This window comes from Sceloporus occidentalis, unplaced genomic scaffold (assembly GCF_023333645.1).
Source record: "Sceloporus occidentalis isolate IW3139 unplaced genomic scaffold, rSceOcc1.0.p SCAF_7, whole genome shotgun sequence".
NCBI classification, from domain to species: Eukaryota; Metazoa; Chordata; class Lepidosauria; order Squamata; family Phrynosomatidae; genus Sceloporus; species Sceloporus occidentalis.
Window position 1 is genome coordinate 66,188,278 of NW_028316987.1, and position 72,089 is coordinate 66,260,366.

At 40.5% G+C, this 72,089-nt stretch overlaps 2 protein-coding genes across 3 annotated transcripts; one reads left to right on the plus strand and one right to left on the minus strand.

Annotated features, from left to right (window-relative positions):
- Nucleotides 1-1,112: 1,112 nt before the first annotated feature.
- Nucleotides 1,113-20,095, plus strand: LOC149309867 (asparagine synthetase [glutamine-hydrolyzing]). The gene is made up of 12 exons (XM_089533189.1): nt 1,113-1,223; nt 4,530-4,796; nt 5,454-5,691; nt 7,127-7,312; nt 8,393-8,494; nt 10,198-10,325; nt 11,611-11,737; nt 13,688-13,794; nt 13,963-14,063; nt 14,916-14,997; nt 15,542-15,697; nt 18,411-20,095. Exons 2-12 carry the CDS (start codon nt 4,548-4,550, stop codon nt 18,618-18,620), a joined length of 1,686 nt encoding a protein of 561 aa, XP_089389315.1. The 5' UTR covers nt 1,113-1,223; nt 4,530-4,547; the 3' UTR covers nt 18,621-20,095.
- An 8,709-nt stretch (nt 20,096-28,804) lies between these two features.
- Nucleotides 28,805-55,270, minus strand: LOC149309868 (protachykinin-1-like). Of its 2 annotated transcripts, XM_089531374.1 has the most exons (6): nt 54,975-55,270; nt 54,345-54,546; nt 44,955-45,051; nt 43,094-43,117; nt 38,275-38,328; nt 28,805-29,436 (listed from the first exon to the last, which is right to left on the minus strand). In XM_089531374.1, the coding sequence occupies exons 2-6, from the start codon at nt 54,480-54,482 to the stop codon at nt 29,387-29,389; spliced, it is 363 nt and encodes a 120-aa protein (XP_089387500.1). In that variant the 5' UTR covers nt 54,483-54,546; nt 54,975-55,270; the 3' UTR covers nt 28,805-29,386. The 2 variants fall into 2 exon arrangements, with proteins under 2 accessions (XP_089387500.1, XP_089387501.1); XM_089531375.1 differs by lacking the exon at nt 38,275-38,328 and having other exon boundaries at nt 28,813-29,436; nt 54,975-55,255.
- Between the last annotated feature and the right edge of the window lie 16,819 nt (nt 55,271-72,089).

A 72,089-nucleotide genomic window follows, 5' to 3' on the forward strand; every position in this document is an offset into this window, starting at 1 on the left:
CTGAGAAACAGCATGATAAATGTGGTTTGGTGTAAACAAGCGCCACTCATTCATTTTTATTGCATTTTCCCCCTCAGGGAGATAAATAAGTCAAACATGCTAATCAAATCATTTCTACATGTGTACAGCTTACTTCAACAGCTACTAAGGATTTGTTCTGATTTTTTTTGGCAGCCGCACAAGTAAAACTACTAAATGAGTTACATAAGGATCCATATCAGCAAATACTTTGGTCTTTCATTCAACTAAAGCTCTATCAGCGTGCATCTATACTATAGAAATAATGCAGTTTGACACCACTTTAAGTACTGTTGCTCCATCCTATGGGAAACTGGGATGTATAGTTTTACAGTGGGCCTTTGGGGGTTGGTTCCAGGACCCCTCTTCCCCCATGGATACCAAAATCCATGGATGCTCAAGTCTCATTAAATACAATAATAGAGTAAAATGGTGCCCATTATATAGAATTGCAAAATCAAGGTTTGCTTTTTGGAATATATATACATATATGTGTGTGTGTGCGTGTGTGTATGCTTGTGTATGTGTGTTATAAAAGAGTAACTTTTCCTGTCTTGTCTTGGAAGGAATGTCTAGGATTCTGAACAGAGGCAGGAGGTCCTGATTGCGAGGACTAGGAGGTGCCTTGGACAAGTCACACTCTCTCAGCCTCACGGGATGGCTATGGCCAAACTCCCTCTGAAGAAACCTTGCCAGGAAAACCCCTGTGATGTGGCTTGAAGGCACACAACAACAAAGGACCAAAAGAGATGCTCCTCAAGTGGCCTCCATCCTTTGTGAAGCTGTGAGCTCCTCTGTTAAAAAACTAACTCAGGCTGCCTTCCACACTGTAGAAATAATCCACTTTGAGACCGCTTTAACTGGGGATCCTGGGGATTGTAGTTCATTGACAGAGGAGGCAGACCAAACTACAGCCCCCAAGGTTTCCCTAGCATTGATCCAGGGCAGTTCAAGCGGTCTCAGACTGGATTATTTCTGCAGTGTGTCTGGAGCCTTTTACAGTACTTTCGCTCCTGATCCTTGGCAAGGTTGCAACCGCGAGGCGGAGCTCAAGGCTGATGCAACCCGGTTGTGTGTTGCATGGCTGTCTGTGGCACACAAACACAACCCACTTCCGCTGTGCTTTTCTTCCTTTCTCTTTCTAGCCGGCTGGAAGAGCTCTGCTGGGGCATTGCAAGCTCCTGGGTTTCCCCCCTTTATCAGAGGTGAGTTAAGACATAGCTATTCTTTCTTCCTTTCTCCTTCTTTGAGCCACCGGGAGCATTGGGATCAAGCGGTGTTTTGGACCCATCCGCACTGCAGAAACAATCCGGTTTGACACCGCTTTAACTGCCTCGGCTCAGGGCTATGTAATTCTGGGCAGGGCAGTTGGTTGTAGCACAAGGACAGCACTTATAGGAAAAGCATACTTGCCCATAGAAGATCATTGGACAGTACTTGGCCCATGGAGAGTAGAGAGGCTGGGTTGCAAGTTGCAACACCAAAAAAAATATTCCCCTATTATTCTCTATGGGCAAGTATTTTCCAGTGATTCCCTATGGGCAAGTATTCTCCTATTATTCTCTATGGACAAGTATTCTATTATTCTTTATGGGCAAGTATTTTCCAATGATCTTCTACAGGCATGTATTCTATTATTCTGTATGGGCAAGTATTCTCCTATTATTCTCCTATGGTTTCCCTTTGGGCAAGTGCTGTCATATGTTTTAGTAGGTCCCATGTGAATCAGTTTTTCCGCATATAGGAAAAGCTACACCTGTTGCATTTCTGCCAGCCCTGCACTGCCCTCCTTTCTTCTTAACAGCTGTTTCTCTGTTGTGGTTGGCATGATCTCTGTTCAAGTCTCTTTAGAACAGAGCCCAAGGTAGCTAAGAACCACTTAAATCAGCACCAGTGAATTAGGCTGCGTCTACACTGCAGAAATAATCCAGAGCGACACCGCTTTAAATGCCATGGTTCAGTGCTATGGAGTTCTGGGATTTGTAGTTTGTTGTGGCACCAGAGCTCTCTGAGAGAGAAGGCTAAAGAGCTAAAAAACTACAAATCCCAGAATTCCATAGCATTGAGCCATGGCTGTGGAAGTGGCCCAGCCAGACAGGATATTGTTTGGTTCTTTCAATCTGGGATTTTCCAGGTTTTCTGGGACAAACGGCAAACCTGTGTATATGATACAAATGTAAGTTACGATCTCTTGTGTAGGAGGGCAGAGTTGTGTGGCTTCCCTTCAGGGTCCCTGGAAAACATCATCCTGGCGCCATTAAAAAAAAGATTTTTTTTTTACATTTTACAAAAATGTAAAAATAAATACAGAAAAGATTAAAAAATGCTGCAGCAAGGCATACAAAAATTTGGTCATCAGAAATACATATCAAGAATTTAGACAAGAGAAATGTAAGAATGGCTTCCGCTTGGTGCTTCTGGGACTGTGCAAATTCCCTTTGAGAAATCAAGACTGTAACCAAGCATGCTTCCTCTCGCCTTCTCTTTCTCAGTTTTCATATCTTCTTGCATGGACTTGATTGCAGCAAGCTTTTCTGGAAGGTCAGGTGGGATGACAGCAATATTCTCATAAACTGTGGAGACTTATGACTCCACAACCACAGAGAGGAAAGAATGAGTGCCAACTTACCTCTCTGTCTCAGCCAGCAAAATCTCTTGCTGCTTTCCTCTGCCCAAGACAGGCCTAGACTCAGGAGATTATCACATTAGGGCCAATTCTACAATTGTACTATTGAAAGATAATGGAAGTATAGCGACCTATAGTTCCACACAGTTGTGCAATCGTACTATAACAATGAAATAAAAGCAAAACAAAAATGCAATCACGTTCCTCATACAAAGGTCGATTGCATTGCTGTATCATTAGTATATTGTGATAGAATGTTTTGCACATGCATCATTATTGTGCTACTGCACATGTCTGAAAAATATGGTTCCATTCCAAACAGAACAAAATAAAATTTCTATATTTAACAACATGATATATATCCAGAGTTTGTTTGTTTTGTTTTGTTTTATTTATATACCGCTATTCCAAAGATCATAGTGGTGAACAGCAAGTAAGCTAATTAGCAAGTAAGCTAATTAGCAAGTAAGCTAATTTGCCCCCAACAGTCTGGGTACTCATTTTAGCGACCTCGGAAGGATGCAAGCCTGAGTCGAGCTTGGGTCCTTTTGCTGGTCTTGAACTCGCAACCTTGTGGTTTTGAGTGAATGGCTGCAGTACAGGCATTTAACCACTGCGCCACCAGTGCCCCATTCTGGGACCTCTTCTTCCTGCCTACATGGGAGAGGAAGCAACGAGGAGAGAAGATGGGCCGACTCTTGCTCTCCATTGCCCCACCACTGGGAGATCCCATCATCCCCCTCGCCTGCAGCAGAGCCCCCTCTGTTCAGCGGGACCCTGGTGAACCTGACTACTTTCTTCATATTTTGGACAGTGACAGTGTTAAGGTTTTACACTGGGATTTCTAGGATAGTAATAGGTAGCAGGTGCCTTTGTTGTCCTAGCCGAGTGCCAGATTGTTTCGGTCAGACTGTCTCAGTAACCTAACCCAGTCTGGGTCAAAACAGTGCCACGCAGGATTAGGCTTGGTTTGTTGCCAGGATGAGGTGTTCAAACTACTCACATTACAGAAAAGAGATCTTCTCGAGGGAGCATAGTTTCTGTCCTTTAATTGGGATGAGACTGTGGGAAAGATAGTATCTGCATACTCATAGGGTCTTAGAGTTGGAAGAGACCACACTGAGTCCAACTCCCAGCCAGGCAGGAATATACAACTTCCAAAGCACTCCTGAAAGATGCCCACCCAATTTTAGTTTAAAGACTGCCACCATCCGAGGCAGTCTGTTTCACTCTTGAGCAGCTCTTACAGTCAAAAAGTTCTCCCTAATTTTTAGGTGGAATCTCTTTGCTTGCAATTTGAATCTCTTGGTTTACGTTGGGATCACTAGAGCAATAGAAGACAAGCTCACCCCACTTTCTGCATGAAATCCTTTCAGATGTTTAAAGATGGCTTTCAGTCTTCTGTTTTCCAAACTAACACATACCCATTTCCAAATTTTTGGTTGTCTTGAGCTGCATTTGCACCGCAGAATTAATCCTGCTTGACACCACTTTAATTGCCATGGTTCAGTGCTGTGGAACTCTGGGAGCTGTAGTTTTGTAGACATTTAGCCTTCCCTGTCTTAAAGGTCTGATGCCACAACAAACTACAAATCCCAGGCTTTCATACTATTGAGCCATAGCAGTTAAAGTGGTGTCAAACTGGACTATTTCTGCGAGATGGATGCAGCCTTAGTCACCCTTCTTTGAACACAGTCCAGCTTTTCAAAGTTCTTCTTAAACTCTGGTATTCAGGGTATTCCACATGAGCTCTGGTCAAAGCAGAATAAAGAGGCGTTACTACTTCCCTTGATCTGGACACTATACTTCTGTTGATGCAACCTACAATTGCACTGGCTGTTTTGGTCACCAGTTCACACTACCCTTGTTGCTTCTTCTCCAATAGCCTTGAATAGATACCATCATGTGTGGCATTTGGGCTCTTTTTGGAAGTGATGGATGCCTCTCCGTTCAATGTCTATGTGCTATGAAAATAGCACACCGGGGCCCAGATGCTTTTCGGTTTGAGAATGTCAATGGATTCACCAACTGCTGTTTTGGCTTCCATCGTCTGGCAATTGTTGATCAACTGTATGGAATGCAGCCTCTACGGGTGAAGAAATTTCCCTACTTGTGGCTGTGTTACAATGGAGAAATCTATAACTATAAGCAGGTAAAATTTCCCCCCTAACCTCTTATGAGGAATGCTTTTTCCAGAACTTGCTATGGCATTCCTCAGGTCCCTCGTGTCCTAGTGAAGTCCTTTGCATGTTCAGCCTGTCATTTCTTTAACTCACTGTTGGATAATATGTGATCCATGGTCTGTTTTCAAAAGCTGTCAAAGGTAAGCAAGGGGACTTACCTTACTGGAGACTAACAAGTCCTATTAATTTCATTGACTTTATTCTAGCTGGGGCTAACATTGGATTTAGCCAGTTTGCATTGGGAAATGTAAGGCTATTTACAGAAAACCTGACAGATCTGCTTGGGAAAACATCTTGCTTGGGTTCCATGTGAAAAACTGAAAATATTGACACAATACCTCACGTTTCTTTATACATTCAAAATATTAATATTATTATTATTATGTTGTATTATTCCAATACAACAGTCCCTTAATTCACACTGATTTATTCAAATAGTGACCTTGCACATTAGGGAGAATTTGACAGCATCTGCACATCTTCCAGATCTTATTGACAAAATACATTTGTGTCATTCAAGTCTTAATGTATCATTGTTCCCTTTTAAAGCATGTATAATGCACTTTCAAAATGTTTCTGTGAATGCTAATTTTCCTCCTCTGTTAATTGTTTTTAAAATTTTGTAGCTGCAGAAACACTTTGGATTTGATTACCAGACCTTAGTAGATGGAGAAGTAATCCTGCACCTTTACAATAGAGGGGGAATCGAGCAAACAGCTTCTATGCTTGATGGTGTATTTGCCTTCATTTTGCTTGACACTGCAAACAGGAAAGTGTTTCTGGGAAGGGATACGTATGGAGTCCGACCACTTTTTAAGGTCCTGACTGATGATGGATTCTTGGGCGTATGTTCTGAAGCAAAAGGTAACCTCAAATGCTAAAGATTTTGTAGTCATCTTCAAGGAGTTGAAGGGTATTTGAAATTGCAAACCTACAATCCTGCAAATAGGCTTACTTGCTTCCCCACATTATTATTCTTTTATTTCTAAAATATCTCAACTTCCTTTGACAAAAATCATTTTTGTGAAAATGTGTTTGTATTGAATGAAGTAGAAAGTCCCCATTGACAGCTTCCATTGAGGTGTGACAGCTTTCAGCAGGAAAACAAAACCATTCTGGAAAATGAAAATGTGAGGCAATTTTTTTTAGTGGTTATTCTGTGACCTTCTCTGGTGAGCGTTTTGATTTTCAGATTTTTTAAAAAAGAAAACTGTTTTGTAATATTAAAAAAATATGGCTTGCTCAAATTTAGTACAGGTTTGCTGAGTTCTTCATAGGGAAGTTGAGAGTTTGCTCAAGTTTAATATGGGCACAGTAGGCTCCCATTACAGAAAGCAATATTTATCCCCCATTCCTCATCTGTCACATTTTATTAATTTAAAAATTTATTTGGAAATAAATTAATGTAGGCATGCATTTAGATCTCAGTTATCTTTTTTAAAGTATGAAGGAGAAAAGAGAGCCCTGGGTGTTTATCTCTCTTTCCAATTTAATATTACTGGTACTGTGGGGGAGGGGGGGAAATCCCCTATGGGTTTCAGAAGCTGGCAGTGTTTAATCCACCTGGTTATATTATTTGTGCTACTGTCAACAGTGACCTGTATTAAGCCTTTAACTTGTCTGTTATTATCAGTATTTCTTCATTAGACGTCTCATCTTCACTGTGGTGAAGAATCCATGGCCTTCCAGATGTGATATATCTTTAACTCCCATCACCCCTGACAGTTGGCTATGCTGGCTGATTTTGAAGGGAACTAGAGTCCAGCAGTCTTTGGAGGGCCATAGGTTCTCTACCCATCCTGTTTTAAATCTTTGGACTCCTCTAAAGACAGTTCTTGAATCTGAAGACCTTTAAGATCTTTTCTTCTTTCTGGTAGCCAAGGTTATATCTGTTATGTATTGCAGTATTACACTAGACAGTAAGAGGAAAGTGTGTGCCATCCCACAAAAGTATTTCCTGAGAAGACTGTATTTTATCATTCAGACTTGCAAATAAAGCTCCTACTTACCTTTTAGTAAAAAGTCAGTAAACAAAGCATAGGTGAGGACAGTAATGTATTATGACAAATTGATATATTTCACTACTTGAAGCAGAACTGCTTCTAAAATTATGCTAAATATATCATGTAGATGATCTTTACAATGCTGTTGTTATTTGATGCTAATCTCAAAATTAATGTTTTGAGACCAATGATTTAGGGGAAAGCAAATTCATCCATTATAGCAGCAGATACTTTATTGTAGTCAGGCCAAAACTAATGACCCCTTCCCTGCAATTTGTGCATTCTTGTTGGTGTAGGTCTTATCGACTTGAAACACAACATGTCCTTTGCTCCAAAAGTGGACCCTTTCCCTCCAGGACATTATGAAGTCTTGGATTTAAAGCCAAGTGGCAAAGTTGCATCAGTAGAAGTGGTAAAATTTCACAGCCCTAAAGATGAACCTTTGCATGCTGCCTACAGTACTGTACAGAATCTACCCTCAGGTAACAATGAATCTAAAACCAACTTCTTCCTGTTGGACAGGTATATTCCATTCACCTTGAAAGTATAAATGACTTCACTGCAAGACTTCTTTTTGTTTCAGGACATGGGTAACTTTTTTGCTGTCAAAATTCATATTCCTTTGTGAGAGCAGTAGTGTGTTAGATGATGTATATTCATTTAAAATAATTAACAACCAGGTCTTTTGTTTCTCCCAAAATGTGTTAGTGTGTCCTGCTAGTCTCCCTTTATCTGAGGAGGTTTGGTGCCTCCCTGCTGGGCTGCCAGGAATTGGCAGTGTTGTGCCTTCAGCTCTGCATGTGGTTAGTATTTCCTCCAGGCCCTTGGTGGCAGTCACACAGGATGGTGGGGGTGCTTGATCAGGCTATGTTCCCGACTCAGCTCAGCAGCTCCAGAAGATCTAGTCCTTCTCTTTCCCCTGACCTTGGCTGCATCTGCACTTCAGAAATAATCTGGTTTGACACTACTTTAACTGGCATGGCTCCATGCTATGGAATTCTGGGAATGGTAGTTTGTTGTGTCACCCTCTGCTCTGGTGCCTGAACAAACTATAATTCCCAGAATCTCATTGCATGGAACCATACCAGTTAAAGTAAAGGTCAAACTGGATTGTTTCTGCAGTGCACATGCAGCATCCCCTCCTTACTTCTTATCCTCCTCATCTGCTCCAGTCTCCTCCTCCTGTTCACTACTCCTGGCTCCTTTTTTATCCTCTCCATCCTCCACATCTTTTAACAATACATTTGGTCCTCCCTATTTGTAGTTTTAACTTTTGTGGATTTGATTATTTGCGGATTTGATTAATGTGTTCTGTCTAGGAAGCTCTAGGTCCTCCAATGTAACTCCAGTGTACGATGACCATAGAATCATGCTGGAGAGATTCCTAGTGAAAACAATTCTCTATGCAATTGTAGGTCATTCAGCACAATTCTCTGGTCAATATATGCCAAATGTTGATCATAGAGTTGTGCTGGAGGATTTAGAGTATTTAGTATTTAGTGTCTTTTAATGAGCCATTTATTTATTTATTTATTTATTTATTTATTTTTCCTTCCTGAAAGGTGTTGATGTTGCAACAGTGAAAAGCAACATCCGGATTTTGTTTGAAAATGCTGTTCGAAAGCGTTTGATGGCTCACAGAAGAATTGGCTGTCTCTTATCAGGTAAAAAAGAATGGACTCTAATAATTGCATGCTGTCCCCAAAAGAATATGTGTGACTGGAATACAACTTGTTCTGATGTTCCGGCTGTATCGGGAATGGGGAACAGGTGGCTTTCCAAATATCGTTTGGTTACAACTTCCATCATCCTGTTCTCTGGCTGTCCAGGCTAGGAATTATAGAGGTGGAAAAATATCTGGAAGATGATGATGGAGAGGGAGGTTTTCTATTTTGTAACATAAATGACACCAGGAAACAATTTCTCCTGTGTTCAGAGTTGAGCTAGTGAGGAATTGTTGCTCACTGTATCATTGCTACAGTGGTGGCTGTCTCAGTCAGGCTGAGTCAAGCTGACACATTCCTGTTTGTCAGGTTAGGCTGGGTTGCAGCAGCTGGAGATTGGCTGCAAGATGTGTTTGTTGTGGTTTCTAGGAGCTCTGTACCATTCTTAGAAGTGAAACTCCTTTTTGTTAGATTATCAGATAAATGTACAGCCCCCTTCTATTGCAGCCTGTGACAGACTCTGCCTTATTGCAAGGTTCTCTGAGAGCTTGCTGTCAGTCTGTTGTCAGTTTATTAACTGAACATTTGCTCTGTCAAGTTAGATCACCCATTCTCACCAAGAATTACAATGGACAATGCTGTGATGGCCTAGAGTATCAGTACACATTTTTAAAATAGCAGGGACACTCCTCAACCAATGTATATAGTTCCTTCACATAGAAAAGTTTGCGTATATAAAATCACTTGCAAAAAGTTATATATACAAAATTATAAGTAGCATCATGAAGCACCATGCACATGTTAATCATGTCAACACACATTTATGTCCTGTCATACCAGTACCCGGTGGTTATACAAGTATATCTCTTACGCCCATATAACAAAATGCAAATAGAGGAAAGTTGTGTTTCTGTGCAAGCTGTAGATAAAATTATAAGTGAAGCGAAGTTATATTTGTCATGTAGTTTACCAACCAGATCTATACTTCAGGTCAGAGACAGATTTTCCAACAAAGAAAAGCTGTACCTTCATGTTCTGGTTGGGCCTTTATATAAAGTTGTCACCAGACACTTGCATGACTTTACAGACTTCACTGCCATGTCTCTGTCTTCGATGGTCCCCAAAAGCCCACTTTTCAATACCTAGTGATAAGAAGGAGTGTGTAACGTATGTTCCTGTTTCTTATAAGACATGTAAATGTGTGTTGATACAATTAACTCATGCATGCAGCTGACCAGATACACTTTGTTTTAAAGAAAAATTGAGCTTCCAGGGCCATTTGTTTTGCTTTAAAGAAGCTATGTGCACGTTTTGCTTTCAGAGGACATTTGAAGTTGTTTATTGTCAGTAACAAAACAAAAAAGGTTAAAGAGAGGCGGTGTGTTGCCTACCTCTGGTGATCAATACAGAGGTAGCCATGCTGGCTGTTGGATTTTGGGAGTTGTAAGCTTAAAAAATAACTTTTCCAAGCTCCAATAGGAAAACAGTTTCAACATTTTTTCTATTCATCTGTAAAGGTTTACATGTTGAATTTTAATGCACACTAAATCATGCTAAATGCTCCTGCCACAATTAATATACTTTACCTTAAAAAAGCAAAGTTTTTTGTTATTACTTGTACATTTATTTTAACAGTTATATGCACTTTTAAATAGAAAGAGCTAGGTGGCTAAAAGATGTAACAACTGATGGTAATTTAATAGGTGGCTTGGATTCCAGCTTGGTTGCTGCAATGCTTATCAAACTGATGAAAGAACAGAAGATTTCTTACCCCTTGCAGACCTTTGCTATTGGAATGGAAGATAGTCCTGACCTTCTAGCTGCAAGAAAGGTACAGTGATATTTTGACTTAGGTGCCACACATTCAGACTAGCAGTTTGTTGGGGCACCATTCTAGTATAAAAATTGTTGCACATACCGTTTCTCACAGATTGCCTATGTGTTGTCTAATTAACAATTTGTAAGCTGCTCGGATAGCCTTTTGGCTGTAGAGTGGGATATACAACAACAACAACAACAACAATAATAGTTGTTGTTGTTGTTGTCCAAGTAAACACATAAACTTCCTGACACTTTTTGTTTGGTAGGTGGGAAGCTATTTCACAATTGTGCAGTGAATGAGCTGTGGGCCCCAATGCCTGTTGTGCAGTTAGTTGTGCACAATTGCTGTTAGCACATTGTCAAGTTGTGTGTAAGATCTAGCTTAACTGCACTTCTGCTTGTTTCTGCAATACTGAAGATATACAGCATCTTGGCTTCAGTATTTTTCTAAGCTGTAAGGTTGTTATCATTGTACAATAAGACATACAGTAACACTAATGGGCATGGAATACAGTTCATAATGACCCTTAAATTTTGTGTGTGAGAGAGTGTGTAGTTAAGCAAATCCTACTCCTAATTCTAGTCCTAGTACTATGGGAAACATATGTCCACTGGCTGAAATCTCACAAGATAGGGTGCCTCCTTTAGTAACTAGAAGAAGAGCAATCCTATAAATGTAAGTGCCACTTAATTCAGGAGAAGACAGAGCATTTTTTTTCAAACAGTACATAATTCTAATCTATAAAATGTGCTGCTATGTGATGTGGTGAAAGTCCCTAGCTGAGTTTTAAAAGCAGATTAGATCCATTCATGGAATCCCCTGATAGATCGGTTCTCTATAAAACCTCCATATTCACAAGCTGTATATCACCAAACACTAGTTGAAGGATGAGTGTCTCCATGACCTAACCTGTGTGCTCTCAGAGTTGTCTAGTGGACCAATGAGGGAAGCAAGATGCTGAAAAAAAATGCACCCTTTGGTCTGATCCACACCAAGGCTCCTCTAATTATTGTTATTTTTTGTAGCTTTCATTCCATGACAGTTGTAGTTTTTGTTTTTAAGTTGTAAAATGTAAAATTAGGCTGAACAATTCAACTTTTCTTTGGATTATTTTGGAATAGAACTTAATTTTTTAAAGGTTTTCTCCCCACTGTAGATGAGAATATTCACTGCCTTGGCTAACAGTAAGCCAAACAGTAATAAACAAGGTTTCATTACAGATAAACATTTAGTTTTGAAGTGAATTCAGTTTAATAACTTTATACCACACTTGAACATTGGTTGCCATCAACAGGTAGCAGCTCACATTGGAAGTGAACATCACGAGGTCATTTTTAATTCTGAAGAAGGGATTCAAGCCCTCGAAGATGTTATATTTTCCTTGGAAACATATGATATCACCACTGTGCGGGCTTCAGTGGGTAAGATTAATACTACTTTAAAAGAAATTGCAAATCTTAAAAACAGTGCAAGTTGAAAGATAACCTATAATATCTGGATGCATATCTTCACACAGAATATGCAAGCAATTCACTGAATCTACTGAACTTTCTCCTTTGTCCCAGCTGCCAGTCCAGCAGTAGCCGTGTCCTACTTTTTATTCTTAAAAGTTACAGCCAGGCACTTCTTTTGGCAGAATAGCCTTTAAATAAATAAATAAATAAATAAATTCAAGTGGTTTTTGAGATTTGGTGATAATTATAGGGTTTTTGTTTGTTTTTGTTGTTTTGTTTTCTTTTGTTTTTTGCAATGTGCAAAAGTTCCCTCCAATACATAAATCCTCTGAATTCATGCTATTCTTTTTTGCATTGTGTCACTTAGTCGTGGTCACTTACTCAGATTTTACATTTTAGTGCTTCTACAGTATACTGCACACAGATTAGGGACAATACAAAACGTGTTAATGTTTCCAGAATTTCATTTGTCTTATTCAGTTGTCAAGGAAAAGCTGTGATATTGATCCTGCTGGGGCTGGCTATGCTGCAAGGTGGAATGAGGCAGCTGCTTCTGGTGGCAGATACTGGTTGGCAGGACTGGCAGCCTCAACTGTTCTTCCTGAGTTTCATGGCTGAGTTTCAGAGCACAACGCTGTGTTCTCCACAACCTATCTTGTTTGTCCTCCATGACTGTTCTGTTGCCTGCTATTCCATTGCCAGTGATGATGTAAATTCATTTGCCAGTCCTACTCAGTGTCTGTACCTGGAATGGACAGGTACTGTCTTCTGGATGTTTTAGATTTCATTTCTCACTGTGGTCTGACTTAGTTTACGGCAGTTTCCTGGGGGTGCCTCCACAATGTTTTTGATGAAATTCACAGAAATGCCAAAACTTAAATTAAACATAGGTTTGCTTATCAGATGTAGTACATGAAACTCGATGTAGCAGATTGCTTGCATATTGCCAGAACAGTTTCTTTTATAGATAAGAAGGGATTGCCATACCCAAAACAAGTTATTCCTGGGCCTGTATCTCAGAAACTGCCTCTCCTTTCCTTTTGGGACCACTGAAGCTTTGTGGGGCTGCAGCTGAAAGCAAGGGAGCATGCTGATCAGTGGAAATTAGAAATACTCTCTCTCTTCCTCTTGTGAAAATGTTAAAGGCATGGACCCCAGAATGGTGACGGTGGGATCCTGAGCCTCTAAAGCTACGCTAGTGACACTGAGTCCCCCTGAAGTGAATAGGGCACCAAGGACCAAACCTGTGCAGCTGAGCTCCCAAGGAAATACTAATCAAAAGTGTCCTTGTTTATTGTGATGTTGAAATTCACTTATATATTTTCCCTATTCTTTGATGTATTAATTTTGTGCTTTGAACAATTTTATAGTATGTCATTTATTTATTTTTGTCAGTGACTTTGTGGTAGTGACATTGTTAATTTTTTAACTTGTGCTATTATTATTAGTTTCTATAATCTATGTTTTCACTGTTTTGGAAACGTATACATATAAGTAAGCAAACTTCTTAATCGCCTGACTGGCAGTTTTGGGCCCTTCCACCTTAAAAACAGTTTTGGGGTCCCTGGTTAGGGCAATGATTCAACCTTTTGGTCCCCCAGATGGGAACTGACATCAGTTCCCAGAAATCCAAACTTTTGCAAACATCTGAAGGTTTAAAAACCATTGCTTTAGGGTCTGTTTCAATCCAAGCAAATGTATTCCTACACTGCAATATATTGATATATAATATATATCAAATATATTCCTTGCAAGATGACTGTGAAAAAGAATGCGTAATCTCTTTAAAATGCATAATTTCAGCATAAAGCAATGAAAGGGATCATTTCCAGTCCCCGTTCTTCCTATTACTCTTTTTATACCACTCAGGGTCAGTATAGCCACAAAATATTTTTGGAAATTGTATCTCTGCTATAGGTATGTATCTGGTCTCCAAGTACATCAGGAAAAAAACAGACAGTGCAGTCATTTTCTCTGGAGAAGGTTCAGATGAGCTGACACAAGGATATATCTATTTTCATAAGGTAAATATGCAAAGTGATGATAATCCTGGCCAGAAAATGAAAAACCCTTCTCCCCACCTCACCCCCAGACATGTTTATTTCTCTGACCTGCAGTGGGGTTGAGCATTTTAGCTGCCCAAGTGCTTATACATGACATTAATTGTACCCTATGTGTTACCTTCCTTGCAGGCACCCACTGCTGAAGAAGCAGCTGAGGAAAGCAAGAGGCTTCTCAGGGAACTCTACCTGTTTGATGTTCTCCGTGCTGACAGGACAACTGCTGCCCATGGGTAGGGCTCAACTGTAGATATTTAGATGTTAGTGAACACGAAGCATTACTGTTTCTGAAATCAGACATGAAATAAGTAGCTTTCTCTTATTTTTAAATTAGGGGTGTGTTCAAATGTGTAATTTTTAGCCTTCTGAGTCCCCTCCCATTTGTATTGGTGATAAAAAAAAACACCAACATTCTCCTGTGCACCCTCTATGCACAAGGCATTTTCACCATGTTTTGAGGTCCCCTGGGCTGTTTGGGGCTTAAGCAAGGCCTTTTAAATCGGGAATTAAACTGTTTTTCTGCCTAAATACCTTGAAGGCAAAAGATCAGACAGGATCTTGGAAGCTAGGCATGGTCAGACTTGGTTAGTACTTGGATGGGGAACCACTAGGAATAACAAAAAGAGCAAGAAACTGGCTCTGCTCATTTTAGTGTAATTGTTGTTTTAAGATTAAATTAGAATTAGTTCTTCAGTGTCAGTTCAATGGCTCTATTGCAGATGAGAGGAGGATCTTTGTGGGAGATGAATGAAGAGTAGTTGCTGAGTGCAGGGAACCAGAACCTCCACAACAGGGATGGAGAACCTCTGGCCTTCCAGATCCTGGAGTGTATTTTTGCTGATTATTGGTCATGTTGGCTGAGGCTGGTGGGAGGTGGGAATAGACTCACTACTCTGATTCTAAGATTCACATTGGTGAAAGCTGCATGACCTGTATGGATCAAATTTATACGAGCCAAAATATTACACTGCAGTTACACCCATGTGTGGTTTCTGTTAGCAGTTGTAGAGTGTTGTAATCAGTGTGTTTTGTGGGTGCACAGTACACAAAATATTTATTTCTTCAAATGTTATTTCTCTTTTCAGTCTTGAATTGAGAGTTCCGTTTTTAGATCACCAGTTTACTGCTTATTATCTTTCCTTACCAGCAGAACTCAGAATACCAAAGGTAAGAAACATACTACTTATTTTTCAAACTAGAAGAATTATAGTTCAGTTATCTACAGGTTTATTCAAAAGTAAATCCTTCTGACTTACTTCTTTCCTAAAAAGAAGTGAAAGCCTTCATTCACACTACAGAAATAATCTGATTCGACACCACTTTAACTGCCATGCTCAATGCTGTGGAATTCTGGGAATTGTCGTTGGTTGCGGCATGAGAGTCATAACAGTTAAAGTAGTGTCAAACCAGTTTATTTCTGCAATGCACATGCAACCTAAGATTGCATCCTTTGGTTGTGATCATTATTAGGTTCATTCCTTCATGATGGGTGCATTGACCATCAAATATCGGTGAGAAAGTATGTTTAGAATTCAAGCCTAGTTACCCAGTGCAGAACACTACATGGTTGACTTTGACTTTAGGGCAAATTTCATTTTTGAACTACTTTATACTTAGTTGAGGTGCTACTGAAAGGACTGCATTTCTTGTATAAGAATACAAATTTGAAACTGTTGTGCTCTAGTGGCTGATTATGATTATCTTTTAACAGAATGGCATTGAAAAGCATCTCTTAAGAGAGGCCTTTGAAGATACTAACTTATTGCCTAAAGAAATTCTCTGGAGACCAAAGGAAGCCTTCAGTGATGGCTTAACGTCTATCAAAAAATCATGGTTCTCAATACTGCAAGACTACATTGATGTTCAGGTACTCTACTGCATGTTAACATTTTATTTTCTTCCTCAGAGCCTACAGAGCTCATTTTCCCCCTTTGAGGCCAACACACACACATACACAGACATCACCACACACCGGGCTAAATCAAGTTACTTAAATTGTTACTAACAAATCCCATTCATTTCAGTGGCTCTAACATGATTGGAACTAACATTGGATTTAACCCATTGATTTATGTGGTGGTCAGAATGGTGTATATACTTCTGTTCCCTCTGACATATTATACTCAGAACAACTCTGTAAAGTAGGTCAGGCTGGGAAGATAATTGGCCCAAGTGGGCTTATTAAATACTGGTAGGGATTTGAAGTCTGGTCTCATAAGACTGAAAGCTTAACTACTACACTGGGTCTCTTATGGCTGGAGAGGTAGATGGAAAGGTCAGTTCAAATATCTGAAGTGGTAATTTTCAGATTAAGAACAAGGTTGCTTCTACCCAACTGCAGTGGTCTCACATGTACATCTTGGGTTATAGAAGAAGCTACAGCAACAAGCTCCCTTACTCTTATGTATTAATGGCTTACAACAGTCATCTTCATCATAGCGCCTTAGATGGGCTCAGCTAAAATTCCTTCCTTCCTAGGGTGATAGGAGCTGTAGTCTCAACACATCTGGAATTTACCAGGCTAGAAAAATATGGCTTGCCTTGGCTGTGATCTTACATAACACCTAAACATCAGGAGGAACTTCCTGACAGTAAGAACTGTTTGACAGTAGAACACATTGCCTTGGAGAGTTATGGAATCTCCTTCTTTGGAGGTCTTTAAACAGAGACTGGATGGCTGTTGTCAAGAGTGTTTTATCTATATCTATATAGAGAGATATAGAGATATACATATAGTCTTTATTAGTTTCCAAAACATTAAGTCTAATCTTAAAAAGCAAATACGAACACATACACTAAATGTACTACTTAGACTTATGAAACATAAAACATATTACTCAATACACATACATACACATAAAGAAGAAAAAGAAAAAATCTACATAAAAAGTGTTAACATGCCATATTTCTCATTCAACTCATGCATCTTCATGCTTTCCCCATCTCTCCTTTCCAACCTATCTCCATATACCTTCCCATGGTCACTTCTATCACCATCATCCTATTCCCATCTGTAATTCTTCTATCAATTCCCTCATTCTCAATCTTTCAACACCACCTTCTCTCACCTTCTTCACCTCTTCACCCTCCACACTTACTCGGGAGTGTTTTGATTTTGTATTCCTGCATGGCAGGGGGTTGGACTGGATGGCCCCTGTGGTTTCTTCCAACTTTGATTCTATGATTGTATCCTGTGGTGGACTGCTAATGTTCCATGCACATGCAAGATTTGGAGGTAGTTGCCATGGCTATTTACCAGCCAGAGGAAGGAGATGGCACACAGGCAGCTTCTGGCCGCAGTTTGAAGCTTGAGAAAGAGAACTGAAATTTCCTTAAAATCTCCTGTGATTCAAAAGAAAATCTCTTCTCCATTTATTCAAGTTTCAGTTATTTAAGGCTACTGGATAATAGTGTGTTTAAAAAAGAAAATGTGAAGACTACACACAAAATATTTTTCTAATATGTAGTTTGAATAGGCTACATCGGGGGAAATCCTAGATGGGGAGACCCCAAATGTGATTGGTAAAAGGACCATTCAAATCACTCTTGCTGTTTTGGTCTACATATCCCATAATTCTTCCTGGGATATGTGCTGACTATTCTGAGCAGGACAGATGGGTATTGTAGACCAGAACATCAAAGGTCCCTAGATCAGGTTTAAATTAAGCAGTTTATTATTTTATTTATTGATTTGATTTATATCCTGCCTTTCTTCCAAAATGGGGCCCAAAGTGGCTTGACATGATTTAAAACAGGGTGGGCAATTGCAACAGCTGCAGAAGCCAGTTTTGATCCCAAGACTTTCCAGAGCCATATCAGCTACAAATAATTGTCCCACACACTTACACAACCCAAGACCAGAAATTAACAAACCAGAAGTGGCCAGAAGTCTTGGTATTTTTGATGTTAAAAACCGAAGAATTCTCTATGACTTATTTTAAAAATGCACTGCCACTCCTGGAGGCAGTTTGCTTTTTTGTATGTTGGGAAGATGGAAAAAAGAAAATCTGAAGAGGTCAAAGACCACAAAAAGTGCCCATGTAATATTTAACACCTGTGATTTAAAGTCTGAGAAATTCTATCCAGAATGTTTAGACTGACTGAAGTGAATAAAAAAGTGTTTTAGATGTAATTTTGGTGAGAAGACATACAGTGATGCTCTTACATAAGAAGACTGAAATTTCAGTTAAGAGACAAGGTTGACTGTCCTATATAGTTCTTTGGGTATTGTGTGAACTATTTTAAGAATCTCTTGAAATGTAAAGTGCTTTTAAGTGTTATATGAGCAAATTTGCCCACCATGTTCTAGATCTGCTGTCTTTTAAAAGGAAATCTGTATTGGATGTATTCCTGCTTGCAGCTCCCACAGTTCTGAGTAATGTATTCCTGCATGGCAGGGGGTTGGACTGGATGGCCCCTGTGGTTTCTTCCAACTTTGATTCTATGATTGTATCCTGTGGTGGACTGCTAATGTTCCATGCACATGCAAGATTTGGAGGTAGTTGCCATGGCTATTTACTAGCCAGAGGAAGGAGTGGTTTCCATGGCTTACATTTTATTCCCCTTTTTTCTGCCCATAGGTTGATGATTTCCTCTTGGAGAAGGCAGTAGAGAAATTTCCTTTCAATCCTCCAAAAACAAAAGAAGGTTATTATTACCGTCAGATCTTTGAGAAGCACTATCCTGGGCGTTCGGATTGGCTCCCCCACTATTGGATGCCGAGATGGATCAAGGCCACCGATCCATCTGCTCGCACATTGCAACATTACAAGTCAGCTGCAAAGGAATAGACACTTTTATGGGAGGGGTAGGGGGGTATTTGCTTTGGGTAGGTGAAAGTTTCCAGCAAGAATGCAAAAAACAAAAGCAAAAGCAAAAAAAAAAAAAAAAAAAAAAAAAAAAAAAAAAAAAAAGCCTTAAAAATAAAATAAGCACATGTATTTAAATTTCTTCTACATAAAACGGGTTTGTACTTATTTAAACAAATGCCAAATCTGCTGAACCTGCATTTTAGGCTAATGTACTTCATATTTTCCTGCAGTAGTGGGGAAATATTATGTTCTCGGGTGTTGCTCCCTCAATTGCTCTGATAGGAAGGATATTATTCAGTCTTATTCCTCTGCACTGGATAGGGCAGCTTTTCATTATCCCCTTCATCATTTCCTTAGTTCTTCTCTTTAAAAAAAATCCTTCCTTTTTCTGTGTAAAATTTTATTTTAGTGTACAACTAATAATAAAAAACAGCATGAAAACAACAAATGGAAATAAACAACAAAATCCACAATAACAAAAGCAAAATATTTCATAGTGCCACACTCTATCAATTGAAGAGAGAAAAAACAGTCAAGCAGCGCTATCATTATTACTATAGGATACAATTAGCGGCTCTTTGGAGTTACATATGTTATATTTAGGAGCCACTGTGGCATAGTGGTTTGAGTGTTGGACTACAGCTCTTGAGACCAGAATTCAATTCTCATCTCAGCCATGGAATTCCCAGCTTGGCTAGACTAAAGGTCTTTGGCTGACAGTTCTAAAAACCCCTCCCTAAACTACAAATCCCAGGATTCCATGAGTTGTTACCATAACAGTTAAAGTAGAACCATAGCTGTGTAGTGTGAAAGGTGCCTGATTGCTGTAATCACAGTGAGTATATTTTTGAACTCCCCAAGCTTTCCCAAACCTTTTATTTTCTATCACTCCAGGGGCATGACAAAAAATGAGATCTTCAGCAAAGTATGTAGAATCCCATCCATTTCAGTGGGAAAGTTTTATGCTTTCCTTAGTTAATGACCTAGATAACTTCTACATAGCAAATCTATGTGTTTTTTTTAAATGGCAACAAAATAAACTGAATATTTATTACACAGAAATGTGCATAGAAATAATATAATCAAACTGCAAGATAGAGGAATTCTATTATTAATGTAGAAGGCAGCTGAGCTTCAGAGTATATTGTTATTAAAATATCAGGGAGGGGAATACCATTTTCATAATGATTGTGTTTGTTCTTTTAGATTCAAGTGTTTTGCTTCTGGAAAGATGGAGGGGCAAAAACAAAAGAGTCTAGTGGCACCTTAAAGAATAACAAGTTTTAGTTTGCATACGTTTTCAATGACTACATACCACTTCTTCAGATACCCATCTGATGTATTCTGGAATCCATAAATACTTAAGCCAGGTAAACATTTCAGGTGCCACAAGGCCTTTTGTTGTTTTTGCTATTGAGAACCAATATATCTTTTTGCAGCCACATGGTGGCACCATAGAACTTTCACATATAAAAAGATGTAATTGCTGCATCCCATTCACAATGTATGCACGGCTGGCTGTATAATGTATGCCAGAAGTCTGCAGTAAATGTATTGACTAGTTTTCTTCCTTTTACTTACTTAATGTATTTTTCCTCTTTGGATGATGTTTTCACAAGACAACATCCAGCAATAGATCGAAACAATTGCAACCTAAAAAGAAAACTGGCGAAAGTCTTACAGAAGCAAGTTTGAAACTAGTTAAAACCAGAAGGAGGGGGAAAATATTTAAGAAAATAGTAAAGAAAAGTTAAGCAGTAGTAGTAATAGTTGTTGTTTTTTAAAGTGATGGAAAAAATCTCAGTAAACCAGTTCTTTGCACACGTGGTTTGCTTGGTAGTGCAACGGCTTCTGCAGAGCATCCAGGAATATAGCTTTTAGCACAGTAATTTCAATACTGCTTCATAGTGAACTCAGCACTCTAAGTGATTAACAATCTGTAAGTCTATTGCCCTCAACAAGCTGAGTACTCATTTTACCAAACTACGAAAAGATGGAAGGCTGAGTCAACCTGGAGCCCTGTGGGACTGAACTCATAACGTTGTGGCTCATAACCACTGCGCCATGAAAACACATGACCATTCTGCAGATGCTCTGACTGATTGTGAGGGGCAAAGTCATCACGAGGGTTGGCATTACCAACATAGGGATGTTGGTGTTCAAAAAATGATCCATACTGGTTGTCAAATATTCTAGGTAAGCCATTGGTCCTCAGCTTACTTCAGTTCCTACAAAATGAGTTCCAAGTGCAAAGGTAGCTTGCACTAAGTAAACTCAGGGGCAGAGGTTTCCCCTTCCCTGTTGTCTCAGGCAACAGTAAACTGCTGAAGCCTCCTAGCTTGATCACACTCTGATGTTGCTTAGCCACACTTGTTCCAGTTTTCATCTGTGAAATTATGAAGGGCATGCTACTCTTCCGAGCCAAAATACCCTGTCTTAAAGCCATCAGAGACTCTCTCATCTTGGAAGCTAAGCAGAGTCAGCCCTAGTTAGTACTTGGATGGGAAATCACCAACAAATACCAGGTGCTCTAGGTTACATTGCCTAAGAAAATGCAATGAAATTGATGGGGGTGCCATAAATCAACAAGTGGCTTGAGGGCACACACACATGCACACACACAAACACACAGAATACTCTTCACCAGAAGATGGCAGTGACTGCTTTGTAGATCCCTTGCTTTTCTCACTTCAGAATGAGAAAATACAGAATTTAATCAACTTTAACTTGTTTGTTAGTTTCCCAAAGTAATCTTGCTCAGATTACTTGCTCAGACTGTTAAGGCTATGAGTTAGTGTCATCTTTGGAAAAGAGAAAATATAATTATTATACAAATGCTATGTATAATAAAAAATAAAGCCAAAATGTCTTATTCAGTTAATGATCTGAGCAAAATCAAAATTGTTATTCAAAACTGTGACCTTGATACTGGAGATACTATGCAAAGGATGCTGGATCTCTATTAATATTATTATTATTCTACATTATTATTTGGTGTGGAAAATAATTAAAATAATGAAAGCATTATTATCTCTCTAGAGAGAGCTTAAAGAACAGTGCTTTATTGTGTATTGTTTTAATGTGCATTGCCTTGAGTTCTTCAAAAAGCAAATATAGAAAGAAAACTGAAAAGAAAGGGAGAAATAATATGATACTTTGCTCACCAAAAAAGAGCATGGCTTGTACTAATTTTAGTTCCCATGTTCCTAGATTATGCAATAAATCATTTTTAGAGCTTTTGGGAATGGAAGTATAGTACAGCTGCTTCCTTATGGCCACAACAGAAAGCAAGGGCATCTGAAATATCAATAAGAGACAGTTAACACCATTCTCTCGTAAAATGGCCTTGGCAGTTCACACAAAGCAAAAAGCTTTTCACAGATAGTGTCAGTGGGGGCTGCATTAATGACTAAAGACTGAAAGCCACCTGTTAAAAAGTCCAGCTCCCTCCTCCCATTCTGTTTTATGTCCTGGAGTAATTACTGTTTTCATGGTTCTGTTCTGCTTTTTCATGGTGTTTTTTTTTAAAGAAAGGTTTTGGGATCTTTTTTTGGCCTCAACTGTATCAGACAACCAAGGCTTTTAAAGAAATGACAGTGTCAGTGTGCCACATTTTAAATATAGTGGAGTTTTGTGTATTCACGTCAACAATATGTAACTGGTTAAGTCTTTACGCAACAGCCCAGTGTTGCTTGATGTGCTCCCATCGTAGCCAGGACACATTGTCATAGGACCCATGAGAGACTTGCTGTAGCTCCCCACTTCACACTTGGAAACAACCCCACACTGCTTTCTTGACTGAAAGTTTAAAGAATTCCTGCTGCCAACATTTAGTTACATAAAGATCAGGCCCAGGCCTTCCATTAGGTCAGAGCCACAGGGTCACATTTTGCAGCCTATCACTTGCTGCATCTTCTGCCCAAAGGCCTCACTTGTTGGGGCAGAAAAATAGATATTTATGTTCCTAAGAAAGCCAGAGTGTTATAGTGGTTTGAGTGCTGGACTAGGATTCTGGGAGATTAAGGTTTGAATTTCCACTTGACCAGGGAAACCCCGTGGGTGACAAGTCACACATCTCAGCATCAGAGGAAGGTGACAGCAAATCTTCCCTGAACAAATCTTGCCAAGAAAACCTCATGATTGGTTTGCCGTAAGGTCTTCACAAACTGGAAATGACTTGGAGGAACACAAAAGCAAAAGCTTCCTGGAGTTGTGATATTGTCTTAAAACCAAAGCAAAACCAAGAGTTTGCATAAAACTAAAAATGGACTTCCACTACCACTTCTAGATTGGGTTTCTAAATCTCTCCCTGCCACTCGGTTTTCTGGGGCTGGCTTATCTGGGCTTTGGACCTGTTGACTGAGAATTGTTCCTCAGATCTCTGCAGCTAGATCTCCTTTGCATTAGGCAGAGTGAAGCAGATATCTAATAATCCCAAATTATTAGAGTGAATGGAATTGCAGGACAAGATTGATGAAAAATGTTTGTGTATTCCTGATTGTTTTAAATAAAAATTTGAGTTTTGGTGCTGCTGGTGAAGAGTTTGTGGATACTGTGGATAGATAAAAAGACAAATAATTGGATCCTAGAGCAAATTAAGCCTGAACTTTGTGTAGAAGCCAAGATGACTAAACTGAGACATTTGTACTTTGGCCACATCATGAGAAGGCATTATCCCTGAAAATAATGTTAATGCTTAGAAAGGTAGAAGGCAATAGGAAGAGATAAAGATCACATACCAGATGGATAAACTTAATTAAAGAGGACATGGCTTTAAATTTGCAGGAACTGAACAGAGCAGAAGGATCTGTTAAAAATAGGGATACTTGGAGGTGCTTCATTCAAGGAGTTGCCATGCGTTGAGGTCGAGTTGAGGGCAGGTAACAACAACAACACCTTCTTGTCCTTTGACTGAAGTTAAAAATGTCTTGGGCCATCCCCGAAAAAGATATATTAAACAGGGGGTATGTTTAGTACTCCTTAAATGGTATAGCAGTGTAGAGATGATGTGAATAAAACCTATGTGTAAGTCAGGTTTCGTTTTTCTGTATAATTCCCTATATTTCTGCTTCTCCCTTCATCAGCCCTTTCATGTTCCAGACACAGTAATCTTGAACGTCCCCTCGGGTGCTGTGTCATTTAGCTTCCTGCTGCCTTCTTCATTTTGCAAATGCCCAGGGAAGTGAATTGGCACAGCTGGTGGTGATGTTACCTGTCAGTGGTTAACAGAGGCACTTGTCTCTGCAGATGATAGAGGAAGACAGCCATGTCAGCAGGGTGTTCAGCTTTTCACTTTGCCCGTTTGCAAAAACAGATATAGATATATATTTGAAATCAAGTAATCCAGGGTAACATAAGGATGAGAGAGCTAGAGAGGAGGAGGGCGCTTTCAAGACAATTTGGAAGCAGATCACATTATAAATGAATAAAGAAAGTGGGCTGAGTCATGGCCAGTACACTCGTCCCCCGGGTTACGAAATTAATTCGTTCCGGCGCCATTTTCGTAACCCGGGGGACTTTCGTTAGCCGAATCCCCATAGGCGCTAATGGGGAAAAGCCGCGGCTCCGCCGCGGCTCCATTTAAAACAGCGCCGGCTTTTTTTCGCAAGCCGGGGAAACCTTCGTAACCCGGAAATAATTAATTAATTTTTTTTTTTTCGTATCCCGGGATTTTCGTATCGCGGCGCGTTCGTATCCCGGGGTACCAGTGTAGTCTAAAAATCAATGGGTGAAAGCAGTTAAAGGAGAGTGGAGCAGGGGTCTTGCCATCCTCTTAAAAAACGTAAATCCCATGCTATTCCTTCTAGGCACTTTAAAATCATAAACTTGTTTTGCAAGAGAACGTGGTCCCCTAAGAACACAACATCCAGGACAGTTACAAAGAAATAGCATAGCATGAAGTCTGATTCGTGGAATGCAATGTATCAGAGGACATTGCTATTTTAGATTGTGACCAGACCATTTTCACATTCCTATATAAAAGTGCCAGATTTGTTCGCATATACTCTTAAGAGGTACGGTTTTGATTTTTTAAAATACAGTACTTACTTTCTAATAATCCCGACACCTATACGAAATAGGAAAAAAAAAAAAAGAGGGAGGTGAAAGCCAATACTATTTCTAAAAAGATGCACCTGTGTGGGTGGTTTAAAAGCTCTTTCCTACATTCTCATCAGAGTAAATGACCTGCTCTGCAGAGGTTGTAGTTTATAAACTACAGTATTGTAAGTATTCAAATAAATTAAATGGACCTTTTGAGAGGAGACATTTGGAAAGGGTGCATAATGATTAGTGCTGCCTGAAATACCATTTCACAAATCAAACCCAAGGGCATTTTGAGAACACATTTTTAAATATCAAGGTGAGTAAAATGTGGTTAAAAAAGTATCAGCAACTGGACAGAACATTTGTGAACGTGGCCCTTGTCAGTCAGTTTGCAGATCTTGCCTCTGTGGCCAAATTGTAGATTGGGATGGACAATTCACAGCCACATTTTCTCCCAAGATGTTTTTGTTGTTTCACAGAGCCCTCACTGAATTTGATGGCATACCAATACATTTTAGAAGAAATATGCGACTTTCAAAAGATTTTTATTTTTGAAAAAGGAAGCAAATGACATTCTAGTCCCTAGGATTATAGTTAACTATTACTCCCAGAAAATCCCCCAGGTTGAGACATTTTAGCTGTGGTTTTATGGAAAATCCGTGATCTTGCATTATATGTGATAAAAGTATTCAAAAGAAGTCAAAGCTAAGCACACATTTATAAATAAGGACGGTTTTGCTTTGACAGATAAGGATTTGCTCATTGTACAGTGGTTGAAAAGTGTTGCCTTCAGCGGCTTGTGAAGGCACTGAAAACAGAATGAGATCAATTCAAAATTGTTTATGGGAGAAATTGCTAGATTTAAGGATGCTGTTCTAAGCTAGGCACTCTCAAAAATCAATGAAATCTTCCAAAGCTCACTCAAAATGACATCTTCCCCATGGAAAAGCATGTGTAACAGGTCAGCTTCCTGCAGAGACATTTTGATCTGGATTCTCATTAGTAACACTAGTAGCAAATGTGCAGTCTACTCATTATTCTTAGGCCAGGTGTCAATTGCTCAGTGGTTGCTTCTGTTGTGCATCCTGAATTCTTAGCAGGAGCAGCATGAGAATTCAAAGTTAGCAAGGGGTGAACCTTTTTGGCCTCTGTAACAGAACTAGAATCCCAAATAGTTGTAAAAGAGTTGGACATTTTTGGACCCAAATGAAATCTCTTTAGGGGCTATTTTAATGACATCTTTGGGAGTATATTTCTTACAATAGGGCTTCATTTGTCAACCCACAATCTCACCGAACCCACATATCTTGTTGCTGAACCCATTTGTGGCAATGGCAGTGACAGGTTGGTCCCTTCCTTCATTCCAGGTTATCAGAGTGACTCATTCAGAGTTCAGATAAATAAATTTTCAGGGTTACAACTTTCCCCTCCTGCCCTTTAGGAGTTTGGCCACTGTGCGTGGCAGCTAGAAGATTCTAGTAGCTGTAGTTCTCAAAAGTAATGTTTCCAAGCTCTGGATCCATGCACAAGGGGCAGATGAGAGAAGAATTCTGGTGGCTACTGCCACCATTGCAACCACACACATGTGTTAAGGATGGGTGGTACAGGAGGCAGAGGGCAGTTTGGGCTGGGAAGGATGGAGTGCGTCTGCTTGGACTGCAGTTAATGCTGGAAATGGACTCTACAGGCTGTAATGCTTGCCACAGATGTGAGAAGAATGTCATGATTTAGTGAGGTTCATATTCCAATTAGTTATGTTTAGATTTTCAAATCAGACATTGTTTGCTATGTTTATAATCCTGCAGTTAAATTGAAAGCAAGCTGCTTCATAGAAGGATTTAAAATGTTTCAATTAAATTAATACACAAAAAGGCTTAATCCAGAGCTAGCAATCTCATCGGGAACCTATTTCAACACTAGGGCAAAAGCTGTTTTCCATACTGTATATTAATTCAAATTGTTTCCTACATTCTAAGACCAAGTCAAGAGTACTTTCACATTTGTGCAAAAAGTGATTCATTGGCCAGTTACAGACCGGCACTTTAGTGTGTGACGAGCACGCACTAGGGTTACAAAAGGGCGGTGCTTCCGCACCGCCCTAACCCTAGCGCGTGCTCATCACGCACTAAATGGCGGCGGCCCTTCCATACGGCCGCCGCTGTGAGAACGTCACGGCCGCGCCGCCTCTAGATGGGGCGGCGTGGACGTGACGTCCTTGCTCCATGCCAGGGCGCTTAGTGCGCCCTGAACACGGAGCAGGAAGGAGCTCTGTTTCGGAGCTCCTTCCTGGTTTAGTCCGCTGGGCGCAGCCTTCAGATGGCTGCGCCCAGCGGACTAAAAGAGAAAGGGGCCAAGCGGCCCCTTTCTCTTCTCCCCGCCGCTGCGGGGTGTCCTTGGGGCTTGAAGCCCCAGGGACACGCCTTTTCAGGCTGCGGGGAAGCGGCATTTTGCTGCTTCCCCGCAGCCTGAAAAGCGGCGGATCGGGGCCTCAGCGGCTGCCGCTCTGCACGCTGAGGCCCCGATACACCGGGGAAAGAGGCGGGTGCAGACCGCCCCAAATGGGCGGTCTATAACCCGCCAATGACAACTAAAAACCTGCTGTCATTCCCAGTTGCTTAAAAGTTAAGAGGGAGAAATGTTCTGACATATTCTGAGTCATAATTTATAAACACTGGGAAATTTCAGTGCAATCCTGTATGTGTCTGTTGAGAAGTGCAATGGGACATACTCCTAATAAGAACACATATGAGTTGAGCCTCAGCTGTAGGCTTGCACAAAATGCTGTTACCTTCCCACCAAAGTGGTACCTATTTATCTACTTGCACTTTTACATGCTTTCAAACTGCTAGGCTGGCAGAAGCTGGAACTAGTGACAGGAGCTCACCGTCACACGGTATTTGGGCTTCGGACTGCCGACCTTGTGATTGTCAGAAGTGGCGTCTTAACCGTATCTCTTCTGAAAAAATTTGCCAAGAAAGCCCCATGATAGATTTGCATTAGGGACACCATAAGTTGGGAATGACTTGAAGGCACACAACAACAATACTAACAATAATCCAGTATAGGGATGGGAGAGCTCACATAATCTGGTTTGCAGCCTTTGGGAACTGCACTCCACACCTTTTGCAGGGGATTGTGGCAAAACTGGGCACTATGGGGAGAAGTGAATATTTTGGAGAAAAAGTATTTTCAAGCACAAATATTGGAGGGCTGTTGTTCTTAACTGCCTTCCAATTGACTTCAACCTATGGTAACACTATGAATGAAAGAGCTCCAAGTTCCCCTGTCCTTGACCACTTTTTTCAGCTCTTGCAGATTCATGGCTGTGGCTGCTCTGATTTGATCTGTCCAATCAGATTCAGTTTGCATTTGATTCAGGTGGGGCTGTAAAAAAATAGGTGAGGCAGCTGCAGCCCGAGTCATATGAATATCGTATCAGATATAGCGTCATCAAGAGATGTGAAAGAGCTCATCTTTTCATAGACAGGAAAACTGTCAATAAGTGGCCAATCACACTGCCACCCATTTACTCCACAGGTGCAACAAGTTGCTCCTGTGACAATCCTGATATTGGGCAGTCATGTAGTGTCAGTCTCCCCCTCCCTATTCCCAAGCAGCCTATTTTCTTTGATCCCTACTTTTTCTTCTTTTCCTTAAAAAAAAACAAACACCTAAATTGCATTCCCATAACTCTGGAATTGTGTTACAAATAAGAATAAAAATTAAAAAACCTGAAAGGCATACTGGGTAGGGCATAGGCTAGGAGGGGGGGGGTTAAGGGGGTATGTGGAAAAGAGCATGCAGGACCATCAATGGCACAAAAAGCTCCAGTTATGCTATTAAGGAAATGTGATAATAAAAGTTTCAAAACCAGTATATTTTTGTTCTCTTTAAATAACCCAGTTGTGGCAAGACTGAGGCTCATGTGATCAAATCCTTCATCCCATGAACTCAAAGGTGCTTACTTATGAGTAGAGATGTACACCTGATAGCACTTTTGGGTTTGTGGATGTATATGTGTGTGTGTTGGGTATCAAATGCCTTTTCTGTTTTAAATAATTGCATTCGTTTACAGACTGTATGTTGCAAAATCCCCAGAGTCATTTTTTTTAAAACATTTATTCAACCTTTTAACTGTTGTAAAAAGCCAGGCAATGAAATGAAGACTTCTAGATTCACATTTAAATATCATCTTTTAAAATATATCTATATATGTTGGCACAAAAAAACCCCATGCTGCAATGATACAAATATATTTTGGCTACTGAAATTACAGTACATGTTGATGATGATGATTTTTTTGCTATGAACACAATTTGAGGCACTAGACACCTGATCAACTTGGCATTGATAGTGAAGCTGATACAATTGCTATAAATTAAAAGATCTTTTTTTTATTTCTTTACCACTTTTTTTTTACATTTGGTGAACATCTCTTTCACAAAACATATCAAATAATGTGCTTTGTTGTGAAACACCATTGATTTCTATTCTCCAGGAGGAGCTGACCTAGTAGAATTCAGCACATATCTGCATACTGACTGCATGTATTACTGCTGTAATATGAAAACATTATTTTTATTGAATATACAACTAAAAAAAGACCAGTCATAAATAATTATTCCTTACAATGGTTATTTTTATATTACATTAACTAATTTGGCCACAAACAAATTTCAACAAATAATGGCAGGAATATTTCATTTACGTCTCCTTTCGTACATTTGTGCTGTGTTCCATTCGGAAGATCCTGTGAAAGGAATAAAAAGGTGAAATTTTAACTGAATGAACATATGCATATCTATCATGACAGATTAGAAGCATAAACTATAATTTAGTGATTATTTCACTATATTCTGTGTTGGTCAGGCTGCATTCAGAACATGGACGTTACTAACTACAAGTAAAGGCAATTAATTCTACTGAGTTACTTTTGTCTTATTGAGAGTGCAACAAACTTACATGACAGAAATATTATAGTGTAATGTTTCCTACTTAGCCTTTAAAGTTAATTTTTAATGGGGCATTTTAGAGGCAAATTAGCACAAAGTGTCCAGGTTTTGTCATATTCTCACACCAATCTTAGCTTCTTTAAGGGAAAGTTACTGTAAGCAACTACTGTATCAGCATAATGAATAATGCAATGAACAAGCTGCTTCTCAAAACACTGGAACAGGTAAGAACAGCAAATTACTTTTCAGTTACTAAAACAAGTTACAGGATCACATTACTTTTAAAAAATAACTAAATGAGCTTAGGCTGTATTTGGAGTACCATGATAAATGTGTTAATATATTAAGAAAGGCATTGACAAACTGGAGAATGTTCAGAGGATGGTGAGGGATCTAGAAGCAAAGTTCTATGAGGAATGAGTGAAAGAGCCCAAAGAAGGTTAGTTGGTAACTGTCTTCAAACCAGCTCTACAACCCTACAATTTATGTCTTGTCCAACTCCTGTTCCCACAAATGTCTTAATGTCTTGCACGCTAGAGAGGCAAATAGTGAAACATTCTTGCCTTGATGGTTCTCAAATGCACTAACAAGTCTTGCTTCTTAAGCAAAATCAAAGAAACTGGCATCTCTTTAAGAACAGGCCATTCATTCTAAGTTGCTAAACTATGGGAGGAAAACTTTTTGCTTTCCAGATGTTTGGCCTACGACTTCCACCAGCTCCTTTCCAATGGGGTTAAATGATTGTGGGAGTTTTATTCTAAAACATTTAAAGGATGTCAGGATTCGTAGCCCTGTACTCATCAAAACAGTCAGCAACTGTACTGTAAACACTGTACTCTCATGTCTGAATGATCCTCCCTTTCCATAATCCCCATCACATTTCTTACTCTGACAATGAAAAGACTAAGGTCATAGAAGTAAAGGCCTTACCTACTCCTAGGTAAGTGTTCAATTATTTTTTTTTTCTCTTTGTCGGGATCATTTCTTTGATTTTTGATGATGGAGCATTGAGACATCTGACAATCCCCTGCTTGCACAGTTTGAATTATTGCTGTCCGCCAAAAGCTGTGGGCACAACTGTTCTGTATTTCTACTTTGCAATGGGGAACATTTTCCTTGCCTATTTTTCTCCCCCAGTGTGAAACATGTTATGCCTTGTGTTTTGTATCTCTATCTCTGTTATCTATCCAGGCGTCTCAAGCTGTGTTAATAAATCCCAACTGGTGCCTTTTCAGTGTGTGCAATTCCTCACTGTATTCATTTCCCTGTGAATGAGTCCCATAGTTAAGATACCCAGGGATGTTCGCAGAGCAGTTAATCCTCCTGTATGTCTCCTTTGGGGCTTATTAGCTCCTTTTGAAAATTCACTGAGACCTCATTTTACAAACCTTGCTAACTAACAGCCTGCAAAAGGAACTAACAATAATCCTTGTTTTCTTTCTCAGACCCCCTTCCCCCTACCTTTCTCCTGCTGGTATAGCTAGAATGTAATGAACAGCTTTATAGTTAACATGGCTGGCCCAAAATGTTCTCTACTTCTGTGGCTGGTGGCTTCCATGTGACTGCGGTGGTACACCTGTTCCAAGTCCTATCCCAAACTATCTGCAACACTGAACCTATTTAGGGGATAGGGTTCAGGGTACTTTGAATAGCTCCTATAACGTTCAAATTAAAACCCAGAGCAGGTCCATCATCTACTGAGATGGAAGCAACTCACTGCTACTGGTTTTGCAAAGGGCAAGATGTCCCTGTTGCACATACAGAGGTTGACCAAAGTGATGAGTGGACAACTGCCTCAGTCAGAAGCAGAGCATGGAAAAGCCATTATTTTGAAGTTCAACTCAAAAAATCCCCAGCACAGCATGACCAGGGTGTTTTACTCTAAAAAAGTAACTTTTCTAAGATCTGGTCAAGGTGTTCAGGAAATATCACACCCAGCTTTGCTGTCTAATCTGTCCCTGGTGCTCTTCACCTTGAACATTTCCTGGCTAATGGTAGGGTTCTAAAGACCATGGTACATGTCCAAAACCCTACAGAACTATTATACAGAAATGGGGGTGGGGGAAGGAAAAATGTGGGTGTTGTGTGTTAACCGCCCTCAAGTCGACATTGACTTATGGTGACCCTATGAATTTCCAAGACATCCTATTCTCAACAGTCCTGCTCCAGTCTTGCAGACTTAGAATATTGGCTTCCTTGATTGAGTCTATTCATCTTAGATATGGTCTTCCTGTTTTCTTACTGCCTTCTGCCTTAACAAACATTATTATCTTTTGTAGTGAGTCATGTCTTCTCATGATATGGTCAAAGTATGACAGCCACAATTTAGTCATTTTGGCTTCAAGGGAGAGTTCAGGTTTGATTTGTTCTAGGAGCCATTTGCTTGTCTTTTAGCTGTCCATAGTAGCCGCAGAACTTGTCTCCAGCACCATATCTCAGATGAGTTGATTGTCTTCCTGTTAGCTTTCTTCACAATCCTAGCTCTCACAACCATACAGAGAAATGAGAAATACAATGGCATGGACAATCATAATTTTAGTATTCAGTGATATATCCTTGCATTTCAGGATCTTGTCTAGTTTTTTTCATAGTTGCCCTTCCAAGTCCTAGTCTTCTTCTGATTTCTTGACTGCAATCTCCAGTTTGATCAATAATTGAGCCAAAGTATGGGAAAAAACCTTTAACTATTTCAGTTTCTTTGTTGTTTACCTGAAAGTTATGTAAATCATCTAGGCATTATTTTTGTTTTCTTAATGTTCAGCATTAAACCTGACTTAACACTTTCCTCCTTGATTTTCTTCTGTAATTGTTCCAGATCTTTGGTATTTTCTGCAAGCAGTATGGTGTTATCTGCATATCTTAAAAAGTTGATATTCCTTCCTCTGATTTTCACACCTCCTTCCTTGAGTTTAATCTATTTTCGCCATAACAGTTGAACAGATAAGGTGATAGAATGCAGCCTTGCTTGACCCTCCTTCCACTTGGAAAACATTCTGTTTCTTTTGTATTCCATTCTAACAGTAGCCTCTTGTCCTAAGTACAGGTTACATATCAGGGAACTCAAATGTTGTGGCATTTCTCATTTCTTTAAGAGCAATCCATCACTTTTTTGTTATCTATACAATCAAAGACTACAAAATTTGCTGTAGTCTATAAAGTACAGGCTGATTTTCTTTTGGAACTCTCTGGTGTGCTCCATTATTCAACACATGTTAGCAATGTGATCCCTAGTGCCTCTTCCTTCCCTGAACTCAGCTTGCACATCTGGAATTGCTTGCTTGCTTTATTTATTTATTTATTTATTTATAGTATTTATAGTATTATTTACAGCCCTAAAGGGTCTCAGAGTAGCTTACAGATAGTTATTCAGATGGCTCCCTACCCTCAGGCTAACAATCTAAAAAGACATGACATAAAAGGAGAAGGGAATGGTCTATGGTAGAAATCTTTGTTGTAGGAATTTGAACATTACTTTCCTGGCATGAGAAATTCAGACTCCAAATTTTTACTACTGTAATATTAACACTAAATACTAAAATTTCACTTGAGCATTTAGAAATACAGATTAGGCACTCAAGAAAAGGGGAAGGCACAATTATCAAAGGGATGTGAATATAGCAAGAATAAGGGTTCCATATGTGAATGATTTTCAGTGTCTCACTTCTGCAATACGAGATATTGGGGAGGATGAAGGAAAATTTCATGGACAGACAGAATTTTTGTTTGGAGGCAATGTCCTTATTCCCCTGTTCCCCATAGCTACACCGCTAACTAATAGGTAAACAAGAACTTCACTACAATATAGAAGCCAGGATTTAATAATGGGATTTTACTATACTGGAGATCCCTCACAGATTATTTGGTTTCATCACCCTTTTCCTCTTACAATCAGAGTTCATCAAGTAGGTTTTAAAACTGTGTTTCTAATAAAGGTTCTTGAGCACAATATAGAACCAGAGGTAGTTGTAACAGGAAACAAAAGATCAAAATGAGATTTTAATCTATTTGATTATGGGCAAATCAGAAGCAAGGGGTTGTACAGAAGATGAACTTCTCATTGAAAGTATCCTGAACTCGGAAAGCTGTGTCATCCAGATCAGACATAAAACCAAAATAAGGCATGCGAATAGGGGCCTCAAAGTTCCCTATCAACAGTGAGTATCAGAATAGCAGACTAAATGCAGACCACAAAAGCTCAGTCCTCCCCACAATGAGATGTATTATGCTTAAAATTATAATATTTGCTTCTAAATTTGCATCTGTACATAAGTACATCCATACATGCATTTTTTCAGCTCCAAACCATATGTCTTCTTTCTTAGCCATACATTAGTGACTAACCCCTACTTCCCAGGTTCAACAAAAGTCTCTTTGGCCCATGATCCTGTGCATACTTACATAAGAGTGAATTTATGTAACTGAACAAAGTAAGGCTTACTTCTGAATAAACATGTAAAGCACTGGTTACTATCACCTGGTCATAGAGTTGGAAAATACCACAAGGGGCATCCAGTCCAACCCCCTGCCATGCAGAAATACACAATCAAAGCACTCCCAATCCATCCAGAGCCATCCAGCCTCTGCTTAAACCAGATTCTTCCACTGGATTCTTTTGGCATGATGTTCTGGATTGCCTCATCACCAGATCTCCATTTATCATAGGAGATCAACCTATGGTCCATCTTGAAATTTTTAATCTCTTTCACCCCTCCCCTCATTACAAAAAGGGGGGCAGAGAGAAACATGTTGGGAACTTCTTTAAAGTTTGGACTAAAGACCAGAAAGGATTCACTGTCAATTAACACTGGAGGTTTTCCAACCTTTTTCAGGCTGTGGGATCAGACAACTATACTCAGGCCAGCACTGTAGTGCTTGATTGCTTCCATAGATTGTAGTCTAAACTAAGTTATCCAAGGGGGCTGAGTCCTCACTCCAAAATAAGCTTAGCAAGTTGGATAACTCCTTTACATTAGGAATAACACTTGGAGTAGATTCACTACTCCAGTGGTGTGGGAACCACCAGCTACTACTCCCAGTACTGTAGGGGTGGGCAACTCTCTGAGGTTAGTGTAACACATTAGCCTCCCCTTCCAGGAGGGGTGTATTCACAACTGACCCCTACACACACACACAGAGAGAGAGAGAGAGAGAGAGAGAGAGAGAGAGAGAGAGAGAGAGACATGTGAGGTACTCTCAGAATGTTCCAGCCAGCATAGTCACTGATCTTGTTGGCTGGGGGATTCTGGAAATTGCAATCCCAAAAAGTAATGTTTCCATGCTTCGATGTGAACACTATTTCAGCTTCAATGGCCCTTATCACACGGGGGGCTGTGCAACTCAGTACTGACGCGACTGCGCATCCAACAATTCCAATTCAGGTTAAAATGCAATGTTTTATCCTACCTGGTAGCCTTTCTGAATCGAGGGGGAAGCGGAATGAGTGCAAATTGTATTACCACACCGGTGTGGATTCAACTGTTCGAATCGGCACCCTTGCACATGCTCAGTGGGGGTCAGAGCAGGCAGGGAATGGTGGGATAGGTGGCAGGGTGAAGGAGGGGGCAGATCGGGGTGTAGGAGCAGGCAGAGGATGATTGGATAGGTGGCAGGGTGAAGAAGGGGGGAGATCGAGGTGCAGTAGTAGGCAGGGGATGATGAGATAGGTGGCAGGGTGAAGGAGGGGGGACATCGAGGTGTAGGAGCAGGCAGGGGTTGATGGGATAGGTGGAAGGGTGAAGGAGGGGGGAGATCGAGAGGCCAGAGTAGGCAGGGGATGATGGGATAGGTGGCAGGGTGAAGAAGAGGGGAAGATCAGAGTGTAGGAGCAGGCAGGGGATGATGGGATGGGTGGCAGGGTGGCAGAGGGGGTGAGATGGGATAGAGGAGGAGGGGGATGAAGGAGCAGGATGCCAAGTGGGGGGCGACATCGGAGTGATCTTCCACACCAGACCAATTCGAAGTGAAATCAAAGTGAGCTTAGAAGCAAATTTTGGTGAATTCTCTTGTTTTCGAATTCACCAAAATGAGGAGTCAGTGCAGATTGAATGCGGAAGCACCTTGTAAGAACCCCCCATAGAAAGCAATCATGTGAGATAACACATCACATTTTAGCGTGAATTCGCATTGTTGGATGTGCAGTTGCATCGGAACTGAATTGCAAACTCCCCCCCCCCCCCCCCCGTGTGATAAGGCCCAATGTTTGACTGAGTCTGAGTGTGGAAAATACTGAAAAGAGTTAAAATTGCATCCTGAATTGATTGCATTGCATAAAAAATGCAAGCTTACCTGCACTTTATTTTTTTTAAAAAAATATTAAATATTTCTAAAAAAAGAATTATATACATTAATATTTAGACGTTACCTGCACCTTAAACCTTAATAGAATGCATTTCTTAGCAACCATAGAAACAATTCTACTTTCATTTCAACAATTAGATCCATATCAGTTCAGTGTTTTGTTTCTTTTCCACTCCATCACTCTTTGTGAATTTCACCCTTTCAGACAGAAGAGCAGTGAACACTGAGGAGACTGAAACTAAAACTTAGCTTTTCAGGCTTGGATAAATTCCATATGCGAGTGTGGGAATGTATCTTTATTGTTCATTCACTTTAGGGAAGAAACTGGAATTATTCTATCAATTACAGCAATTTTGAAATAAGAATTAGATTTTAAAACCCTGGTTATTTATGCTTCTTGTATTTTCATACAGAACTTCACAATAGGAGCTGAATCTCAATTCAAGCTTGCATCTGTCAATTGGTATTTACCAGTCCACCAGCATTTAATGGCTATTTCTCTTGGAGATAAATCCTTTGCTCAATTGCTCATGATTCATAGCAATTTGTAAAACGAAATAGGATATAGACATAATATTGCTGCCATGAATACTGCAGGGTGGGAAATAAAGTAATTGAACATTGTAATTTCAGCAAATAGTTTAGAAGGCATGCTTAAATAATTGTAAATGGTATTAGATGAATTTGGCATCCTAATCCACTTAAGAAAATAGCAGAGAACATTCCTTTAAAAACCATTCAAGAGTCTTTCAAAACACATTTAAATCACACACATATTTTTCTATTAGCTAAACATAGATCTTGTGGATAGATTGGCAGACACTGCATTTTCAGTTTTAAATTAAGCTCTAATGAAGTTGCTACAAGAACCTGCATGATATAGTGGTTAGATTGATGAACTGGGACTCTGGGAGACCATGGTTCAAATTCCTGCTCAGCATGGAAACCTATTGGGTGACCTTGAGCAAGTCACACTCTTTCAGCCTTAGAGAAAGGCAATGGCAAAACCTCAGGAACAAATCTTGCCAAGAAAAAGCTTTGCTAGGTTCATCTTAGAGTTACTGTAAGTTGGAAATGACTTGAAGACACACATACACAAACACAGCACAGAGTAGCAACAGCAGAACAGCAGCTTGATGGGAAATTCAGTTTAATGGAAGAGGCATGTGTTAGCAATGAGTGAAGCTTAGGATGAGAAAGTGATTGCACTTGTTGAGGAAAAGGCAGGGAACTGCAAAAAAGGAGCAACAGTGAGAGATGAGGAATCTACATCAAGCTGATGGATGGTCTAGGATTTTGTCAATGCCGTGTGTGTGTGTGTGTGAGTGAGTGTGAGCTATGGCCTGCCAGTGTTGCTGGATTACAGTTCCCATCATCTCTGACAGAGCCAATGCTGGCTGGGGATAACTGGAAATTTTATTTTATTCATTTTCATTCATTTAAATTATATCTCAATATGGGACCTAAAGTGGCTTCCAAATAATTGTATAAGCTAAAATAATATAAAAACACAAGTTTAAAAACCAGTCTAATTAAAAAAACCAACTAATTTAAAACCATTAAACAAACATTAAACATAATACATATTCAAACATACAGACCACACACAAAACATTCTTCTGCTCTAATTAGTTGCAAGATGGCCTGTTTATAGCAAAAGGTCTTTGCTTGTCAGCAAGATGCAAATAGAAAATGGGCTGACTAAGCCTCCCTTGGGAGGGTAGCATAGCATAGGAGCAGCCACTTTCCTGTATCCTCTCCAAACATGCTTGTGAGGATCTTGGGATCAAGAGAAAGCCCTCCCCTGAATATCGTAAGTCTCAGCAAGGGTCATATGGAGTGATAGTCCAACAACCTGCATAAAAGTATATATTCTCCCCCTTACAACCTCTCCCAGGCTGTATCTGCACTGCAGAAATAATTCAGCTTGACACCACTTTAACTGGCATGGCTCAATACCTGGGAATTGTACTTTGTTGAGGAAATAAGCTCTCCGACAGAGGAGGATAAATATTTCACAAAACTATAGATCCCAGAATTCCATAGCATTGAGCCATGGCAGTTAAAGTGGTGTCAAACTGGATTATTTCTGCAACACAGACACAGCCCTTGTAGGGTTGGAGAATATATAGTCTTCCAGATGTTGTTGGGCCAGATCTCCCATTACTCTGCTACCGGCCAGACTGGGGGTCCCACACATTCCTAGGTTCTCCCCTTTAAATGAGAAGGTAGATTTTCTCAAAATACTTGTGTGTTTGAGTGTATGTATATTTATGGATGTATGAAAATAGGAGATAAAAGATACTGTGTTTTTAGGTTTAGCTGTAGTTTATACATACCGGAATTTAAAGATCTTTTGCCCATGAGTCCAACAAATGAATCTGTTTTATGTCCTGAAAAATATATTGGGGGTTGTTTAAATACATATGAAATATGTCTTTTCTTAGTGGCAATGTGCTTTCAAGATGAATACACGCTAGGAAGAGATCCTACAGATATTTGAATTCAGATTAAAGGTGATACCCTAGGTCTAAACACAAATAAAGATGAAAGCACCCTCGTGCTTCTCTCCTGGTTCTGATCTCTGCCCTGGTTATATAATGTCAATTCTTACTGATTTTAAAATTGTTCTGCTGTCTTTCAATGGTAGCAGGGGCAGCTGGTGCCTTCTATGCCAGTGAGCTGGTAAATTTGCTTGGGTTTCAGTATGAACGTTAAAGGAAATATCCAAGGTGCTGAACCTATTTTGGAGGTAGCATGCAGAGCCTTAGATAGCTCCTTTTAAGTTCAGACTAAATTTTGGAGCAGATTCACTACTCCACTGACATAAACGCCACCAGTTGTCAGGGAATGACACTACATTTTCTTTGGAGCATCCTAGCTATGTCTATCTATGTATCTCCGCTCCCCCCACCCTCCTCTCTCTTTCTTTCTCCTTCCTTCTATCTTGGACTTGAGTCTTTACTTCTACAATACTTGTTTAATACTCATATTTAGTGGTCTGAACATAATATTTGTTGTTAGTACAGATGTTCAGACACACACACATTGCCCAGTAAGTTCCCTCATTTACTCCCAATGGAGTTGATCAGACCCAGTATTTTGTTTCCAGCAGTGCCTTAACACCAGATCTTTCTGGGAGACTGCCAATGAAGACAGACAGTTTTCTCTTCTAGCTTGACTACATCATTTTGCATTTATTCCCACCCCCACCCCACTTTATATTTCTTTTTTAAAAATTAAATTATTATTTTTGTTAGTAATAAATAATTAAAATCATTTAAAAATTCAATTAAAAACCAATAAGGTAATATTGACACAACTAACAACACATATATAGATAAAAAATAAGAACAAAAAGAGGTAATAGTAACAAAATTTTTCAACTCATAAATAATATATACAATATACATCTATTGATTTAATTGCTAACCATGTTACCTCTTATAATAAATCTCTGTGACTTCCTTCCATCTCAATGTTAGTTATTTATGAACTTTTCTCATTTTGCATTTCTAAGGGTATACTGCTTCAGTCCATGTACACTGAGAAGCAAGCCAATGGGAGAAGCAGTTGCCCTCTAAACATTGTAGACCACGACCCTCCTTATCCCCATTATTACTAACCATCAACCATACATTTATTTATTATTCATTTCAATATTTATATGGATGGCATTCACTAAAGCAGTTATGAATGTGGAATGTAGAGTTATGCATTTATGACTGGTTTGTATCCACAATCCCTATGTATTCACTTGTTTAGGAAACATGTAGGGGCCATGAAAGTCCCCCAATCCTCACTTGCCAGGCAGCAGTCAGTGCAAGCAATTGAGATCTGTTCTCCTCTCAGTCGGGAAGTAGCTGACTGATGTTTCTACCCTTCTCCTGTAAGTGATCTTCTGTGCAAATGGGAATTGCAACAAGGACCTTGCTTCTAACTGTCACACTGGAGATCACTTTTGGGAGTGGGGAAACAGTTAGCTGTTTCCCAACAGACAGGGGAACAGACTCCTGTCACTCACAGCAGCTGCAACCTGGTAAGTGAAGACTGGGTGAGTAGGCTGAGAGACACTGCATAACTAAAGTGGCTATGCATTCATAACTCCCTTAGCTAATTCTTGCTGAAGAATTCCGGGCAGAGTATAATCAACACAACAGTTTTAAACCATTTAAATAATTGATTTAATTTCTGTCCTACAACAGGAATGCTCTAAGACATTTTTCTGCTTGAGGCAAAGGGCAAGATTTCATAAATGAGATGGACTGGCAATTGAATTTATTTCAACAAGGACAAGTCGTTCTGTATTCCACACTATCACAGGGGCTCAGAACCCCCCCTGAAATGATCTGGCCAAATTGAACGACCAAGACTCCTGTGTAGATGAACCTCTTCAGGAATTCTCAAGCAGAAATGTACTAAATGATCAAGCACTAAGAAATACTATGACAACTATTGTCACTGGGTCCTCCCAGGGACAGTAAAGGCTGCTTACAACTTATCCTGTGCACACTTACTTGGTAGTAAGCTACCCTGAACACACAGAAGACACTTCTAGATACACATTGTTGTTTGTTTTTTTAAATAATGCTCTCTCTCAAGATCAAGCAACCCCAAAATATTCTGGATGAAGATTGGCACAACTCACAACAATACATTATTGTTAAGAAAAGTCCCAAGGCTTGGACTCCATCAGCCCCAGCTCCACTACACCACTGATTTGGACTGCTCTGTCAAGTAACAAACTTAAACAATTACTTTACTCCAGGACAATCCCTTGGCATAAGTTTCTTTCCATCCATCCCTGGCAGGACAAATACAGTAATAAGAAGCTAAATAACTACGATTTGCTGCCTTTCATGACATTTTAAATCTGTGGCTGGAGGCAGCCAGTTCTCTCTGCCTAACAATAGGGCTGGCCCTGGTGAACAGCACAGCACGGCACAGGCATTGCTTAATGCCTGCTTTGCTTTCTTCTTCCCATGACTGCATCTGCACTGAGGAAATAACGCACTTGGACATCACTTTAGGTTTCATGGCCCCATCCTATGGAATCCTGGCATTTGTAGTTTGTGGAGAAACCAAAGCTCTCTGACAGAGAAAGGTAAATATCTCACAAAACTACAAATTCCAGAATTCCATAGCACTGAGCCATGGCAGTGAAAGTGATGTCAAAGTGCAGTATTTCTGCAATGCAGATGCAGCTCCTGTTTCTTGCCATCTGTCTCTGTTTCTCCTATCTTTTTACACTGGGCTGACAATATACTCTGTCTAGGCTTTGCTGCTGTAAGTGCAAGAAGACAGATTATAGTAATTGTAGGATTTGCTGTGCACCATGCTGTCCTCCCTTCTGTAACATGGTCCCTTTTACGTTTGACATGGCTTGGTTATTAATACAGAGTAATGAAACACTGCACAGCTGGCTGGAGCAAGACAATGTTTGGTTCCATGATGGTTGCTACTGTCATTTCTATGGTCACATACAGCTAGTTTAAGAATCAGTGTCCTGTGAAGGTTCACAGGGAAGCCTATGGGCTTGCTTGCTTGCTTGCTTGCTTGATTTCATTTTTATGCCACCTATCACCCAATTCTGAAATAGCTGTGGCAGGAGAAGATGCCACCATCAAGGGCAGGGCAAGATGACAGGGTGCAGGCTTTTCCAAGCTTAAGCAGGGGACAGTGTCAAAAGGGAGCCACAGCCGCAAAGCAGGTTGCTTGGAGCAAGGCTTAAACCTGGTGGGAACTTCGGTTCTTTATATCATTTGATAACTGAATTTCATTTTATCAATGTTTTCAAAGTAGCTTTAAATGATATGGGTTTCTAATTGATCATGACTTCATGCCACTTTGGTTTTAAGTCTAAAGGGTACTTCTGAATAAAATTCCATTGATGTTAATATGCATTAACAGATAATACTATGATTTCTTGGACATGACCACGATCAAATGACAACCTTTTTTCAGGGATGGGGGACCCTTAACACCTTAAATATTCTGTCTTGCCACTCTCATCAGAATGGCCAAGAGTCAGGAATTTTGGGGAGTTGAAGTTCAAAACATCTACAAAGTCAAAAGTGGGCCCATCACTACTGTATCCAGTTAAAACCAGTAGCAACAACAAACAGTGCAATCCTGTTTTATTTAGAAGTAGGACTTGCTGAGTTCAATGGGACTTATACCCAGATGGCAAAAGTTATTCTATGAAATCTGCATAGCATTGTTCCCTAAATCATACTGAAACCAATCTAACAAATTAATACTATCTATCTATCTATCTATCTATCTATCTATCTATCTATCTATGTCACCTTTCTCCTGGAGTGAGATTCAACACAGCACCCAGAAAGAAATCAACTAAAATCTACAGTACAATTTTAAAAACAAATAAATTATCATTGCTTTCACTGGGGCTACAACTGCACTTCTGTAGCCACTGACACTAGTGAGTGTGTGTGTATGTAAAAAATATTTTATACCCTTTTTGCAAGCTTACCAAGTCTTCTCTGTTTTACAGAATTAAACATTGAAACAATTATATTTAAAAAGTGAGGTTCACTGACATATTTGCTTCAAAAATACCATTCCAACACAACTGTAAAAAAAAATAAATATCAGTGCTATCTAATACCATAAAATGTAAATATAAGATACAGCCTAGCATCAACTGAAAGCAGACAGGAATATTCAGGTATTTAAAAGCTGTTTAAAAATAGCCAGAGGAGCATCCTGCAAAAGAGCATTCCATAAAAATGTGGCCATGATAGAAAGGCCCTGTCTCTCTATGGGAGAGACACACGATTAGCCACAGTGGAAAGGGAGAGCAATGCCATTCATGTTTACTTGGGAATAAGGCCCAATGTATTCAATGGCTAGTATGCCTATTATTGCCTTAATTTACCATATAGTGTACATGGATCACTTTATTCCCTCCAACGTTGGAAGATTTTCTGCAGCACAAGAACTGAACAGCTCTTGTTCATTCAGAGCCCATAAATGCACACTGACATTTCCATATGGTCACTAGATTGGGGTCAATGTATTTAGAATCAAACATATAGTAACAATCTTAGATATAAGTTGCATTTGAAATCAGAAGATTATTATGCACAGGATGATTATGCACATTAGTTGGGGGGGGGGGGGTCAGTTTCAACTTACTTTTATGGGAGAGAGAGCCATATCCTAGAAAACAATAAAAAGAAATAATTAGCAGAGTTACTGCTAAAATGTTCTTCAACTCTGATTTTTAAATGAAAAGGCAAACACATTTAGTGATAATACAATATTATTGGATGGTAATAAATGCACTATTTTTTTTGTATAATTCATTGCCACACTGTTCATTACAGGTACAATACACTGGGCATGTTTCTTGCAGATGTTCCTTAAATATGTTTATCTCTTTGTATATCTCTTTTATTCTACTAAGGAATTCTACAAGGGACATTCCTGATACCATCTCTATTACCTGTGTGTAAACTGGGTAAATTCTGAGTTTTGGGAAATATGATGTAACATTTCACTGAGGATCTCAACACCATCCTTAAACTTTCCTTGATATTATGTTTAGTCAAATACTTATTCAGATATAAATACTATACAAACATGAGTGCCCCCCCCCTATTTTCCCATTCCCTCCATCATGTCACAGAGGGAAACCAGGACACATGTGGCCAAGCAACATCCAAGTGTGGTCAAGATGGTTAACATTGGGCCCAAACAGACAGGCCAAAATAAAGCTGCTTTGGGTCACTTTGGAGGTATGCTGTTTAAATGACATACATATCTTAAGAGGCCAGAAGTTGCACCAAAGTTGCACTCCAGTCCTTAGGACTGGAGCATGGCTTTGATGTGGCTTCCAGCCTCTTCGGACGCATACAACATTTAAACAGCATACCTCAAAAGTGACCCAAAGCAGCTTTATTTTGGCCTGTCTGTTTTGGCCCATTATTAATGAAGATCAAACAAAGTAAGAGGGGCTGCAGCAGTTTACTTTTGCCTGAGCTTCGTGGGAAGGGCAAGATTCCATTCCTCCTTTTCTTTTCCCTAGCTAACTGAGTGCAAACTACTTTTGCACTTAGAACTTGGTTTGCAGCAAACAAAGTAAGCAGAGGACAAAACAGGAAAGTGGGAGAAAACAAAGAAAGCGGGGCATTTAAAAAACAGCTGAAAAAGTGAGAGGACATAGAGCACTGTAATGCCTCTTTCAGCTAAAAACCTCAGGATCCCATAGGATGTTGCAAGTTGCAATGTTATTGCAGGATTAACTGCATGTTTTAATGCTGTTAAGCGATTAGCTGAAAATTTTGATTTCTTGTGAAAATATTCCACAACGTCTGAAAATGAGCTAGGAAAAAAAGTGAAAGGGTTAGCACACCAATATCCTACTGACCTGAATGAAGAAAATGTTGCGACAGAAATGCAACCATTACTGTCCATACATAAAGCAAATTTTGGAAAACCAGCTCTTTAGAATTGCTAAATTTATTAACTGGGTACAAATTTTGTAAGATATTTTCATATGTTTAAATTAGTTTGAGACTATTGTTGACAATTCCAGCTACAGGAGCAGTAGTGGAAAGATCCTTGAGCAAACTCAAATATATAAAAAACCTTTTTAAGGTGTCTCAAACCTGACTTGTTGATTTTGCAAGCCTGAGTATTGAATCAAGCGTTGCCAGAGAAAATGATTTTAGAAGTGTTAGAAATGCTGCAGATAAAAAAGCCAAAAAAGCTTATTGTTGCTTTATCTCTCCTAGCCATTGAATGATTGTAAAGGTGAACTCCAGCACCTCAAGTGAAAGGTGTGCAATGGGAGTGGAGAAGAAGAATGTCTTTGCATCAAAAAGTCCTGTTGATTTTCTTCCTGAATGACAGAAAAGTACATACCCTGGCATAACTGGCAGTTACATTAGTGTATGTCACTGGCAGGATTCCAGCTCTGTTTTTTAAGTGGATATTATCTTTTGCAGGAATCAATCTGGCAGCATTAGAAAGGGAAATTAAACATGGTTCTTACCGGCATCTCTTTTGCCCATTAAGCCATAGAACTGCTGAGGTCTGGGTCGCCTGGCAATTCGCTGCAGGAAGTGTTCAAAGGGTAGAGGCAACTCCTCCTGAAACAGAAATATTATATGATTACTAGAACACTCAGGAGCCAGCATGTCATAGTGGTTTGAGCATTAGACTACAACTATGGATTTAATTTCCAACTTGGCCGTGAAACCCACTGTGTAACTTTGGGCAAGTCACACTCTCCCAGCCTCAGGGGAAGGCAATGGCAAACCTCTAAACAAATGTTGCCAAGAAAATCCCATGATAGGTTCACATTAGGGTTGCCATAAGTCATAAATAACTTGAAGGCACAACAACAACAAACTGGAACACTCAACTTGCCCTCCTGACACTGATATTGCTTTAACAAAAAAGAGGACACTGGATTCAGAGGTAAACCTAGGACAATTATTTTTGGACTCTGTTCCCAGAAACCCCTAGCAGGCAGGAGCAGTGGCCAAGATGGCTAAGAGACTCTGAAAACTGTTGTCTAAAATGTAACATTTCTAATGTAACTTTAGACATTTATTGCTATCATGCAGCATGTGAAGCCTCTATTGTTCACTTTTCTAGTCTGTTATTTTCCAGTGTCTCCAGGAACAATGATTCCCATTCCCATTGCAAAGGGGAGGGGGGCATTTTTCCTCCTAAGTCCTCATCCTGAAGCAGATCCATACTTGCAATTAAAACCCCATTTACTCACCATTAGCAAGCCACTAGAGGGCACTAGAAATACAGAATCAGAAAATGATCAAAACAGGCGGCCTCCTCTGTCATAGAGATCTGCGATTCTCTCTTTGGAAATTTTTAAAAAGGTGCAAGGGGCTCAGAATTTGATCATAGTCATGGTCCTGGGTGAGGTGCTATTTAATCCCATCCTGCTGTTGTTTCTCCAATCTTCATCGCCTCTTAAAATTGCTATTAGAAGTACGGAGTGTGAGGAACTGACAGGTCCAGATGTGAAAAATGTAAATTTTTGGATGCTTGCATATCAAGCTGTAGAGCCAAACTCTGATTTTTTAAAAAAAATGTATTCTCTATATCTGTTTAATCCATTAGATTTTGAAATGGAAGGAGGAGGAAGAAAGAGGAAAATGAAGAGGATGGTGAGAAAGTGTTTCTCATTTAATGTGACATTTTAAACATGCACTTTCAGTCTTCAGATGTCACAAGAGTCATTATTAGCCCCACAGCACAACTAAACTATAATGGAGTTGTATTAATTTGTGTTGACTGATTACTTGTACTAAATCAGAGAAATTTTTAAACAGGCTAAAAGCTTGATTCAAACATTTCCCACACAAAGGCATTAATGGTGAGAACACTGGTCCTGGACTTGGGAGATTCAAATTCAAATTCACATAAAACCATGAAACTCACCAAAGATAACATTGGTCAAGTCATTTTTTCAACCTTGGATATGAGGGCACTGTTGGTATGTGGATAAAGAGGGGATGAAGAGAATATGGTTTGCTGCCTTGAGCCCATTTGAAGAAAGCTGGGATCTAAATGTGACTACTAAATAAACAAACGAATAAGTGTGCACATTATTTAGTGTCTCATCTCTCAAGTTAGTCATCACTAGATGTCACTCAACTAAAAGTGGGAGTAGTCCCTGCTGACAAAAGAATGTCTACAGACAATATCATACAACACCATTATAGCTACTATTCCACTTTAACCGCTATGTCTGCCTCCTGTAGAATTCTGGAATTTGTAGTTTAGCGAGGCTTAAGAGTTTTCTGGCTAAGAATTCAAAATGCTCCTCTCTAAATTGCAAAATCCCAGGATTCCACAGGAGTAATCATGCTATAGTGTTGTGTGATATTGTTCTTAGTTTGCTCTGTGACAGCTTCTTCGTCATCTCTTGATGCTACAGTGATAAACATGCATGCACAAAAAGCAAAGGAAATCATCTTGGCCCATGAGAGAAAAGAAATACAAAATCCATTGTCAACACTATCTTGTCTCAAAGTGTTCCTACAGCTATTTAAATCGATTGATCAATTGACAGATAGATACTTATTTGATATATTAATTGATCATGACTCTTCTCATTGTAATATAGTTTTTGTTCTTTATACAAATTTATTTATCTCTTTTTGAACATTTAAAAAAAAGTATTTGGATACTAAAGTGAATATCATTTCAGAAATGAAGAAAGAAAACTTGCACTACCACGCTGAACAAGTCTGAGGAGTGGATGGTGAAACATGCCATACTTTTACTTGGTAGGAAAGTCTTGGTTTGATTAGATCCATGGAATGGAAGCAAGTCCCTCCTTAGCAAAAATCCTGTAGCACCCCATACAGCAGGTGTGAGAAACCTGTGGCCCTTCAGATGCTGGTGAACTATGGCTCTCCTAGGGGAGAAAAGGAGGCACATCTCAACATACTGCACATCTTCAGGTAATTTCTGACTTTTGGAGACCCTAAGGCAAACCTATCATGGGGTTTTCTTGGCAAGATTTGTTAAAAGGAGGTTTGCTGTTGCCTTCCCCTGAGGCTGAGAGTATGTGACTTGCCCAAGATCACCCAGTAGGTTTCATGGTCAAGCTGGGAATCCAGAGCTGGTCTCCAGAGTCATAGTCCAATGTTCAAACCACTGTGCCACACTGGCCCTCACTGAAGAATAATATTTAATAATTAAAAACACTAATGCACATTGGCCTGTGGGGGCTATACAAAAACAATGTATGAGTTCATTCATATAAGCATCAGGAATAGAACATCATATTAATGCTTACATTGTTGTTATTAATTCATTTATACCGTGCCATTCCCCCACCTCCTCAAAAAAAACCAAAAACAAACAAACCTATAAGGCAGCTTATAAACATTAAAGCAAGTACAGTTAAGAACACTTATAAAAACATAAGTAAAAACATACAAAAATTAGCTAAAATGCAATCAAATTACCTATAGATTTAAAGTCATTCAAACACATCCATGAAAGATAACCAAGTCAGTAAAACTGCACACTATAAACGCCTTTCCAGTCAGTTCCCAATACCCTCTTGTACATTGTTTATAGCAGGGGTAGGCAACCTGCGGCCCGCGGGCCGGATGCGGCCCGGCAAGGCCTTGGGACCGGCCCCAGCCCGGTCCTGCCGCCGATTGCCGCCAGGGGCTTTGGGGGGCAATTGTCTATAGAAGCCTCAGAAACATGCCTTTATATTAACATTTAAAAAAAAAATCAGCAATTTTTTTCATGTGTCCTCCATTTTTTTAAAAAAGTGTCTTCCATTTGAAAATTTTGTCCTACATTTGTCCTGGTTTATTTATATATTTAATTTTTTAAAAATTATTTTATTATTTATTTTTTGGCTTCGGCCCCCTAGTTGTTTGAGGGACAGCAACTTGGCCCCCGGCTCAAAAAGGTTGCCTACTCCTGGTTTATAGCCTGGATTTAAGAAAAGTCTATAGAAATGTCTGATCTGAGAAACTCCAGGATCATTTACTGATGGCTGAAAGCATATAAGTGAAAGCCTGATTTTTCTGTTATCTATAGATGCTGGAAGAAATTGATGATGCTGTGGAGGAGACTTTGCTGGAAAACAAGGGAATGTCTGAAAATTCTACACCTTTTAATAAGTATTGTGCTAAGATGTGAAGAGGCCAAGATGTTTACTTTTAAATTAAATCAATTTCCTTTTTCAGCAGGGCTTTCTCATTATTAATATTTCCCTTTTTCTGATGTGCAGAATCAGAGATTTGTTGCAAGATGATTTTGTTCCATCAAATGGCTCACTAAAGGGTTGCATACGAAGTTACAAGAGGGGTATCTGTTTATACCATGTATACCATCTTTGATATTATTCTGTAGCCCCCAGAAGAAGAGGTCTTATGGTCCACTGACCAAAATGTGTCAAGCTTTTAATTATTATGCAACAGTCTTCAGCATCTTGAGATGCGTCTTCTTTTTTCCATGAATTTTATTTATACTTTCACCATCCCTCATCCTTGACCAGCTTTGTGGAAATTTTTGAGATGTATTAGTCTATATTTTTCAACATATATGCCAGCATAGCCATTGACTATCTGGAGTGGGTTTACTGGAAGTTGTTGCCCATCATGGAGGGTGCCAGGTTGGGTAAGGTTGGTGAAGATTTGGCCAACTGTAGACCGAAGCAGGTTGTGGAATGGAGCACTTTTTGGATGGAAAGAAGATCACCTTATTATGCCTTTTGTAGAATCAGCTTAATTAATATCTGAAATTCTCTCATTTCTTAGCAAAGTTCTCCCTTCCTGATAACATGCAGTTGCTAGGATGCTCCGTATCTTTCCGATTCTTAGATGACATGAAGGAGACCCATGGAAAGATCTTCCATCTCTTTATATTTTTGTATAAACATTCTTCTTGTGAAGAAAAAAAGGATTGGGTCCATGGGCACTAGGTGGAAGAACTAACACTTTCTCCCATGTCATCTTGCTGATATGAATTATCCATGCCATGCTGGCATATGCCCTTTTAGAGATAACCTAAATGAATAAGTAAACCAGGCAGATCTCTGTTTCTTTCGTAATCCCTCTTTTTATCCCCTACCCAGCTTTAAATTCAAGGATTGCTGGCAGAAAAACTTAAGCCAAGCATCAGGAAAGTACGGAGAAAGCGATTAGGATCTCCTAGCAAAATGCTCATAGTGCAAATGTAATCAAGTGAGATATTATTTTCTAAAAATTGCATGCATTTATTGAGAAATTACCCTGTCCTACAACAACAAAATAAAAGATTCATCCCTTCATCTCTTGTCTGGTACAGTTTACACTGGCATTCACTCTCTGTTTCTCATCCCATTAGAATCTGCAGTATAATTCAAGAGCATCTTTGGTGTGGTGCGCATGTGAGTGCATGAGGGGGAGATGGTTGTTCACCAGCATGCTGATAGATGGAGGGCTTGACACTGTCAGCTTCTCATCCATAAAGATGTCCTATCCAGTGATGCTTTACATCCAACAATGCAAGAGAGATGGGGAGAAATGACATCCCTGGTTATAACAAGAGACCTGCAGAAAATCTTCTGGACCCGAGACAGGACTTTGATGTTATCATCCAGTGAGAGAAGAACAGCTCCCCAGGCTGTTTAAATAACTTCAGGAGCTTAAGAAGCTTATCTTCTTGGAAGTATTTCGCTCACCTGGTGCAAAGGTAGAATCTGCACCAGAAACAAGGGACTCATGTAGCATGAATTTTTATGCTTTTTAAAATGATGTGATGGAATCTGCCGGCTGAACAAATAGACAAGCTAATCCATGACAGCAGAGGGGATATGGCCTAAGTCAAAACTAGGAAAAGTTACTTTTTTGCACAAGTCCCAGAATCTCCCTAGACAGCACAGCATTGAGATTCATAGTTCAAGAAGTACCTTTTTATGAGAGACAACTTGGCATAGTGGTTTGAGTGTTGGACCAGGGATACCAGGGTTCAGATCCTTGCTCACCTATGAATCCCACAGGGTGACCTTGACCAAATTGCATTCTCTCAGCTACAAAAGAAGACAATGGCAAACGTCCTCTGAAGAAATCTTGCCAAGAAAACCCCTATTAGATTTGTCTTAGGGTTGCCATAAGTCAGAAATGATTTGAAAGTGCACAACAGCAGCAACAACAATGATAAATCTAGCATCCATGTGGCTTGTGATGGTCTAATAAACTATTGATCTATCCAAGATCCATACATCCTTCTCCCTATCTCAAATGCAGACAATGATTTTGATAGATAGACCACACTGTATGCATCTATGCCATTAAGCCTTCAGTGGGATGGAGTGGGGAGGCCTTTACATGGCATTGTGTCTTATTTCACTTCAAAATGTGGGATGCAAAACCTGATGCAATCAGGATTTCCTGCTACTGACTGCAGTCCAAACCTGGAATCCTATCACTGCTTGCTTGCCTTGAATTATGATTTTCATCTCTCTTTCCAGTGCCAGGAGTACCTAGTGGCAGCTTCCATGTCAGTTGGGTGTTAAATCCTCTTTGGGATGCAGTCTGAACTTTAAAGGAACTACTGAAGTTACTGAATTACACCCCAAATGTGTGCATCAGAATAGGCTTACTGCTCTGCTGACAAAGAAGCCACCTGCTGCCACTGCATGTGCCTTTTTTTGCCTCATGACTTTCCACTAAGCCATTATTTGTTGCTGTTGTTATGTGCACAATGACTCTGACTTTTGATAACCTTATCATAGGGTTTTCTTAGCAAAATTTATGTGGCTTGCCCTTGCCTTCTTTTTCAGCTGAGAGAGTGTGATTTGCTCAAGGTGGGTTTCCATGGGTGAACAGGTCTCCTAAAACCTTAGTGCAATACCCAAACCACTATGCCAGACTGCAAGTAATTTATGACGGAGTCCAAATATGAACCAGCTTGCCCATTTCTTAACCTTCATAGCAATGATCAAGGATGCTTCCAGATAAACATCTCCTACCAGTGTCTACCAGTCTACCAGTGAGGACATCCTACATTTATTTCACCCTTTTCTTCCTTAGGAGTTTTCGATTGTGTTAGTGGAAAGAAAAAGTCAGAGGAAGCTCTAGGAAAACATGGCAGGAGGTTTACCAATGGAAAATGCTGACATTTCTATATGTCTGTAGGCAATTTTGGCTGGGAAAGCTGGAGGTTTTTAGGATTTGGCTCTAAGTTACACCTCTGCCTTTGCAATCCTAAAGCCGAGACATATACATAAATATCGTATAGGTACAAGAATATAGGAATGTACAAGAATTCACTTATGAGATTTTAGCCACATGTATTTGAAGTTAGGAACAAAGTTGCCATTTTGGTATCTGCAGTTGCACAGCTCCATGGTAAGCATGCTTACTTAGAAGCCCTACAATCCAATGGATTTACAGCAGCGGCACAGGATTACAATCCATGTCTATGTGTATATGTGTGTGTTTGTGTTTGTATCTGAACAGATAACCCTCTCTCTTTTCCCTACTTCTCTCATTAAACAGTGTACCATCCACTCTGCCAAGGCAATTGTATATATTTTCTCTGGAGAAGCTGTGTACATGTATATAGGTGTGTGTGAGAGAGACAAAGCTGGCGTGATGTTGTGGTTTGAGCATTGAACTATGACTCTGGAAATCAGGGTCTGGATCCATGCTCCGCCATGTAAACCCACTGCAGTGACCTTAGCCAAGTCACACTCTCGCAGCCTCAGAGGATGGCCATGGCAAAAAAAATCACCCCCAAACCTCTGAAGAACCTTGCCAATAAAACCTTGTGATAGTTTGGCCTTAGGGTCACCATACACTGAGAACAACTTGAAGGTGCACAACAACAGTGATACTGATAGTAACACAATATATGGACAGGAGAGTTGAGACAGTCTGGTTTGCAGCAGCAACAACAACAAGGTCCAATCTGAGGAAGTAGACTTAAGTCTATGAAAGCTCATGCTGCCAATTTCTTGCTTTCAGTTAATCTCAAAGGTGCTACAAGATCTCTTTATGTACTGATTCTACAAACTAACACAGATATATCTTTGAATTCAAAATATAAATGTGTATGGGTGTGTATATGTGAGCATGGTATACTGCTTAAAATGAGAGAAGGAGAAAGAGAGAGAGAGAGAGAGGTTTTTTGGGGGGATCATATGAAGCTTACAGAATTTGGGGGGGGAGGCATCTGAAAACTACAGCTGTGAAATTGACTAGAGAGTTACTGTCTCTAATCAAAACGGAGGGGGCTAGAACTCAAGTTTAGTCTTAGAATAGACCCATTCAAAAGCATGGGCCTTTGCCTGGCACACTTTGGCCTAAGTCCCCCACCCCCTCCAATGGGTTTCAAGTCTTTTCCAACTTCTGGAGACTATATCACCATAGGGTTTTCTTGGCAAGATTTCTTCAGAGGCAGTTTTGGCATGGCCATCCTCTGAGGCTGAGAGAGTGTGACTTGCCCAATGTCATCAAACCCCGTCAAAGACCACCAAAGGGGTCTTACTCTCGGCAGACTAATACTGGACTCGGAGCAGAGAGCTGTCGCTACGAACCACAAATACAGGTCTTCTCCAAAGGTGACACCCCCCCCCCTTGAATCTCTGGGTCCATGAGCTCCATGGCTTGGATCCTGTTGGTCTCAACCTATGGAATTGATGGGAATTACCTCCACATTGGCTCGCTATTCAATCATGGACTCAAGGGTTCTAAGGTCCAAAACACACTACAGAAATAATCCAGTTTGAGATGGCTTTAACTGCCCGGGCTCAATTCTAAGGATGCCTGGGATTTATAGTCCTGTGAGACATTGAGCCTTCTCTGTCAGACAGCTCTGGTGCCACAATAAACTACAATCCCCAGGATTCCCTAGCACTGAGCCAGGGCAGTTAAAGCGGTCTCAAACTGGATTATTTCTGCAGGGTGTTTTGGACCTAAATTAGCTGGAATTAACCTAAAGGGCCATCTTGGTGTTGTGATTTGAGTCTTAGGACTTTTGGAGAACAGGGTTCAAATCTGAGCCATGGAGACCCATTGGTGTGTGTGTGGGGGGGGGGGGGGGGACGACGAAGGGGAAGTCACACTCTCTCAGCCTCAGAGGATGGTCAGGGCAAAACCCCTTCTGAAAAAATCTGGCCAACAAAACTCCTTAGAGTCGCCAAAAGTCAGAAACGATGTGAAGGCACACAACAACAACAACAACAACAACAACAACAACAACCTGTTCAAGCCGCCTTGAGTCTTATTTTGGGAGAAGGAAAGGATAGAAACCCCTTAAATAAAATAATAAATTTAAAAACGACAATCCCACCCCCAGCAGCCACTGTCTCGTCCCCCTTGAAGACAATTCCTACACTTTGGCTGCTTCCGCACTGTAAGGAGAATCCGGTTTGACACCGCTTTAACTGCCACGGTTCAAGGCGATGGAATTCTGGGAATGGTAGTTGGTTGTGGCGCCAGAGCTTCCTCCCTTCCTCTTCTTTCTCCTTTCCTTTCTCCCTTCTTTTCATTCATTCATTCATTCCTTTCTTTCTCCTTCCTTCCTTCCTTCCCTTCTTCCTTCCCTTCTTCCTTTACTTCTTTCTTTCTTTCTTTCTCTCTCTCTTTCCTCCCTTACTTCCTTCTTTCTCTTTGTTCATTTCCTTCCTTCCTTATTCTTTATTTCCTTCCTTCCTTCCTTCCTTTCTGTCTTTCTTTTTTCCACCCTTCTTTCCTTCTTCCATCCCTTCCTTCCTTCCTTCCTCCCTCCCTTCCTTCCTCCCTCTCTTCCTTCCCTTCTGGTGCCACAACCAATTACCATTCCCAGGATTCCATCGCCTTCAGCCGTGGCAGTTGAAGCTGTGTCAAGCCGGGTTATTCCTGCAGTGCGGAGGCGGCCAAAGCGGGGCTTTTGGGGTATGCGAGGTCCGGCTCACCTTGTTCTGCTCCCCGTCTGCCCAGTCGGACCAGTAAGTCATCTCCTCGGGGTCCCCCAGGTCTTCTCCCGCCGAGCCCTGGGCCGAGAAGAAGGCGAGGAAGAGCAGCAGCGCCAGGAGCAGCAGCAGCCGAGGCATCGTCGTCCTCCTCGCCGCCCGGCCAGGAACAAGTCAGCCGACGGTCCTCGGGTCCCCGGCTGATCTGAGGAGCAAAGGGAGGGAGGGAAGGAAGGAAGAAGAGAAAGAAGGAGGGAAGGAAACAAGTGAAGAAAGAAAGAGAAGGAAGGAAGGAAGGAGGGAGGGAGAGAGAGAAAAAAGAAAGGGAGAAAGGAAAAAAGAAAGAAAGAAAGAGAAGGAAGGAAGGAAGGAGAGAGAGCGAAAGTGAGAAAGAAAGAAACAGAAAAGAGGAAGGAAGGAAGAGAAGTAAAGAAAGAAAAAGAAAGAAAGAAAGCAAGGAAGGAAGGAAAGAAAGAAAGAAAGAAAGAAGAAAGGCGAGCAAATGAGAAGCTAGGCTAGCTTTCCCTCCCGTCGAGAAGCGCTGAGAAAGGCGTCGAAAGCCCAGGCTTTGGAGCAGGGTCTCCCCTTCCCTCCCTTGACCCGGGCCTGAAGCAGGCAGAGGCGAGGACTTACTGGGTTCGTGGGGCTGGGCCTCTTGGCAGCGGAGTGAAGGCGGCCCGGAGCCCCCGCGGGCCCTTTATAGCCGACGGAGCGGGAGGCGGAGGCAGAGGAGCAGCCGGGGCCTGGGGCGAAGGGGGCTCACACAGCAGCCCTCCTCCCTCCAAAGCCTGGTCGTCTTCAACCGGAGCGAGCAAGGAGGAGAGCCCCCTGCCTGGCTGCCTTGGGTCCCTTGGGGGCAAAGGGGCCAACCTTCGCAGGGAGGGGTCCCTCTGCCCCAGCCTTTCCAAAAAGGGGGCTGCTGTGCCCCACTCCCAGGAGGCCAGAGATGAATCATCAAAGCCAGAGGAGGATGATTCATATCGGAAAGGACCAAGGGAGAAGAGCTCTGATGTCAGCCTGGTTTGGGGACCGGAGATCTAGACCCCCCCCCCAAGGCCTCACTTCAAGGGCTGCCAGGATGTTGACAGAGCCGCAAATATCACATCAAGGAAACCAGGGTTATTTGAAACAAACCCCCTTCCCTTCCCTTCCTCTCATTAGAGTCGCATTCACTCTGCAAAGGGTGGCACAAATGGCTGGATGATGGAGCCTGCAAATCCAAATTTCTGTCACTGCTTTTGCCAGTATTTACAGTGGGCCTTCTGCATCCACATATACATACATATATACATACATATATACATACTGTACATACATGGATTCAAGCATCCACGGCTTGAAAATATTCCCAAAATAGATCCATTCCCAAAAAGCAAACTTTGAGTTTGCCATTTTACAGAAGGGACACTATTTGTATGGAGCTCTAGTGGCACAGTGGTTAAAGGCCCTCACTGCAGCCACTCACTCACAAAAGCACAAGGTTGTGAGTTCAATACCAACCAGGGGCTCCAGGTCAACTCAGCCTGGCCTCCTTCCATAGGTCGCACCCGGCTTGTTAGGGGCCAATTCGCTTACACTTTGTAAGCTGCTTAGTACATCAGTAAGCAGTATTGAAATGTACTGGCTATGGCTATTGCTGTTTTACCATGCCACAGTATTTCATGGACTTGAACAGCTATGGATTTTGGTACCCTGGAAGCATATACCAAGGGCCTGGTGTGTTATAGTCTAGGCTCATGATGTGTCATAGCTTTGGGCAAGGATGTTCATTTGCTAGACAGAGAGGTCTTCGTTGCCCCCAGTCCCAGTCCAAAGCTGGCTCAAGACATTTTACTTGCTAATTAGCTTACTTGCTGTTCACCGCTATGATATTTGGAATAGCGGTATATAAATAAAACAAACTATTATTATTATTATTATTATTATTTTGCTTCCAGAGGCAAAGGCCAAGATGGCACACCATGTGCCAACACTGACTGAAGTGGCCAATGAATCTTACCTCAATGCTGATCATGTTGGCTCCAGGATCGACTGCCTGGGTACCTCTCCCATTCTGCCTCATAATGGAGTCTCATCCCCTGCCATCCTTTCACTTCAGAAATTTTGACTATATGTTTTTGTTGTTGCTGTTGTGTGCCTTCAATTTCTTTCCGACTTATCAAGGGGTTTTCTTGGCAAGTTTCATTCAAAGGTGGTTTGCCATTGCCATCTTCTGAGGCTGAGAGAGTGTGACTTGCCCACAGTCACCCAGTAGGTTTCCATGACTAAGCAGGGATGGCTACTTTGAGAAGAGAAAAAAGCCTGTATTCCCACTCTTAAGTCTCAAAGATCGCTTTGTTCTCTTACCACAGTACAACCATTGCTTCAGCACCTTGGACAGCAAGCAAATCAACTTATTTGAAATGCGGTGCTGGAGAAGAGCTTTATAGAAAGTCACCCTCCGTATGCACTGATTCTGCATCCATACAGTCAACCACCCATGTCTCGAAAATATGGGGAGGGGAGGGATCCACAGAGTAAACCTTGATTTTGCCATTTTATATATGGGACACTATTTTATTATGCCCTTTTATATACTGGGACTTGAGCATACATGGATTTATTGGTTCCCACAGTGGGTCCTAGAATCAAACTCCAGCAGATACCAAGGGCCCACTGTACCATGGATTGCTAAAAGGACAAATGAACAGGTCTTAGAACAAATCAAGTCTGAACTCTTACTAAAAGTGAAGAATTCAAAGACACAGCCCTGTAAGTCTGGAAAATCATTATGCCAAGGAATTTTGCAGCAACTTTGAGACTAACTGAAAGAGAGAAGTTGGTAGCATGAGCTTTTGTAGACTTGAGGCTACTTCCTCAGATGCATGTTGTGAAAAAGACTACCCTGGGGCTGTTGTACTTTGGAGGTATCTTGGGATGATGTGACTTATTGGAAAAGTTGGTAATGCTTGTTAAAGTAGGGCAGTGGGGAAACAGGGAAAGTCATCTATAGGTGGATTGATTCAGTCAAATTTGGGAGAAAGGCCAGATGTAAATCAAATGCATACACCTGGGAAGAGAGTTCTGGGGTAGCAGAAAGGAAGAGAAGGTTCTCGGTTAAAGATCTCAAAAACTGTGATGGGCTTTTATTAAAGGACATGGCCCTATTGTGTTAGAAAAATACTACCTTTGGGAGGTGTCTGTGCTTCCAAACTGAGAGGGAATCATTTGAGTGCACTTTTTAGAGGGCATGAAAATACCATTTCACCTGGATGGAGCTTTTTTGGGAAAGGATTTGTTTACAGAACTCTACATACAACTTCAGTTTTGAGTATTTTGTTTTTCTTTTTTTCTGGTTTTGCCACACTCTTGGATGATGGGCAGAAAATAATGCCCATTTGATTGAACCTGTGAGTCAGACAGGTAAGGTAAGGTATTCCTTCAAAAGGTTTTCTGGCAGGTGGTAGCAATATCATAAAAAGTGAGCAGGCTCCCCCCCCTTCCTTTCTTTACCTGTAGTTTTTATCTCCTTCTCTTTGCAGGTGTAATGATTGTGATCCTGGCAGCAATTTACACTTGTTGGCTCAGGGTATGGTGAGCAGCAAGAGATGATTTATACCAACAAAATCATACAGTTAGCAGACATAACACTCCCAAATGGGTAGGCAGGATGGTGGGTGGGAAAGAGTATGGGCAGACAGTGATTCCACTCTTCTCTCTCTTCAGCTGTGTGCTGCTAACAACTCCAATTCTAACCCTTCTATATAATGTTACAGTATTCAAGGGGCAATCCTGAGCTCTGAGTGCAGGTCAGTGGCCATGCTAGCTGGGAGATTCTGGGAGTTGTAGACTAAAATCTAATCTTTTCTTGTTCTGTTAGCTGGCAAGAAGGGGAAGGGGGTTTCTATTCACAACACTGAGCAAGGGCATGCTAGTACAGCCCTTACTGTGGGAATGATGAATCCACTCTTGATTTTAAAACCACTTATGATGTATCTGCTCTGGGTTGCACTGGAATTCCCCTGATGCTGAACCTCTTTCAGGAATAGCACATACACTCCAGCTCTCCCAGTTTGGCAGGGACAGTCCTGATCAATCTACGGTTATTCCACTTTTTCTGCAGCTTTTAAAATTTCCCAGTTTCTCTCTCCTCCTCTTACTTCCCCCTTTGCCTTCAACTTTTTGCAGTGGCTGCAAACTGATTTCAAAGTGCAAAAGGAGTTTGCACTCAGTTGATCAGCAAGGGAGGGAGTGAGGAGAGGAGAGGAGAGGGGAAATTTTGCCCTTCCCAGGAGGCCCAGGCCACAGCAAACTGCTGCAGGCTCTTCTAGCTTGTGTGCTCTTTCTCATTAATAACTTTTGCCATCTTGGCCACACTTTGAAGTTGCATGGCCATGCATGTGCCAGTCTCTTCTGTGATACATTGGTGGGTATGATAGTATGCACCAACTGAATGGTTCTTATAGAAACCAGAGAACCTGCAGGAGCAGTTGTAAAACTATGGTATAAAACAGAGTGGATTCACTGTCCCTTAGCAACAGATTCACTGCAATGAATCCAGTTCTTGCCCACTGCAAGCTCAGTTCCAGGTGGTTGAATAGCAGCTGTCCAAATCCAAATACATATTGATATGAGTCAGTGTGGCGCAGTGGTTTGAGCATTGGACTATGACTCTGAAGACCTTGGGCAAGTCACATTTGCTCAGCCTCAGAGGATGGCAATGGCAAACCACCTCTGAAGAAACTTGCCAAGAAAACCCCACAATAAGTTCACCTTTGGGTTGCCATAATTTGGAAATGATTTCAAGGCACACAACACACACATGCACGCACGCACACACGCGTGCGCGCACACACACACATTGATATAGGTGTGGGGTATGAGGTTCCTCTCTAACACTGAGGCCTGGTTTTGGCAAGCTCTAGCACATATCCCAGGGAGAGCACTACTGTGGCAGGGGCAAGGTGGGACTGTTCCCTGGTAGATATGCCTGGGCTTGCTGTGGCTTTGGGGCTTTTACAGCAAGGAACTCCTTGGCTTCTCCCTCTGGCTGTTTCATGGGACTGTTCCTCTGCTTCTTCTCTGCATACTGGGTTCCTAGGAAATGGATAGATGGCATTTCTCAGAGTTTTGAGCCAATTGTTTAGAGAAGGCTTCCTGGACCACAGGTTGTCCATTCTTTGTGTTCAGCACTTGTATGCTGTTGAAGATAAATGAACCAACTTCTATGAGGAACAGTTGAGAGAGCTGGGTCTGCTTTGCTCAGGGAACACTTGGTTAAGAGGAAACATGACAGCTGTCATTAAGAAAACAAATCAATCTGAAGGACTATCCTGAAGAAGATGGATGGAGGAGACATGTCCTGTGTTGCTCCGGGGGGCAGGATGATCACTTATGACTGGGAACTGCAGGGAACCAGTTTCTCTGAACTAGGGGTGGGAAGCTGTCAGAGAGAAGGGATTGCATTATTCCCCCATGTATGCAAAAGCCTGGTTGGCTGATGCAGAATAAATTCAAAGCTTTTCCTTGAAAATTTCCTTATTCCCCCAGGAGATCTTGGGAGACCAGGGCCACACCCCTGCTATACTTTCTCCCCACACAAAAAACCCACTTCTTGTTTTTTAAAAAGGGTGTCTTCTGGGTCTAAAATGGAAAAAAAAACCATGATGAAAATGCTCCCCAGCCCCAATTTGGGCCAATAGTTCTTTGGAGGGAAATCAGGAAAAAAATGAACCCAGCAGGGTCTTCAGGACACAGAAATGGCTCTGGAGGTTGCCTCAAATGGCCTACAGACCACTGTGTGTCTATTTCTGTTCTTAATGGTAAGAACTATCTGACAGTGGATCAGACTGAGGAAATGGGGGCCTCTCTTTCACTTCAGATATTAAAGCAGATTCTGGATGGGCATCTGTAGGCTTCTCTAGAAAAGGCAAAAGTATTGGAAGGTCATAGTCTTTGTGGCTGTAGTTTACAAGTTTATTTTTTAAAAAATATCCAAAAGATGTTACTGTTGATTATGTTTTTGCTTTGCCATAGTTACTAGAGGGGTGCTGGGGGTTCGAACAACACCAGGTTACACCCTAAGGGGGGGGGGGAGTGACACCACTGCTCCTCAAACAGCTACATTTTGGCAGAAATGGGCTGTGGCATTCATCTGATTCCATTTAAAATGCTTTAAAATATGGTGGGAGTAGGGTGAAGCTCAGTGGGAAGAGAAAGGAGAGGCCCCAGAATTTTTTAAAATTTTAATTTCAACATTTTAATTTTTTTTTTAAATTATATTTTTAGATTTTTTTAAAAAAAAATCTTTAAAACCTTTCTTTAACAACATCACATTTAAACCAAATCTCCACTATGCAAACATAAATACATTTAGGCTGTGCATATAATATTGTAATTTGAAGGTAGTATAATTTTAATTTTGCTAGTTGTTTATGTCACAGCTATTAGCATTGCACTCAGTGCTGTATGGGAATTACAATTTATGAGTAACATGAGTGTAAAAAAGTATTGTTAAGGATTCTGTATGGTGTGAAACAGGAGGAGGAATTCTTTGGTATGTTCTATTAGCCACCTTATGTTTGCAGTGTGGTCCATGGTGCCTCTTCCTTTCCTGAATCCCGCTTGCACCTTCCCTCTCCATGTGTGGTTGGATTCTGTGTTGTAGAATTTTAAGCATGCTTTTGCTTACATGTGAGATTAATGCTATGGTCCTATAATTGCTGCATTCTTTTGTATCTCCTTTCTTGTGTATTGGCATATATATTGGTAGTTTGCAGCCTGTTGGCCATCTCTTTGTTTTCCATATTTGTTGGCATATTTTAGTTAACACTAGAGTTGTTTTTGTCTTTATGCATTGCAGCAGTTCAAATGGGATGTCCTCCATTCCTGGTGATTTATTTTTTCGTATTTCTCTTATGGTATCTTCCACTTCACTCTTTAGAATTTGGGGTACATCTTCATATGGTTCTTCGTTCCATGTTTCATCCATTTTCTCATCTCTTTTATATAACTGTTTTGTGTATTGTTGCCATTGTCTTTTTATTTCTTCTTGCACCTGGATTATGTTCTTTTCCTTGTGCTGGACTTTGGTTTGAATGTCCCTTTGATTTCCTGGATTTTTTTGAATAGGTCTCTTGTCTTTCCTTTTTTCTTGTAATCATCTGTTTCTCTGCATTGGTCATTATAGTAGTTTTCTTTATTCTTGTACACTAGATGTTGCACAGGTGTATTCATGGATCTGGTTTTGTTCCTATCTCCCTGTACTTTTGCCTTCCTTCTTTCTTGTACTGCACAAAGTGTTCCTTCTGTCACCTACTGTTTTCTCTCTTTCTTTTTGGTCACTGTTAGTGTATTCTTGCTTTCTTCTTTGATTATGTCCTTGGCTTCTGCCCATAGTTCTTCAGGTTCTCGGTAGATTATATTTAATAGTGCAAATCTATTTCCTACATTGTCTATGAATTCTTCTGGGATATTATTTAGATCATATTTTGATATAATGACTGTTCTTGTTTTCTTCTTCAGTCTTATTCTGATTTTTCTTATATGTCTCTTTGTATATCTATGGGGAAAGTGTAGCCTATAACATGGTGCGCCAACAACATTCCAGCTTCCCTGTGAAGGTACATTGCCAGTCTGCTCTGACAAGAAAGATTGCCTATGGGACCATTTCTCCCTCCCAGTATGACAGGTGTGGGTGAGTTACGGCATTCAGTTTAAAGGATGACTTTAGCTTCCTTAACAGATCTTGGAGCTGTTCTGTCTTATTAGATTCAAGGTTACTTAGGCATGATTATGGGCATTTAACCTTGGCTGTTTTCCAATACATGCATTGTCAGGATGCTGACGGTTCAGGATGCTGACTGTCCTCTAGACAAGCCATTTCATTTCAAGGCTTGGCAGCAGTTGCCACTAACAGGTTTTAGAAAGAAAGGAATGCAGAAGAACATAACAAGTCTTTCCATTAACCCATGATACTTATGACTAATAGAAAACCATTGAGCAAAGCCTATGACCTTGATGATCATCAGCTCACTTTCTTTCTGCTTTCTCAGATTCGGTGAGGACATCTTCTTCTTTGTTGAATTGTAAGGTCAGGGGAGCATGGATACAGAGAGAGAAGCATTCATAATGGCTAGTAGTGAAGGACTTCCTCCATTTAGTGCTCAACAACCCAGGAACAGTCTTCAGCATATTCTGCTTTGTTCCCATGCACTTTAACATCAACAAAATGTAGCTCGTGGGTGGCATGCAGCCCCCAGGGCACCCAGGAGATTTTGTTTTTCTTCCAATGCAATGTAGGGTGTGTGGAGGGCATTTCTGCCACACTTGGAAACCTAAAGAATTGGATTCCAACTTGGTATTGTTGTTATATATGGTCTCATGGATTGATGCTCAGCTGTCTGTGACTCATAGCACTTTTTAGCAGCTTAGGTTGATTTGCCAACTGAGGAAAACTATGGCCTGACCATAGTCAACCATGAAATCTGATATTATTCGGGCTGGTCTACTGCTGTAAATGGGGCCGCCATTGAAGACTGTGTGGGAACTTCAGTGTGCAGCAGCTAACCTTTTTGAGCATTTGTGAACACATTTTGTCAGTCCTGACAGAATTACACGGATTATTCCTGGCTACTATTCAAAACTGAGACATCCCAAAGTATAGAGCTAGGTAGATCTTTTTCTGTTCAGTTTCCTGAGAAGCAAGCTGTAGTCAGATCACCCCCCCCCCCCCCCGCTCTCTGAAATCACAGTGCTGTATTGGAGTGTAAGCAAATAATTAGCATAGGAGGTAAGATGTGTTACATGCAAAAGTAGCTAGGCTGCCTTGCTGATTTTATTTTGAATTGTTCCAGTCAGCCAGTGTCCCCATCTGTTCATAAATTATGTGAGCTGTGATTGATTAACACTTAATTTCCATCTGTATGTGCCTAAAATATTAACTCAAAAGATATTGATTACAGATCAGAAAGCTTAGTAACACAATGATTGATGCTGACATCTTAAAAATATTCATCAGTGAAGTAGCTAATTTTCATGTAATTTTAGACTATGGAGGCTTGGCTTACAAATGTATTCTACAACCAAATATGATTTGTTTTTAAATTTCAGCTATTATGGTGATAAATGTGGACATTCCCACAGTACAGAGACATGTTTTCTGGTATGTATGTATACAATGTATGTAATTAATATATAGGATCTTATATCCTATAAATCTATGTATGTTCATATATTTGCATTAATGTATGTTTGCACTAGACACACACAGATTTATTAAGATATTGCAGTGCTCTGCTTTTATCACTTGGCAACCTAAGTTGCAGGTAAAAACAACAGAGAAAATTCATACATTCAAAACAAACAGGCAAAAGCTATGCATTTGAAAGAAGACGTGTTGGTTGGCAATCCAAGGATACTCAGATATGAAAGTTGCTAACTTACCCTTACCCTTGGGAAGGAAGAACACAAGTTTAAAGATGTAATTCTTGCACACTTACCTGGAAGTAATCTGGAAGTAATCTGCATTGGACATGAAGGGAATTATTCCTGAGTAAACAAACACCATAGCCTCCTCTGCTGTTTCATTAATTTCATCAAGATGGTAATCCTACAGCTATCATAGTTTGTTCCACTAGTATGTTTTTAGGGAGATCTGTGGCCCTGGGAGAAGTTTCAACAGCCACTGGATGTCTGGATGTAACAGCAAGGTGACTAAACAGAGGCTCGTGTAATTTGGACATACTGTAAGATGATTTAACTCATTGGAAAAGACAATAAAGTGGAAGGCAATAGTAGAAGAGGAATACTGCAGTACAGGTGGACACATTCAGTTAATGAAGTTGTCTGGGTTTGCAAGACCTGAGCAGGGCAATGGATGACTGTGGATCTTGGAGGTCTTTTATTCATAGAGTTGCTGTAAGATGAAGCTGAAGATGACAAATAACAACAGCAACAACAGGAGCTTTTGGGCTTAGCCTTTGCATTGCCACGGCAGTGGGGAATTATACTTTTCCTAGGGCATTTTATATAGTACTATGGCTTCACGATCAGCAAATTGTTATTGTTTGCTTTCTGTATGGAGGCTACAGCTTTCAGTTCTGATCACTGTATTAGGCTGAAGAATTTGTTTCATATGTTCCCTCACTCCATCTCCTCCCTGAGTTTACAAATTTTATTTTTTGAAGTACAGGAGAATCCACCAGCTGACAAGGAAAGTTCTCTGCCCCAAACAATCTCGCTCCATTATATATTTGGAAGTATTTTGAGCTTTTTCATAAATGAACAGAACTTTGAAAAGTTATTATTTTGGAGCATGGCTTCCAGACTCCACCAGCCAGATTTGTGCCTTCAAGTAGAGGATGTGAATGTGTGACTTGTCCAAGGCCACTCAGTGGGTTTCCACAGCTGAGTGGAGATTTGATCCTTGGTCCCCCAAAGTCTGAGTCCAATATTCAAGATGTTACACTAGCGCTTAATTTCTGGTGTGAGTGTATTGCTAAAAAAATATTGTCCATTCCTTTTTGTCATAGAGCAGTGTGGCCATGTAAATACAGCACAAAGAGACACAATGTCTAATCTTTCTCTCATTACTGCTTAAGAGCTTGCTCTACTTAATGGAGGATTTAGATCTTTCCTTATTAATGCCCACATATATAATTTAAGAAAATGCTGAAATGAAAGAGATATTCCTTTCATGAGCTGAGGACTTTTAAGCACCAATCATGCATAGCGAATGTATACATAGATCAGACCACATCAAAGGAGAATATAATACTAGTCCTTAGCTGTGTAATCCTGAACATACTACATATTCTGTTTTTCTCTTGTGCTACTTCATTAAAAATAGTACATTTTCTCCCCCGCCTTTCAGACTTTTTCTCTCAGATAACCATCGTTTATGAGGTAGAAGTAATGACAGTGGCCATTTTGCAGTTTTTTATCATGGCATGACATATTTTATCATTTGTGTCTAAATGAAATGTATATAATTTTATGTATATGGTGCAATTCCTTTCAATTTAATATGGCCACCAGTGGATCAAACCAAAATCCAATTCATTCAACAGACAGCAACATTCCTCTGGCAAATTAGCTCCCACTGTTTCTTCTTCAGAGATACTGAGCTCTTAGATAGAGTTGATCACTCTAAAAAGTGTTTTAAAAGAATTTAAAATTAAACATTTATTGATACATTAAAATATTTATATCCAGCCCTCATGGCAGCATGCAGTGCAATCAGTTTTGACTATTTAAAATAATTTAAAATCCTGGGCAGAAAAAATTAAGTGCAGTCTAAAGACTTATTAAGCTACAGTGGGCCCTTGGTATCCATTGGAGTTTCGTTTGGAATTTATATTTTTACAATATTTTCAAGCCCTGGATACTTGAATCCATGGATGTAGAATCCATGGATATGGAGGGCTGACTATGGCGGGATACAGACGGGGCAAAAAGGGGTGTGTTCATGACGTCATGAAGGTACAGCCTTCAGACGGCCCTTACCTGAATGCCGCCATGAACACGCCGCCCGCACGCCCCAAGCGGGAAGAAGCGGCATTAAAAAGGTGCTGCTTTTCCCCACTTCTTTTCTATATACTGCGCAGCTGCGCATCTCTGTCTGTAAGCTGCTGCACCAGTACGGCAGAATTGTTACGCCGCTAATTTAAGTTGCCCATTTAAAGGCTCCGAGTCAGCTGCGTCGCATAATGAGTCGGGGTCCTGGAACATGCGCAGTTTGCACCGAGGCTCTAATTAGAGCATCAGATGCCATGCAGATGTGGAAGCTGCAGCACAGCTGCACTCTATTTTAATGCTCTTAACCCTAACCCTAACCCTAGAGCAACATGTACGTATGCGCTGCTAGAATTGGGGAAAGTTTGGACTTTAAAGTGAACCCCTACACACATTCCTGTGCCATTTTCACCTAACAATAAAAACCGCTAAAACTTTAAATATTTACATATGTACAAGGGAGGTGATGGGGGATGGCAGGGGGACAGCGGTGGCAGCGGCGACAGCTGTGGCTGTGCATTGCAGATTCAGCAAGAGCGTGGGGACCAAAGGAGAGGAGGCATCCATGATGCTGGTGACACTACCAACGTGCAAGCGGTCAAGGATGCCAACACCAGCTGATCACCAGCTGGCAGGAGACCACCATTGTTCTTGGGCAGGGCGAGGGAAAAAGTTTAAAGGGGCCTGGGCACTTTAAATGTGCACATAGGCTTTCTGCCGCCGGTGCTGAGCGCCGCAGCTGCGCAGCTGCGCATCCGCCAGCCGGCAAAAGAAAAAAAAAGCCCTGTTTTTGGCCGCCCGTGCAGAAGCTGCCTCTCTCTTTGCAGCGTCCTCCGAGGCGGCGGTATGGAAACTGCGGGTCAGAAATGGCCCCAGGTGAGGCGTCTTCACTGCCCCCCATGTGGAAGCCCCATACACCTGAGCCACGCCCCCAGGGCGGGCGGTCTGGAGGCTCCGTATTCAGCAGAATACACCTCCAAGACGTCTTCCCCTGCCCGTCTGTACCCCACCATATATATAGCAATTTAAAACAAGCAAAAACTGTTAAAAATATACTGTAGGACAAAAGCATTAGGACATTACTACGCAAGTGCTGTTCTTGCTGCCGTCACATCATTTTTTAAAAAATGGAAACATACTGATTTCTGAGCAGCTGTTATTGCATGTCTCCACAATAGAGTAATAGGTGTTGCTTCTGCCATTGAGCTCTCTTCCACACTCCTCCTTAACCCTGCTTCCCTGTCCTACCCAATGTGCCATTAAGAAATTAATTCAATTAAGAAGAAGAGCCCTCCCTCCGGTCCATCTGCCTTGGTCCAGGCCTCAGAGGGAGAGAAGAATGCTGGACCTGATCTCCTGCCCCCCTCACCATTCCCTTCTCCTTTTGTGTTGTGTCTGTTTAGATTGTAAGCCTGAGGGCAGGGAATTGTCTATCATCTCCTCTGTTGTAAGCTGCCCGGATTCCCAGTGATTGGGTGGCAAATAAATAAATCCTATTATTATTATTAGCATCATTATCATTATTATAATTATCATTATTTTATTCTTTATACTTTTCACATAATTGTGACCCTCTGCTACTGCAATTTGAATTTTTAAAAAAGAGAGAAAAGAAAAGGCAACCAGGCTGCTTGGGAATATTGAGAGGGGATGCAATGAAGGTGATCGGTGGGGACACAGACACTGCATGACTGCCAATATTGCAGCTGCCCTGGGAGTGACATTTCACACCTGAGGATTGTGAGCTCATTGACAAGTTTCCCCTGTCAATGAAAAGGGACAACCTACCGTGCTTTAAGGACACAGCAGCTACAGGTTGAAGGCATTGTTATGTGAGACGTATCGCCAAAGCCACTTGTTTCCAGCTGTAATAGTGGTTTAAAAGCCATGTGTAGTAATCCCCTTAGACTCAAAGGCTTTTATAAAACATCATAAGAAGACAGCTCAAACAGCATGAAGATAATAACATAATCTAATCAAAAGTTGCTGGTGGTTCCTGCATATTACTAATTATTTCACAAAAGAGATGTCCATTTCCTCCCTTGTTTTAGCAATAATGTGGGTTCAATTTTGTATGAGCCCATGTAGAGCATTTAATCAAGAAACCTCCTAAGATAATAGTGTTAAAAGCAAACTGCTGTAGCCTGTCCTAGCTTATGTGTTAGTCCTCATTAATAACTTTTGCCGTCTTGATTATACCCCAGTGTTGTTTGGTCAACTGTGTCCCATTTTTCATCCACAAAATTATTATTATTATTATCATTATCGGTGAGGACAAAAAAAAATATTCCAATAGCAAACAGGAACACATTTCTTGCTGTACTTTTTATTTTTGACTGGTTTTTTTAAAAGTACATGCCAAATGTCTTTAATTTGGGGAGATTGTTCATAAAGCAGAATTCCTACACTGAAAGTCTATGCCTATGTGGATTCTATAGTTTTCACAAATTTGTGTATACCATCCTGGGCATGAGGATAAATTTAGCACACAGTTAGTAAGGCATAGCTTAGCAATAATAATGATGTGCATACAAGTACTCAGCCAAATAAAAGCAACAAAAAGCAAACGATCAACAAGACTTGTCCTCACTAGATTCAACATGTTTGGAACATCATCCCATACACTGAATATGGTCTAGAATAAACTGGAAAACATTCTTTTCTTCCACTAGAACTGTGACAACCTTTTTCAAGTTTGATCTGCCAGAATCCTATTATGGCTTTCTCACTGACATCATTGCTGGGTCAGTAATAACGTCAACAGGTATAACTTCACAGCCTTACCTTCTTGAACTCAGGAGGAAATAATTCATAATCTTATCTACAAGGTCCAAGTACATTTCTTAGTGAATTGATTTATTTTTTAAAACTTGGTAAAGCAAAGCTCTATAATGACAACAAACTTTCCACATTTCAAAAAGAAGCACATTCAGGTGCATTTCCTGGCTTTATGTCTTGATATTCAATGCATGGGGGAAATATTCCATCTGACTGACTCTTTCTTTGTGTTTCAGCCATGCAATGACATGGCTTTATGCCTCCAGGCTACTATGACATATTGAGATGATGGTTGCTGGCAAGGGTTTTTTTTTGTATCACCTTCACCTATTCCATATACAGTCAACAGAGATCTGAAACAAGCAAGGCTTGTTTTAACTACAGTGTGGAGTTTTGCAAATCAGAGTCTCAAAATACACTTTCGGTTGCATACAACCCAAACCGTTAGACAGAAACATGTACTGCCTAGGAACGTCGTGCTTTTAATGGCAGATCATCATATTCAGAGTAATGTATTTACAGTGAGCACAGTTTTCATGTGTTTTCAACAAGTGTCACTGTGGAAGCTGTTCCAGTTTTTCTATGCACTGTATTTATTATCAAAAGTGATTTTCTATGAATGAAATGGATTTGATTATCACTTTATGTACTTACACATACTTTAAGGCATAAGACAGTTGTGTATATCCAGTTGTTAGACTGCAATTTCCATAAGCCCTAGCCAGCATAGCAATAATGAGGGATGCTGAGACTTGAAGTCCAGCAACATTGGGAATCAAGCAAAACCTGGAGACCCACATCTGCCTTAAATTCAACCATGGAAGCCTCCTCATTTAGCTCAGAGGATGATAATAACAGCAAGGATTTCTTAGTGGTCATTTCTGTCTTAATCATTGAGAGATATGACCCTACATAAACCTACATTTGCCTTTCTTTAATAATAATTCCAAGTCATCAATGTCAATTTATGACAATACTATCATATGGCAACAAAAAGGAGATTTATCATTGCTTTTCTCTTAGAGGGTGACAGATATTTTCCACTTGGGATTACCTGAAGTAAATCTTGTTGGGGGAGAACTCATAGCCTCTTGCATTCCCAAAAACATGAAACCAAGAATTACCTTTTCTCTCAACCAAGCTCAACTGGACTTACTGCAAGAGAACAGATAGGATATATGGGCCTGTTACAGACTGCCAAAATAAAGCTGCTTCAGGTCTCTTTGGAGGTATGCTTTTTAAATGATGCATGCATCCGAAGAATCCGGAAGCTGCACCAAAGCTGCACTCCAGTGCTTAGGAATGGAGTGTGGCTTTGGCGCAACCTCCAGACTCTTAGGACCCATGCGTCATTTAAACAGCATACCTCCAAAGAGACCCGAAGCAGCTTTATTTTGGCAGTCTGTAACAGGCCATAGTCTTCCTCATTAAAAACAAAGAGCAAGGGGAAATGCACAGCAATCCACATCTGATATTACAAATCTAAAGTAACCATACTCATCTATAGATGTTGAGCACAGGATCAACAGCCACCTATTGGTTCATACAAAGGACAGCTAAGCATGGTGTAGCCAACTGTATATTAATTATGTCCACACATTTATACCCTGTGTCCTGCTTACCTCTACTGAGGGCAGCACAGCAGGAGAGTATACAAAGGAATAGTCCAGAGTCCAGTCCAAGAGTCACACAATACTAGTCAGTCAGTCACAGCAAAGGGCAGGGGCCAGAGCATAGTCACAAGGCAAATCCAAAGGTCAGATAACTTGCATCCAAGAGCAAAAAATATAGGAACAACAAGGCTGTAAAACTGGTTGTTGGCTGCAAAGAATCTCTGCAGCTGGAGGCCTTTTAAAAGGCCTCAGCTGAAATCTGTTAGCTCTCTTCTTGGCTACTAGCCTGGAAGAATGCCTCTAAAACTCCTTGACCTGTCTTTGTTCCACAGATCCTAGCACCTGCAGCCTAGAGTCAATAGTGTCTGTGTCTCCCTCTGCAGCTTCTGGAGTCTACTCTGTGACTGCTGATCCAGGCAGCCCCAGATCTACCCCCGTCTCAGTCTCCTCCGTGTCTTCAGAGTCTGAGTCTTCTGACTGTGCCTCTAAGTCAGGCCCAGGACAGTTCATGACACCCTGTCTATAAGGCACAGGAATATATATCACATACGTCTTCTTATTACTAATTATTGAAAAGTGGGCTTTGGGAACTATGAAAACTGGGGCCATGTGGCTTTGATGTATGTAAAATCATACATGTATCTGATGGCAACCTTATATAAAGGCTCAGCCAGAACATGGAGAGACAGTGTTTCCTTTCTGGAAAATGTGTGTCTAGCCTGAAGTACAAATTTGGTTGATATACTGAAAACTATAAGTTTGCTTCAGTAATATTTTGCTATAGCTTGCATAAGATGTATAATTTTGCTATATTGGTGATGCTATAATTTTTTTATATGGGCATTAGAGGGATACTTGCATAACAACTGTGTTCTGGTAGGAATGCAATTGGCCCTCTGTATCTACATCCACAGATGCAACCAGTAATGGCCAGAAAATACCCCCCCCCCAATTGAATAAAAAGAGAAAATTCCAAAAAGAAAACCTTGATCTTTCCATTTTATATAAGGGACGCCATTTTACTATGTCATTGTATATAATGGGACTTGAGCACTCATGGATTTTGCTATCCACAGGAGGAAATCCTGTTCAATTCAGGGAGTCATCATAAGTTGACAGGCAAGTTGAAGGTACATACACACACATCAGAAACAATAGTTCTTTGAATATCAGCCACTGGAGATTATGAGTATCATAATGTGTGGCTGCACTTACATCCTACTTGTGTGCTTCCCTTAGGTAACATGTTGACCAGTTGTAAACAGAATACTAGACTTAGATGGGCATTAGATCTGATCCAGCACAGCTCCTCTTAGATTCACATATGACTGATACAAGGGGATGGCTACCTGACAAAAAACCCTGAAGCTTTTTCTTCCAGCATCTCTTTGATAACTGAAAGCCAGACTACTTTAAAGTTTATATTTCTGAATCATCCTGCATTCTGCTGGGCTGCTGAGAATGAGATAGCAATCTTTCATTCATACAGGAACTGCTCCAGGCAGTGAATATTCTCATTGAAGCATGCCCTGTTTGAACTGAAGATGAGCAACTGGTCTAAAAATGAAGGGGGTTCTTTAAAATTTTAAATGTCATGCTATCTTTCCCTAATGTGAGTTGTCTTATGTAGTATAGTATAGTAAAACATCAAGTTGTCTTGCTTCAATCACTATCTTAGTAGAAGTTTACTTTGTTGTAATCATCACCAGCTGGTGAAGAAACAACTCAAATTCAGCATCCAACATTATTTCAAAACTGCATGTTTCATCCAAAGATATCCCTGTTAGTCTGGAAAATCAGTATGCAAAGGGATCTTGTAGCACCTTTGAGACTAACTAAAAGAAAGAAGTTGGTATCATAAGCT

What these genes read in the sequence shown, in the direction of transcription:
- LOC149309867 (XM_089533189.1), top strand. Translation starts at nt 4,548, where the DNA reads ATGTGTGGCATTTGGGCTCTTTTTGGAAGTGATGGATGCCTCTCCGTT. An exon ending in TGTACAGAATCTACCCTCAG is followed by an intron (nt 7,313 to 8,392) that starts GTAACAATGAAT and finishes CCTTCCTGAAAG; the next exon opens with GTGTTGATGTTGCAACAGTG. An exon ending in AATTGGCTGTCTCTTATCAG is followed by an intron (nt 8,495 to 10,197) that starts GTAAAAAAGAAT and finishes GTAATTTAATAG; the next exon opens with GTGGCTTGGATTCCAGCTTG.
- LOC149309868 (XM_089531374.1), bottom strand. Translation starts at nt 54,482, where the DNA reads ATGCCTCGGCTGCTGCTGCTCCTGGCGCTGCTGCTCTTCCTCGCCTTC. An exon ending in CAGACGGGGAGCAGAACAAG is followed by an intron (nt 45,052 to 54,344) that starts GTGAGCCGGACC and finishes TTTCTGTTTCAG; the next exon opens with GAGGAGTTGCCTCTACCCTT. An exon ending in TGGCTCTCTCTCCCATAAAA is followed by an intron (nt 38,329 to 43,093) that starts GTAAGTTGAAAC and finishes TATATTTTTCAG; the next exon opens with GACATAAAACAGATTCATTT.